At 38.5% G+C, this 72089-nt stretch overlaps 1 long non-coding RNA gene across 1 annotated transcript; it reads right to left on the bottom strand.

Annotated features, from left to right (window-relative positions):
• Positions 1 to 36068: 36068 nt before the first annotated feature.
• LOC117085689 lies at positions 36069 to 49279 on the bottom strand. The gene is made up of 3 exons (XR_004438053.1): positions 49087 to 49279; positions 38699 to 38703; positions 36069 to 36083 (listed from the first exon to the last, which is right to left on the bottom strand). It is a non-coding gene; the product is annotated as an uncharacterized LOC117085689 (long non-coding RNA).
• Between the last annotated feature and the right edge of the window lie 22810 nt (positions 49280 to 72089).

Here is a 72089-nt window from a genome sequence, read left to right as displayed (position 1 = left end):
GGTATGGATCCCAGGTTAGGCATTCGGCCATAGGGTCAATAATTCATTCCTTGTTGCCCTGGTAAAACAAAAAATGTCCTGGGAAATAAAAGTGGTTACATTTATGGTCAGAGGTGGCAGCTCACACCTGTAATCCCAGCACTTAGGCACACTGAGGCAGGAGGATCATTTGAGGCCAGGAGTTCAAAACCAACCTAGGCAACACAGCATAACCCTACCTCTACAAAAAATTTAAAAATTAGCTAAGTGTGGTGATGCATGCCCATAACCCTAGCTACTTGGGAGGTGGAAAGGTCACTTGAGCCCAAGGCTTTGAAGCTGCAGTAAGCCATGGTCATGCCACCACACTCTAGCTTGGGTGACAGAATGAGACTCTCTTTAAAAAAAAAAAAAAGTGGGGCCAGGCACGGTGGCTCACGCCTGTAATCCCAGCACTTTGGGAGGCTGAGGCAGGCGGATCACAAGGTCAGGAGATCGAGACCATCCTGGCTAACATGGTGAAACCCTGTCTCTACTAAAACTACAAAAAAAAAATTAGCCAGGCGTGGTGGCTGGCGCCTGTAGTCCCAGCTACTCTGGAGGCTGAGGCAGGAGAATGGCGTGAATCTGGGAGGCGGAGCTTGCAGGGAGCAGAGATTACGCCACTGCACTCCAGCCTGGGTGACAGAGCGAGACTCCATCTCAAAAAAAAAAAAAAAAAAGCGGTGAATTCTCAAGTCTTACAAAGTATATTTCTAATATTTCTGCCCACTATGAATTTTGACCCTTTCTCAACAACATGCCAAGGAAGCTCTGACGTTTTCATAAGCCCTTGCTAGAACATGTAATTCCAAATCACACAGGGGTAAGTACCCGCATGATGATACATCTTCACCCAGCAGAACCTTATATTCCATGCCCTCTCATCTTCCCATATCCTCAAGATCTATTCCCACAAATGTTTCCACAATACCTGAATTATTAGGGCATATTATTTTAACATATACTATATTCTTCACAGCAGGGATCGTAATTCCCCATTTAGCCTATGCTGAGATGCTACTTAAGCAATTCAGCCTAAAAGTAATGAGTGATGATGTGGCCAGATCTTGAGGAGAATAAGCATGATCATACATAGAACTACCTTCAGGTAAGTCACTATATAGAATCCAGAGAAAGTAGGGCTATTTTCTCCTGGCTAAAATGACTTGGGGAAAATTGAGGATTCAACATTGTTCAGCACATACAACCAGAGGTCTCATTTCCAGGTGTCAGCATCCTATTTCTCTATCAAAGTCCTGGCTTTGACAGGTGATCTGTCAAAACTGTACGTTCAGTCTTATGTTGCAGCCTTGCCACTCTTATATCTTGGGGTTAATTTTCAACAAAGTATTCTCTGTGAACGTGCAATAAGGTCTCTCTTAAATTATAGCAGTTCTCTGGCTTTCACAGTGTGCCTTAAGCTGGCTGTGAGCTACTTCAGGCCCATCTTTTTCTTTTCTAAAGTCTTTAAGGCTGCCAAAACACCAAAATCCTAACAGTTATCCATGCCCCTATCCCCATCAAATGCAACAGCCACACGTCTTTCTTTTCACCTATACCTCATGAAAAATTATTTCATTGAAAGCTGTGGTCATTGTGATGCCACTGCATGCCAAGGTCATTGTCAGCTCCCAGATGACTAGCAGTCCTTACGGCCTTCAAAGAGGGAAGCAATCTAACTTAACCCCATCCTAGGTACCTACGTTCTAGGAACACCACTGATTATAATTAGTTTTGCCTGAGTTCTTTCAAAATCAGAGTTTGAGGCCAAGTTTACATGTCAATAATTCTTTGGTGAGTACAGGGAAGGAAAAGTAAGGGAAAGGGGAAATGAGGCAGGACAGGAGGGAAAACAACTATAAGGTGGTACATTAACAAACTGGCTATAGCCTTGCAAGAAATCGCGATAAGCTACAAGTCTCAGGAATATATCCACAGAGGCTAAATGGAGACCATTTGTCTCAGCTCCTTTCTATCTCCTACCATCCATGGGTCAGTGTTTGCTCCACAGCATAACTTTCTTGTATTACTATTTTGAGGCCTGACCCCTCCAAGCAGCTGCCGGCGAAGCTTGAGGCTTTGTAGGTCTAGACGGGGCACATCATGCTTTGAATTTGTTACGACTCTTACCCTAAAGGTCACAGGAAGGCTGTACCAAAGTGGAGGCTAAGATGAACTATATGGTATCAAAGATGAGGTTACAATGAAAATGGCCAGGGCTTTACAACCACAACAATGACATGAGCTGCTACCGTGGCCACTCTAAAAAGGAAGTGGGACAAGCAACTGAGGTTTGAGAAGGGAGCCAAATGAATCTGGGCAGAGAAATCAACAGGGCCCAGTATAAATTTTATGCCAATGTATGTTAACATTTAGGCTGGGTGCAGTGGCTCACACCTGTAATCCCAGCACTTTGAGAGGCCAAGGCATGAAGATCACTTGAGGCCAGGAGTACAAGACTAGCCTGTGCCATATAGCAAGACCTCATCTCTAGCAAAAAAAAGAAAAACTTCTAAAAAGTTTACACGAAAGAGCAAATGTAAATATAATTTTGAAAAACTGATTCAAATAGAAACAAGAGGCCTGAAAACTCACAACAAATAAGAAATCTAAGTAATTTAAAAGTAATCTCGTAAGTTCAGATAATTTTACAAAGTTCTATCAAACTTTTAAGGAACAAAACCTAATATTATACAAGTTCATCCAAAAAATAGAAAAATTACTTACATTCCTGACCTCATTCCATTAGGTTACTATACCTCAACTCCTAAGTCTCTTATTGACAATAGGAAATAAAATTAAAAGCTAATCTCGCAATAATCCACTTCTAGAATGGCAGCATGAGGAGCTCCACAGACCCACCCTCTCCAGCCAAAACAACCATACAAGTAAAATTTTAAATTAAAAAATTAAGAAAACACGTAAAGTCTCTGGAAATTGTCTTAAGAGCAAGAAGCAGATCAAGAAACATTAATTCAAAGAAGTATACTAAATATTGATAAGAACAGTGAGAGTCTATGGTCTCTGAGCATAACATATCCCCTCCTTCCCTACCTCCGGTTCAATAAGAGAGAAATTCCACTTCCTGTGGATGTGGCCAAGAAAATGGGGCTCCAAGTCAAAGTATAAACTCTCTCACCAGGAGGGAGGGGCCCCCAGCATTTCTCATCCCCCCAGCTCTAAACTACAATGGCTACATTTCTGGTGAGCATGGCCAAGTGGTCAGAGCTTCCTTCCTCACCAGTCCCTACTCATAGGATAAAGGCTCTACACCCAGCACCAGCAGGCAGAGAATACTGGTGCCCCAAACGCGTTCACTTTAGCTCATTCATAGTGTGAAGTTTCCATACCAGAAGAGGTAAGATAAGGAGACCGGAGGCTACCATCTCAGCCCAGCACCCTGCTAGAAAAATCATGGTGTCACTCCAACAAGCTACTACTCCCTCCAGATCACTGGCTCCAGATCACTGGCTCAGAGATTTTGCCCAGAGGGAGAGACAGTTCGTAAAAACAGAGAGCTTCAAAATTCTCACTTAAAGGGACTAACTTTAACTGAAATAGCAGAGTATAAGGGAAGTTCAAGCCTAAGGGTACTCTGGAAACAATGAAGACTTTGGTGGTAAGCAATTAAGAGTAAGCCAGTAGATCCATGAGAGACATAAACTATATTATAAGCCAGATAGTTTACTACAGAGAACTAGGAAAAGAGTTAAGAGCCCTCCTGGAATCAGAACAAACCTCAAACACCGGCCTCAAAAACTACCCCAGCAGAGTTGCCTGAAACTAATTAGATCAGACTATGAAGCAAGTTATGCCTGGAGCTCTGTTACAACAATAGAACAATCGACCAGCAATTAGTGGATCCTAATAGCTGGTATGATAACGACAGAGGTAGGCAGCTCGACAAAGATGTAAGGGAAAGAGACTGTCAGAGAGAGCCCTGCTAAAACCCCTTTCATCCAAAGGTAACTGTAGACATGCCCAATGCTGCATCCACCATTAGAGAAGTAATATCAAAGACTTCACCTAGCAGTAAAACAGTCCAGCCAGGTCACTAAACAAGCAAATATCAAAAACAAGCATTCGGAGTGGAGGGAAGCAGATTCCAGTGTTACAATATATTACTTAAAATCTCCAGTTCTCAACAAAAAACGACAAGACATACAAAGAAACAGGGAAAGGAGACCAACATACAGGGAATTAAAGTAAGCACCAGAAACCACCTGTGAGAGCGCCCAGATGTTAGATTTGACAAACAAAGCTTTCAAAGTAGCCACTATAAATATGCTCAAAGAAATAAAGGAAACCATGCTTAAAGAAATAAAAGATGATGTGATCATAATGTCTCATCAAATAGAAAATATCAATAAAGAGATAGAAATTTTTCAAATTGGAATTCTGGAGATAAAAAGTATAATAACTGGTCAGGTTCAGCAGTTCACACCTGTAATCCCAGCACTTTGGGAGGCCAAGATAGTTGGAGCACTTGAGCTCAGGAGTTCAAGACCAGCCTGGGCAACACAGCGAAACCTCATCTCTACAAAAAAATACAAAAATTAGCCAGGCATGGTCACATGCACCTGTGGTCCAGCTACCAGGAAGGCTGAGATGGGATGATCGCTTGAGCCTGGGAGGTTGAGGCTGCAGTGAGCCAAGATCACACCACTACACTCCAGCCTGGGTGACAAAAAAAAATTAACATTAAAAAATGAAAAGTATAATAACTGATATGCAAAACTGAGTAGAAGGGATTATCTGTTATCTTTCAACTGACAGAAGAATGAATAAACAAAGAAAACAGGTCAATGGAGATTATACAATCTGAAGAACAGGTTTTTAGAAATGAAAAAAATAAGCAGAACCTCAGAGAAGAAATGTAGGACACCATTAAGCACATATATATGGAAGGGGGCTACCAAAAAGAGGAGAAAAAAAAGGAGCAAAAAAAATTTGTTTTAAGAAGAGCTGAAAACTTCCAGTTTGATGAAACATTAATTAAAAACAATAATCCAGGAAGCGCCACAAATTCCAAGCAGAATAAACACACAATAGTAAAAACACTGAAAGATAAAAAGAGAGTATTTTGAGAGCATATAAATAAATATGACTCTTCACATACAAGGGAACTGCATTGTGGTTAACAGGTAACATAGAAACAATGGAGGCTCAAAGGCACCAGGAAAATAATGTTCAAAGTGCTAAAATAAAAAAACTGTCAACTATGAGTCTTATGTCCATTAAAACAATCTTTCAAAAATGAAGGTGAAAATACAGGTGTAAATATTTATCACTGGCCGGGCGGAGTGGCTCAAGCCTATAATCCCAGCACTTTGGGAGGCTGAGGCGGGTGGATCACGAGGCCAGGAGTTTGAGACCAGCCTGGCCAAGATGGTGAAACCCCATCTCTACTAAAAATACAAAAATTAGCCAGGTGCAGTGGTGGGTACCTGTAATCCCAGCTACTTGGGAGGCTGAGGCAGAAGAATCACTTGAACCTGTGAGGTGGAGGTTGCAGTGAGCTGAGATCATACCACTGCACTCTGGTCTGGATGACAGAGCAAGACTCCATCTCAGAAAAAAATAAATTAAAAAGTATTATCTTACATTAGGCAATGGTTTAACATGATACCAAAGCATAAAAACAAAAGAAAAAATAGATATATTGGACATTATAAGAGTTGAAAATATTTTCATTTCCATGGACACCATCAGGAAAATGAAAAGAAAATCCAAAGAATGAGAATATTTGCAAATCATATATCTGATAGGAGACTTACATTTAGAAAACCTAAAGAACACTTACAATTCCATAACAAAAAGATACGTAACTCAATTTCTTAAAATGGACTAAGGATCTGAATAGACATTTCTCCAAATAAGACATACAAACGGCCGATAAACACATGAAAAGATGCTTGATATCATTAGCCATCAGGAAGATGCAAATCAATGCCACAAGGACACAGCACTTCATTCTGACTAGAATAGCTATTATCAAAAATACGGATAATAATACATGTTAATGAGGATGCAGAGAAACTGACACCCCATATACTGGGGATGTATACTGCTATAGGCACTTCAGAAAACAATCTGGATATTCCTCAAAATATTAAAAACAGAGTTATCATATGACCCACAACTCCACTCCTAAGTATATACCCAGGAAAAATGAAATATATGTCCACATAAAACCTTGGGCATACATGTTAACAGCAATATTATTAATATTAACCAAAAAGTGTAAACAACACAAATGTCCATCAACTAATGAACGCATAAATACATAGTATATCTATGCAATGGGATATTATCTGGCAATGAAAATGAATTAAGTAGTGACACATGCTACAATATGGATGGACATCAAAAATAATACGCTAAGTGAAGGAAGCCAGTCACAAAAGATCACATATTGTATTATTCCACTTTATGGAATGTCTAAAATAGACAAGTCTATAGAGACAGAAATTGAATTGGTGGCTACTTAGGGCTAGTGGGGTTGGGGGTAATAATAAGGTGACATGAAAAAAAGCTAATCTCATTAATGAACACATGCAAGAATCCTAAATGAGACATTAGCAAACCAAATCTAGCAGTCAATTAAAAAGATTATTAATTACATGTCATGATCAAATTGAGTCTATCCTAGAAAATAAGAGCAATTTAACATCATGAAATCAACAAATGTAACCCAACAAATGTAACACAGAAGTTAAGGGAAGGGGGAAACTTTTATGATCTCAAAGATACAGAATAATAATTTGATACAGCTTAATATCCACTTATTATGAATATAAAATAAAATACTTAGTAGATTAGAAATATAAGAGAACATCCTTTTTTATTTTTTTAAGATGGAGTCTCGCTCTGTCACCCAGGCAGGAGTACAGTGAATGGATCTCGGCTCACTGCAACGTCCGCCTCCTGGATTCAAGCAATTCTCTTGCCTCAGCCTCCTGTGTAGCTGGGACTACAGGTGCCTGCCACCACACCCAGCTAATTTCTTGTATTTTAGTAGAGACAGGGTTTCATCCTGTTGGCCAGGCTGATCTCGAACTCCTTGTCTCAGATGATCCACCAGCCTCTGCCTCCCAAAGTGCTGGGATTACAGGCGTGAGCCACCGCACCTGGCCAAGAACATCCTTAACACGATAAATGTATATATAAAATTTAGATCAGTTATCATTCTTAATGGTGATATTAGATTTAGACCCTATGAGAAAAAGAAAAATGTGATCATTATCACTATTTCTATTCTATATTATATTCTAGTTCCTAGCCAGGCAGTACACTAGGACAAAAATAAAAGAAAATACCAAATACTAGAAAGGAAGAAAGAAAACTATAATTCATAGAAATATAACTGTTTTCATAGAAAGTCCCTCATAATCTAAAGAAATATTATTAAAATTAGTAGTAAAATTTGCAAGGTAGCTGAATATAGGATCACCATACTGAAAAAAAGGGAACTTCTATTCAAAAAAAAAAAAAACTGGAAAACATGCTTAATAATTGATACTGTTTACAAGAGCAAAACAATAAGGTACCCAGCAATAACTTTAACAAAACACATGCCAGATTTTTAAAGAATTTTTTCAATTTCATAACTTAAGTAAAATGCTATGAAACTACCTAAAATAAGTAATGATATATGCCATATCTCTTAATAAAAAGACTTAATATAAAGATGACAGTTCTCCCAAATTCATCTTTAAATTCACTGCAATTTCAATTTAAAACTTGAAAAGCTTATTATAAAATGTATACGGAAGAGGAAAGGACCAACAGATAAGATTTTCCTAAAAACGGAGGAAAAGAGGAAGGGAGTCATTGACCAGGTATCAAGACTCAATAAAACTTCAATAATTGAGGCAGTGTAATAGTACCACAAGAATAAAAACCAGACCTATGAAGCAAAATTTAAAAGCTCAGAAATAGACCCTCATGTATGTGTAGAGAAATTTGATATACAACAGAGCTGACATTAATGGACAATTACTCTAGAATGAAAGGATAAATACATTCAATAAATTGCATTTGGACAATAGGTTATACATAAACAGGTTACACATATTTATATAGAAAAAAATAGAATTGGACCTTAACTCACACCTCACAAATAAAATTCAATTACAGATAGATGAAGACTATTAAGAGAATATCATTATGATGCTGGGGTAGACAAAGATGATTTAAACAAGGCACAAAAATTATAAACCATAAATTAAAAGAATGAAAAATTTGACTACATTAAAATTGAGAACTTCTGTCACTAAAGCTACATAAAAAGGTAGAGAAACCCTTAGTCATAAAAAGATGTCTGCAATGCATTTAACTAAAAATTAGCATTCATAATAAACAAAAAAAATCCCTAAAAGTCACTAAGAAAAGAATAACCAATCTAATATGAAATCAGCAAAAGAAATGAACAGGCACTTCACAAAGTTGGCAAAGGAGAAGAACATATGGACAAAATGCATGAAAATATGGCTCATGATCATTAACAATCATGAAAACATCAGTTATGATCCCGGTAAGAAATTTTAAACCTGGATATTAGCAAATATTTAATAAATTTGAAAATATTAAGTATGGATTACGATGAGGTACAATAGGAATTATCCACATGCTGCTAGTAGGAATGTGAACTACTTTGGAAAACAATACAGCACCATTTTATACATTTAAAAAAGAGCACCTTGTTACTGGTGCACCAAGAGTTAATACAAGAAGCCCATAACATCATTCTTTGTAATAGCAGATACATAGAAATATCCTATTAGGAAGTAAATGGAAAAATAAATTGTGATCTATTCCCCAACAGAATATCACACAGCAATGAAAGTAAGTGAAATACATCTTCAAGCAAAATGGATGAATTTCAAAAACATAAATTTGAAGGGAAAAATAAAACGCAGGACACTACCTAAAAGAGTGGTATTTTTATAAAGCTCAAAAACATGCTGGTTAGGTATACACACATCTATGATAAAATTATTTTTTAAAAACCAGTGAATAATAAACACAAAACTCAGGTTAGTGTTTACTCAGATGGGAAGGAAAGAAGCCAAATGCAACTGAGGAATGCATAAGAGGCTTACAAGGTATTGGTATTACTTTGTTTCGTAAGCTGACTATTGGATGTACAAGCATTTACTCTATTTATTATTATTATATATCCTTTAAGAGAAGAACTATTTCATTTAAAAACTTTACATATATATGTGTATATATATGTGTGTGTGTATGTATATGTGTGTGTGTGTGTGTATATATATATATTTTTTTAGATGGAGTTTTGCTCTTGTTGCCCAGGCTGGAGTGCAATGGCACAATCTCAGCTCACTGCAACCTCTGCCTCCCTGGTTCAAGCGATTCTCCTGTCTCAGCCTATGGAGTAGCTGGGATTACAGGCACCCACCACCACGCCCAGCTAATTTTTGTATTTTTGGTAGAGATGGGGTTTCATCATGTTAGGCAGGCTGGTTTTGAATTCCTGACCTCAGGTGATCCACCCACCTCAGCCTCTCAAAGTGCTGGGATTACAGGCGTGAGCCACCATGCCTGGCTAAAACTTCTATATTTTTTAAAAGCAAGGAAACAGCAGGAATCAGACAAACTGTTTTCTGGCCCAATCTCTGCTACTATAAGGGCCTTTTCATATAACACAGAACCATCTTAAATCTCATTTTGCATATCAAAAAAGGGTTTCAATTAGATTCTTTTAAGGTCACTTCTGCCATTGACTACAAGGATTTCTGCATGAATAGCTTTTTGCCTTTAAATAATTCCTATAGTTATTAAGTAAAACTCAGAACCATAATAACAGAAAAATGATTGGGGCTAATTTGCATTTCTTTTATAAATACAATAAAATTATATATCAAAGGTAACGGCCAGTATTTGTAAGCAGTAAAAACTCCTGTTTATCTTTCTTTTCTTTTTTTTAAATAAAAATAACATGAAGTAGTTCTCACCTTTTCAAAACTACTTTCATTTTGGGGTCCTTCACATTTTGTTTTGTTTTTTTTTCTGAGCCTCACGGAGATTTCATGGATATAACTGAAATATTAACACTTACCTTAAAATATGAGTGAAATTAAATAGATACTCTGCTGGTAGAATTACAAATTAGAATGACTGGAAAGCAACTGGTGATACATATAAAAGCCTTCATATAAATATTAAAGGACCTATTCATAAAGATGTTCACTGTACTATTATTTATGATAAAAATATGGAAAATGTATAGGAATGAATATTTCCAGTCATTAATTAAAACAGTATTTTGAAGAATATGTAATGATATGAGGAAAAATTCACAAAATCATTTCAAGCAAAAATAAAATACAAAATTAAGATAGTAATTCACACTTTTGCTAGCATATCTAAAAATAATTCAGGAGAAAGAGTAAAGGAAATATATCAAAATGGTAACAAATAACAGGCTCTAAGTGGTACAGTTTCAGGTGATTTTCTTTTTCCTTTCTGGCCTTTTCCTGTATTTTATAATGTTTCCATTGAACACATATTCATTTAATAATCAAGTCTTGCAGAATCAAGACATAGCAATGTAGTAACTGAATGGATTCTGACTCTGGGATATTACCAGTTTTGTTTTCTACCATTTTAATGAGCACAGTTTAATAGAAAATTTCAATTCTGATGTTGTTCTCTAGACAGTATTAAGTAATTCTGCTTGAAATACATCAAGATTCCTTACCACAACTAAAACGCATATACAAGTAGCTAAATAACCGCATTTGCTGAAGAATTTTCTAACGCAACTGAGCTGACGAAAGAAAAAAGAGAATGAGAATACTTCGTGTTTATTATGTAAGTGAGCAAAATGATACCAAAATTTACTTAGAATTAATCTTCACTTCATAAAGAAAAAAAGCCTGGGAGGAAGGAAAGCACAATGGTCCCAAACAAGAAAGCTGTCTTAAAGGCTTATGATGCATCACCATAAAATTTGCTTTTAACATAAAACAGTCTTGTTTTACTATTCTTTGATAAAATATTTCCAAATATTTCCTTGCTTTTCTTTCTTATAAATATAAACATTATTAAAGTGATTTTTAAAATAACTTATACCTCAAAATTATTCTAATACAGAGGACATAGTGAGGAAACAACAAAAATTTCAAAAGAGAAACCTTCAGACTTCCAAGAAAAAAGGCTATTCTTTTTTTTTTTTTTTTTTTTTCTTTTTTGAGACGTAGTCTCACTCTGTCGCCCAGGCTAGAGTGCAGCTCGGCTCACTGCAAGCTCCGCCTCCCAGGTTCATGCCATTCTCCTGCCTCAGCCTCTGGAGTAGCTGGGACTACAGGCGCCCGCCACCACGACCAGATAATTTTTTGTATTTTTAGTAGGGATGGGGTTTTACCATGTTAGCCAGGATGGTCTCGATCTCCTGACCTCGTGATCTGCCCGCCTCGGCCTCCCAAAGTGCTGGGATTACAGGCGTGAGCCACCACGTCGGTCAAAGGCGATTAATTTCTAACCGTAGCAATAATATTTGAAACAGATGTCTATCTACTTTCAAATTCAAACAGGATCACGGTTTACACAGTTTAATAAAACTTTAATTAAGGTTCTGCAGTAGTGTAAACTGATCATGTCATGCAACTAAACACTTGCTTAATATCAAAATCTATTCAAGCTTCACTAATGCTAAAGTTAACCAGACATTTCATAATTCATCCAAGAGAAAATGTCATTCAAATTAATAAAAACATAAAATTTACCCTCTTATTTCATTACATAAACTTTTTTTTAGAAGCAAACATTTGAAATAGAGATGAAATATCTTAAATTGGAAAAAAAGGAAACAACTTTGTTTCTAAAGAGCTTCTTTTTTGAAATTAGGCACTTATATTTCAATATGAACATTTTGCGATCAAATAATTTTGGGGCTTAGAAACATTTAATAAGAAAATAGTTTCTCCTTAAAATTGATCAATTAACTGTACATTTTCCTCAATCTGTTTTAGGAGGACAATCTCATATAGTAACCTGGTAAAGTAAGCTGAGTGCCAATGCCATTTAAGACATCTAAAAATAAAGAACAAGAGTGAACATTTATTGAACAACTATTATATGCCAGGTATTTCATGTAATTCCCACAACATCCTTACTGAATCAGTATTCTTATTATCTTCATTCTACAGATGAGGACACTGGGTGGGAGAGCTGGAATACAAACTCAGATATCTGCCTCGAAAGTTCAGTATAGAACTATCTACACTAGTTTTAGTCAAAATACAGAAGAGAAATTTTTTTTCCTTTTTCATGTCCCAGAATGCATTTTTAAAACAAATGCAACAAATTATACATTTAAAAAATTCTAAGGTTCCTCACATACTTTAAAAATAAAAATTTCTACCATTATGAAAAAATAAAGATCAGAACCATACAAAAGAAAGTCAGTTAATCAACACTGACCAAGCATCTTTTGGGTTCTATATTCCATTTTGTAAAATACATAGAAAGAAACAGAAGCAGGTTTTGACATTTCATACAGTTAAAACTGTGCGGATAGAAGTACACCAACAATTCAGGAAACTAGTAATTACAAATTGATTTTATAAGAACAACAAGAACAGAGAAGAGTACATAAGAATGGAAGATAGTGCAGGCAGAGAAAGGGAGGGACTGAGTCAAATGGAATGAGATGAACAGAATATTTTCCCAAAGTGAATTATGAATCAGGTTCCAAAGAAAGAGAAAAGCACGAGAAAAAATTCATTAAAACTTATACATGTTAGATATAAAGGTTATCCAATTTTTTTTCATTTTTAATCCAACTTCTAAGAAGAGAGTCCACATAAAGCGGACTTGCCTTACTCTCACATTCTTTCTCATTTCTGATTCAAGGGTTTTATTATCATGAACCCTAATCCATTCACTATGGACAAGAACATTTTTTGTTTTCCTTTTTTTTTTTTTTTTTTTTTTTGTTGTTGAGACGGAGTCTGGCTCTGTTGCCCGGGCTGGAGTGCAGTGGCACGATCTCAGCTCACTGCAAGCTCCGCCTCCGGGGTTTACGCCATTCTCCTGCCTCAGCCTCCTGAGTAGCTGGGACCACAGGCGCCCGCCACCTCGCCCAGCTGGTTTTTTGTATTTTTTAGTAGAGACAGGGTTTCACCGTGTTAGCCAGGATGGTCTCAATCTTCTGACCTCGTGATCCACCTGTCTTGGCCTCCCAAAGTGCTGGGATTACAGGCTTGAGCCACCGCGCCCGGCCATTTTTTGTATTTCTTAAGAACCTCAAATGTTTTCCTTAATAGCAAACAATTCATGTAAAACAAGCAACTCTGCAGTTTTTAGTGGAGGCTTCCTATTTTATACTAAGAGCAAATGCTCCAGGATGAATTTCTAGGGGCTTTATCTGTCCTCTCAACCGTATTTTAGTTAGCTTGATAAATATATTTTTCCTGTTAGCATATACTGACGGGCCATAGGGGAGGTTGCACAGAAGCATGATGAGATTAAAAATTTGGTATGGCTTATCTAGAAAACACCTCTGAAATCCCCACACATATAAATAGAGTTGACTGCTATATGAAAATATAGTCTCTTAAAAAGAAATTACTAATCAACCTGAAAATAATAAGCATGTGTCAGGTTTCCCAGACATTTTCAAGAAATCTGAACATTTAAACAATCAGAGAACAGTAGGAATAAATAATATCTTAGGAAAATAATACAATGGGCATTAACCTCTCAAAGAGGGAACCAGTTCAACTGCATAACACTTCAACCTGGTTCAGTTTTTGTTTTCATATTACCAAGAGTTTTTAAAAGAGACTTCCTGTGGGGAGTCAGAGAAACAAAGACGACCGATGAGGTACACAGGGAAATTATCCCTTATTGATTAGTGAAAAGTTGTAATCACAGAGACTAATTTATCGTGTTGCTGGCAACCTCTGCGTATTTTTTATCTCTGGTAAAAATTAGCCATTATAATCTAATACAGTCAAACATGAAACCACATCTGACTTCTGAACAAAATCATTTCAACAACTGCATTAAAAGTTCTCAGCAAATAATTCTAAGAAAAAAATACAGTATTTATTGTGGCAGAATTATATTCTACTAACCAAAATAATTTGCAACTCCCAAGTAATGAGTTTATTCATAAAATTGTGTAAATGGTACTCTGTATAATTATTAGATGTGTAAGTATCAATCTCATATAAAGAATCACAAAATCTTAGCGCTGAAAGGTTTAGAAGGGACTTAAGTCATAAACACTCCCTTTTGTCTCTGAAATTCCAAAACCACCAGAAGAAAAAAGGTACAAAGATGAAACAGTTATGGTACCTTGCTCTAAAGGAACTAATGTTATATGCTACTATTATTAACCAAGAAAAGATTTTCCCATGCCAGTTAGCCAATCTTCCATTTTAAGTGATCAGCCCAGATTCTAGATCATGACCTTCCCTGTCTCTCAATTGTACGCTCTTTTCAACATACTACTTGACTTCCTCTCCTGAAAAAGAGAACAGATGTAAAATGCTAAAATAAGAACAATAAATGTATTGAAACATATTACTCTATCTCATCCATTACTGTGATGAAAAAGTACAAACAAAAAATTATTTGACCTGAGAAATGAGAACACAAAGAAGATTTGAATTATATGAGATTAAGAAAGTTAAAGTAAAAAATAATCAACTAGTCCTTCCTTATTATATGGTTTCATAATACAATTAAGAAGGGTCATTCGATGATTTAAATGGCAGGTAAAATTAAAACAAATAAAAGGAAATACCCTTGACATGCATTAACAAGCCTCCAGAATACACAAAGTCACAGAACAGAGGGCGCATCGTTAAATCCAGTAACATAATTTTAAAATAAGCTCCATCATTAGTGAAGCAAACATCTGATTATTTATGTTCAACATAAATATAATTTTCCATAATGGAAAAATTATATTTTGGAATCTAAGGGGTCACTAAGGAAGCTTTCTATTTGTTACAAATTATACTATATCTTATTACATTTTTGCAATATTTATATTCCTTTGAAAAATCAAGTGGTGACTACTGGATTAGCAAAAATGTGTTCATTTAACACAAAGATAGTACCTGTAATGTCAAATATTTTAAATATTAAGAATTTTAAAAAGCAAATTTGCTATTTTACTTTTAACATCATTTTAAACCTTGCTTTCCTCATAACTCCTTGACTATATGTAAAATATATATTTAATCTAGTTATTATGGAAACTAAAGATTTCTTTTTTACAATAACTCTGCCTCAGCTGAACTCCACTGCCACAGCCAATAGGCCTTACTGCATTTTGCTCTGCAAAAAAAATAACAACATCATGCTGAAGACAAAGGGGAGGTCCTCTCTGGAAAAAGTCTGTGAAGATATGAAGCCAGCTGGCTGGCTGGCAGATGATGACAGTATGGGCAGGCTGCAAACCAGCCTGGAAAACTGCTGCAGTCATTTCATTGCCATCCACTCTGGTGCATTCTGATAAATCAAATCAGAAGGATAAAGTGTAGGTAATATCTCTATTACAGATGATGACTGGAGTCACTAAAATGTTAAAGAAAATTTAATCACAGGAGTTATAAGATGAAACTCTTCTTGAAAGTTTTTATTGTGGTTTTTAGTACATACTTTCTGGTCTTCCTGGTAATTTAACATCAATCCTCCATCAAGTCGTACAATGAGTGTATGTCACAGTGCTTCCTTCAAAATAATGTTTAAGTTTAAAAATATCATTTCAGATATTATCAATTGATTTCAAATGAGTCTTTTTCTTCATCTTGCATCCCTCTACCCTTAGCAAGTTACCTGGGCTATCCAGTTCCTCACATTCACTAAAATGTCACCGTAGTTAGACAATAGAGGGATCATATAGAAAAGTCAATATTAGTAAATATGTGGTAACTTTGCTCTAAAAAAACACTGCCAGTACTCTCTGTATAGAAATGTTATATAACTGAAAGGGTAGAATAAGGGAGAGTACATCATTTAAAGTTCAAAATATATTTTTCCATAGATTTTAAACATTGTCTCTCTTTATCCACCTCTCTCCTCAGGATATGATGAATAACCCGTCTCTACCTTGAAGGCTCTTTAATTATCAACCTTTGTGCTCTAACAGCACCTTCCACATGGAATTACCATCTCATACAGCTGTCACACATGTCTCCTTGCCTCAGGGGTCTTTCAAGCTCATGAACCACCAAGGCTGATTGTCAGTCATGTTTGTTTCATCAATAACCAGTAGAATATCTGGCTCTAACAGACCTCCAACATTTGAGTATGGATTTAGAAGTAGAGGGTCCTACATTAGCACTACGACTGGCTGAACCTCACTGTTCATTAAAATCCTTCATCTGTAAAATGGGTTGACAGTAACTACTATCTTCAATGGGACCAGCCTAGCACACTGCCTAGCACATATAAAAGAAAACCACCTTAGCCTCTTGGGGGTGTGTGTGTGTGTGTGTTTTCTGCTGTTACTTGTATATAACTGCATTTCAACCATCCACATTAAGTTTAAATGTCACCTCTTTTATCCACAGCCCCTCATGTTTCCCTAATTTCGGGTTGTAATTATTTCTTAGCAATCTGACAAATATCTAAGGTCTGTGTATGCTAAAGTATAAGGTCACGGAAGAATTTAACACATATAATCATGGAGGGGGTCTAGCTTTTAACTTTCTTTTTAATAGGGGTAATCATGTCTCGATAAGTTAAAACTTGTGTAGAGCCTCAAGGGAGAAACCAGTCAATATAATCCACTGGATTTTTTTTAAAGCCCTTGACAAGGTACTACCACAAAAGTTATTATAATGAACTGAGTCATCATAGGATTTGATGAATTTTTACTGGAGAAACAAAGACCAGTGAAAAAGGAATTATTTTGGCAGGAAAACCATAAACAGGGAAGGTGCTGGAAGTAGCCTTAACATTTTTATAAATGATGTAAAAGAGGAAATATAGATTAAATTTTCCAGGTCTGCAAAAGATACTGAGTTTTTCCAGCATGTGAAATGCCAAGGCAGTGGGATAACCTACAAGATTTCCAAAACTTTATGAGTTACTAGGGGGAAAAAATCAAATAAGATTCAAATTGAAAAACTAGAGGGTTACTGTACTTCTCAAGATAAGGGCCTTAGTTATCACAAAAAGGATCTAGAAGTCACCTCTGGGACACTGCATTAATAAGTTCCTGCAGCCAAAAAAGCTAACAACGGCACAGACATCACTAGAGAAGAGAAAATATGGTTCTCATCTTATTTAACATCAGAGTTCATCTTTACTTGAAATACTACATGCAATTTCTGGTCTTACATAGACTAGCCCTCCAAAAATATCTGCTGCTGAATAAAAAAAAATCTATAACCTTGCTTTCACCAAAAAAAAAAAAATAGAAACTGAGGAAAATTCAAACAAATAAAAATAAAATAAATGATCAGGTGAACCACAGGACAGCCATATAAACAAAAACAATAAAGATCAGCATTCTTTCAGTCTAGAAAGGTGAAGGCTGCAAGGAAACATTATACATGTGAAGACTCTACATACCCCATAAATGATGGACAGCATGGACAAAGCAGAGTGCTACGGACATGCTGCCATACTTCAGCTAGAATACCCACTTTGGTTGAGGAGAAATATGAAGTGAAGAAAAGAAGCTAAAATCTAATCACTTTCCAAATATAGCAGTTTCACTAATGGCCGAGCACTGTGGTTTAGATTGAAGATAACTAAGATATTTGGAGGACTTAATACCAAATTTAAAAAGTAAAATCGTAAAACATCAATTCTAGTCTTCCCTAACATATTCATTACCAAAGACAGAATAACAGACTGAATCAACTTCACATTTCATGTTCTCAACTTCTCATTTTGTCTTTCCCATATTAAGTCTACTTGTGCTCTGAATTATTTTTTGGTAGTGTATCATCTGTGATTTTTTTTTTTTTTTTTTTTTTTTTTTTTGAGACGGCATTTCACTCTTGTTGCCCAGGCTGGAGTGCAATGGCGCAATCTCGGCTCACTGCAACCTCCGCCTCCTGGGTTCCAGTGATTCTCCTGCCTCAGCCTTTCAAGTAGCTGGCATTACAGGCTTATGACACCACGCCTGGCTAATTTTGTATTTTTAGTAGAGATGGGGTTTCACCATGTGGGTCAGGCTGGTCTCGAACTCCTGGACTCAAGTGATCCACCCGCCTCAGCCTCCCAAAGTGCTAGGATTACAGGCGTGAGCCACCTGCCCGGCCTTAACTGTAAATTTAAACATCTTTCTCTTTAGAGCAGGACTAGATCATCTCTTTTGACACACTTTACAATATGGTATCAAAATCACTCATGTTGCATAAATATTTAATAATTCCATTTGTAAGAAAGACATTATTCACAAACTACAGATATAAAATATTATTGTTAAACTGCATTACACCTTCCAGGTTTAGGACAGATGAGCCACAAAAGGAATTTAGAGGCTCATGGTAAGTCAGGGTGCATGCAAGTATGTTTGAAGAAAAATGTTTAAGAATGCATAACAGCTTTCAAACCACAAGTATAATCACATGAAATTTAAAATAAAAGTTTGAAAGGTGTTGATGAAAACCTGTAAAATGTAATTATAGGTTTTTGTATATCAAAGAGATTATATAAAGAAATAAAAAGTGTCTAGATCTAAGTAATATCTACAATATATTTTATATAATACATGACTGTGCCATTTTTAGTTATTTTTGCTATGGAAATATATTCCTTTGAATGTTCAAAACAAACATTTCATAAAAACATTTTAAGTGAACCTACATAATCAAATAAGTGATTGCATAACAAAATAGAAATGTATCTTGCTCTTGTTTATAATGTTACTAAAATATATTAAGATTACGCCTACAAAATACCAAATCATCATTCCACTTACTCTAACTTCGTAACTTCCAATCAGAGAATGATGGAGTTAGTAAAGAAACACTTGATGTTCACAACAGAAATGAGTGCATTTTTTTTTTTTTTTTTTTTTGGCTCAGAGAAAAAGCAGTTACATAAAATAGCGTTTTTTGATTAAGCGCAAATGTGAGAAAAATAGGAAAAAATGAAAGAGGAGGGGAAAATCATAAGGTGAGGAGCAAAAGCGAATGCAGGTGAGCATTCCTGTATTGTTAGGATTTGGGGGAAAATCACTGCAATTCTGATACTCGGATTGTGGTAAATAAAGCAGAGTTTTGTTTTGTTTTGTTTTTTAAGGAGAAGGTGAGTTTTCTCTTTAAACTGTTAAGTCTGAGTTATTCAAGAAATAAAGACATTAAGTTACAGTCCTTGTACCAAGCATATCAAATACACCCCATGCTAATCACAAATAAATTTTAACAGCTAAAAAACTTGAAAATTGAGTTATTCAAAACAATTTTCAATGTTTTTGTGGCTCCGTAAATCAAGAGACTGCAATTAGAAGAAAATGAAGAAAATGTAGTACACAAAATCTTTAATGTGGCTTGAAATATTCTGTATTTCAAGACAATGTATTTATAAGAAGTTTTGGATTGTCTGCCATTTTTATAAATACCTTTTTTTTTTAAGTAAGTGTCAAAAGTCAAATCGTATGAAACATTTTTTGGAAGAAGTTCATTTATATATGGCTGTTTATCTCAGTCTTAACAGACTTCACAGAATGCTGAAATGATAAAATTTAAACAATTTTATGTTATCGAATGAAGATTTTTTTATAACTTCTATATTTAAGGAGGAAGAATATAGTATCCATAAATATGCATAATTATGGGGTAGGAAATACATAATTTGCCTACAAAAATCACAATGGTTTGATGACTGAAGCAAGGAGTGAATCAGGTCCATTGAGAATTACTAAGAAAAACATAATCAAACATAAATGCCACAGCATACAAAGATCATTTTCCAAATTGGTTCCAGAAATAGCTCCTAGGTTACCATGAAAAGCTAATTTAATTCAAGTAAACTATGTAGTATGGTTTTTCTCTTCAGAGAGGGTTTAAATATTTTCATTTGCTACAGATGTTAATGATAAGTATTTAAAGGAGTGATTGATTTAATCTTGAGTGAGATGCAGATTCAAAGCTGTTGAATAAGGACTTCTGAATGAAAACAACTTTTACTGACACATATATTCTAACCACTAGAGCATCCATTATGTATGAAGTACACAAAGTAAAGCCCCTAACAAAAAGGACATTTGTTTACATTAAGTCCTGTCATATAAATTCAATATTAATTCCTACTCAAAATTATAGGACAAGACAAAATATTTAGAGACAATGTTTGTTCCCCCATATTAGTACATCATTAGAATCCTACCTCGAACATGCAATGGTGGGAAAAGATTTACAATTTAAAATGTAAATAGTAGTTAAGCTAAATTTATTTTGGAATAATTTAGGTTTCCCTGGATACCTTTTCCACGTTAATCTCAACATTATATAAATTCATTCACAGTCACTCACGATGAGTAAGTAATGCCTCCACAACAGCCTGGTCGTGGGTTCTTCTGAGTCCATCTGGCTTTTGGCTAGAAGACTGGAATGACTCATAAAAATGAAGCCACCTGAGGTCACCTACTCCAGGTCTTTTAAACAGAATTGCCAACTGCTTACCAGGTGGTTCCAATTTCCAAGAATACTTAAAAGAAGGGAGAAACTCATTCTAGATACACCATTTTATTTTTATATTGTCTCTGGCCACAGAATTTGGTAAGGAAGGAAGCTCTTTTGAAATGTAGATTACCAATCATCTGAAGGCCAGAAATCACTGCATGTCTTGGATTGAGAATATTATATAAATAAAGTCAAGTGAAAAAGAAAGGAAGAACACAAAACCACAGTATATTATGCTCTCAATTCAGTAAAAAAAAAAAAAAGACCCAAAATGCTAATGGTGGCTACTTCTGTGTGGTAAAAAAAAAAAAAAAAAAAAAAAAGTGACTGATTTTATTTTATTTGAGTTCCCTGTTTCCCAAGTTCACTTCAATGAACATTCTTTACAATTAGAAAAAATAACGATAAGTAACATTTTAGAAAATATTATACACGGTAAAGCTCATGCTCAGTGAGCTGCAGAGGCCCAGTATGTACTCACAGGTATAGGGCTGAAAGTCTTTTACTGGGTAGCGAAGGAAAGCATTCATTTTTACCTTTAAAAAGAAAAAGTTTAAAAAAAAAAAGACAGGAGCTGGTTTCCTGTTCTATGATGAGTGAGATAATTGTAGGAACAACTCCTGGCAGTAAGAATGATCCCTTCATTTCAGGAGACAATAAACTGGTGAAAATGTTTAGCCAATTGTTTGTATCAATTTTTTTTCCCATAGTGAGTTCTGAGGAACATTAAATCAATGATATACACAGGGAAAAAATACAAGTCCCACGGTCAAATACCACTTTTGGGGACTGTCAATATTAATGCATGTTAATCCAACAAAGACTCAGAAAGGGTTGCATTTAAAAACATCAGAAATTGCCAGATGTCATTATTTACTTGCTTAGCAAACACTTCTGTGGTGTTTACTATGCACCTGTCGTTGTCCTGAACACTTTTAAAAATCAAAATTCTAATCCTCAGACAGCCCTATGATTAAATACTATTATTGGCATTGACATTTTACAGAGGATGAAACAGAAACACAAGGTGGAATAACTTGCCCAAGGTCTCACAACTAGGAAATGATACAGCCACGATTCAAACCTAGACAAACTCCCACAGTTAACCAGGAGGCTATGCTGCCATCCATGAGATCCCTCTTGGGCTGCACACCTAACATTCCATGAAACCACTGTTCCATGAACCACACTGGGAAAACAAATGAAATCAGGTAAAACATACTGTTACACATAAATTCCTTATCTGGATTAGTCAAGTAGCTCATATTACTTCAAACCCCAATTTTTCATTTACTGTGTGACAAAGTAGAAGTAACAGTGGTGTTAGACTTTAAAAAAATTCTAGAATGTAATTATTAAACAAGAGAGGTTTGATTAAATTATGTTCCCTCTCTGTTGGCATTTAATTTTATTAGGCATCACAATTCAAACGAATATACTCTCAAGTGCCTCTTAATTTCCAGAGGTTTTGTGTGGCAAGATTATTGGCCCAGTTTTCTTCTTCATGTCTATCAAACGTTTAAAATAGTCTAAGAAATATAATGAGCAGGAAGATGAGGAACTCTGTGATCTTTAACTAACAGATTACACTTTAAATATGTTTCAGAATGCATACACTGATGTAGATGGAGTCACTGATGCATGATTAAATTTAAAATGAAAGTCACAAAATGATATAGATGATCTTATTTTCATTTAAAAATACATAGCAATGCATAAGAATATTCCTAAGGGATACACACACACATATACATACAAACATATATACAAAACTATTAATTTTAGGTAATAGTATAAAGCACTTTATTTTCTTAAGTTTTATATGAAATTTCTAATTTTCCTGCCAAGATTTATTGTTTGTGTCATCACTGGGAAAAGTTTTTAATATTCAAATATTAAGAGCCTGAGTAATAAATGCAGCTTAACAAGAGCCACTTAGACATGCCCTTTCAGCTGCTTGTGATCCTGAGTAAATGATAGTCCCTCCTATTACTCTCTACTGCTGCACCCTGTTTATTTTTTTAATAGACCTAATCACAAACCTAAATTGTAACTATGATGTATAGTTGTTTATTTCCTGCTCCCTTCCCAGCCCTCCCAAACCGTGGCAAACATCCACCTTTTTGCATCCACAATGCCTAGTACAGTGCAGGGTCCTAAACAGTGAATCTATAAAGATGCACTGCGTTTGTGTAAGAGTGAAGGAAACAAAGCACATGGATAGAAGGTACACAGACTATCAAGTTACGAGATGTTCCAATAAACTGACTGACAGTATTTATATAAGAACTTAGGTTTGTGCATCATTCCGCATGGACAGAAGCATATAATCTGGGGTGGAAAGCAGATGTCCAAAAGAGGTAAGGGAGTATGACTGTTCTCATCAATCCAAGAAAACTTCAAAGAAGAGGCTTTCAGAAGCTGAATCAACAGAAAATAGGACTTCCATTGACAGAGCTCCTGATAAGCTGAGGGGACTGATTTATAAACAGACAATGTAAAAGGATGTGGGCAGGAGTGGAAAAGAACCCCAAGGGTACTGCAGAAAATTCAGGTTAGTAAAAGCAGGGAAGTTATTCCGGAGATTACCAGAATCTGGAAAGACAGAGTTACACAGAGAAGGATACCTTGGGAAGAACAATGACTTTCAGTGTAGGAATACAGGGAGCCCAAACTGATCTCACAGAAAGGGAGCCAAGGAAATAAATATTCTCACTCCCCACCCTCCCTCTACTCTCCTGCTGTGGCTCCCCAATGACCTAAGATTTTAGAAGTCAAAGTTGTTCATCCAGGTTATTTTCCCTGCAGAGAGCATGAGGTAGAAGGGCTGAGAGTGGTTCTGGAGAGACAACCAAAATATATCTGACATAGAAGCCAATGGTAATAAGAACAGTTTTGGCAAAATGGGGCAACATATAATGTTCAGATACAGAAGAAACTCTTGACAAATTGAAGTGGGTCAAAAGAAACCATGGAAGAAAATTACTAAATACATAAAAATGAAGCGATGCTACAACTGTTTGCAAGCCCATTTGAGCACTGCACCACGTTCCATAATAAGGGGAGGGATTTCAGGATAATCCTCCATTATGTGGACTATCATGGCTAAATGTGTATTAGAAAACAGCAGAATAGTAGCTTGTTTCAGAAAAAAGAATTGATGATAATTTAATACATTTTATAGATGGTCATAAAGTGTACTAGTTAGATAAAATTCACTGATTTCTATCAAGAGATTAATTTAGACAAAGGCACCATCATTACAGACTTCCTTGGAATCATTTTATATTTGTAAATCATCAAATTAACTAGTGACAGATGTGTCTGTACTTGTTTAAGTTCCTATCTATCTAACTGCTATAAAAATGACTAAAATGTTTATCTCAAGACAGCCAGGCAAGAAACGTTATAAACAGATATATTGGATTGTATCTTTTTTCCTTTAGCCAATAAGTAAATACAATCTCCAGAAAAATCATTTCCAAACCTGCTACTTAATATCTTCCAAAGCTGATGCCACATGCAGCCATATCCTTGTTGAAAGACAGGAAAAAATAAAATTAGCTGAATCAAAACTACTGGCCTCTAAAAGAGTACATCCAACAGCACTACACAACTATTTATTGACTGTCTACTATGTCCTAGCACTTTGCAAAGGGGCTGGAGTACAATGATGTGTAACATCCCGATCTAACAATGCAGACTTTACAATGAATTCTTTCAAGAAGCATCCAAAGATTTCAAAGCTGAGGGTTAGAGGAAAATGACACTCAGACCTGATTAGAGGAATTCTGCCTTGCTTCCCCTTTTTTATACTGACAGACTTCACCAAAAATGAAGTGAAGAGACGCTCATTCAAGGATGCTCACCACTCTGCTTTTCAGAAAGAACCAACCATCTCAGTGTAGTCCAGGAATCATCTCTAGCATTAAGAAGCTTACCGCAATACTTCCTAGGACATACTATACGCTCTCATGTTGAAGAAGCTTGCAGCCCATGAGATATTTGAGATGAGGTAAAGAGGTGGTATCTGGGAACTCTAAGAAGGTGCTGAGGTCTGAAATTCAGAAGTAAAAGTAACTCTTGAACCAGTGAACTGCAGCAATGTAGATCCTGGCACACCCCCAGCCCTCAGCCCCGGAAAAAAAAAAAAAAAAAAAGATGATTCAACTCCATGATTCTTCTATTCCATGATAAGAACAATGTCTGATCAGTCTCTCAAGGTTCCACCCTTGGCCAAGCCAACAAACTCTTCAGCTACATCATTTTCATAGCCTCCCACATGGCCTTATTCAGGCACTCTTGCTCACACTACATACAGACACGCTAAATCATATTTGTTCACTTCTCTGTTTAAAATCCTCCAGGGTGTTCAACAGAATGCACTTTGAATAAAACGCATACTTTATGCCATGAACCTCACCACCTCTCTGACTTCATTCCTACCACTTCCTCTAATTGCCTGAGTCCAGCCTCCCTGGCCAGTGAGTGCCTAGCTTGCTACTCTTAGAGACAGCCCTAGTGCGTCCTCTGCTAGGAATTTTTTTCAGATCTTCATGGGGTTGGCTCTTTCTTGTTACTCAAGAATATCCTTACAGAGGCCTCCCTTGACCATCTCATATAAAGTAGCCCAGTCACATGCTGTCATATCACCCTGTCCTGTTTTCCTAATGGCAAATTTCACTATTGGAAATAATCCTATTCTTGTGTTTGTTGATAGCTCATTGTGTTTTCACTCTCTAGAAGTTCAATGACAGCAAGGATCCTGTGTCTCTTATAGTCACAGTGTCCCCACAGTGTATAACAGTGCCACACAAAGAGTAGGCACTCAAACATTTAAGTAAAAGTGAATGTAATTAGAATATTGGCATGTAAGTGGATGTCCTGAACATCATGCAAACAAGTATTGCCTGATGTAAATCATACATTATCCCTTCTTACTACTGTGATGGGCTTTAAAAATACCCAGAAATAACATAACAAATTGTCCTTTTTGTCTACTCCTAAATTTTGGCTTATTTCTCTCTCTCTGTACTCTATCCCTAAGAAGTTTTATTTTCACTCAAATTATTAAGTCACTATAAGTGACTTTTTAATCTACCTTTCTACCCACAACCTCTCCTTTCCCTGAATTCTGGCCTGCCTATACATATCTCAACAATTCTACTTCAATTTCTGCCATCACATAAAATTCAGCATATGGAAACCTGAAATTATTAATAGTATCTATAAGGCAAAATCAGTTTTTCCTTCTGTCCTTAATACTTTTACCAACCATCCTTCGAATACCCATATTTCAAAGCTATAAATGATCCTGACTGTGAAATTCAAGAACTGGAAGAGACTGGAGGACAACAAGTAAAGTGGTCTTCAAGCTTTTTTAAAGCTGTGTTAGCCTTTTTTAAAACAAAAGCTTACCAGGAAGTCTGATATGTAAAACAGATGAATTTGCAGTTGTTCTGGGAGTTAAACTGGTAGTCTCTGAAGAAAACTTCAAAAAGAACCACTAATCTGGTCCAAACTTCCTTTTTCTTCTCCCTAACCCCCTTCAACACACACACACACACACACACACACACACACACACAGAGAGAGAGAGAGAGAGAGAGAGGAGAGAGAGAGAATTATAGAGCAGAAAATATAAGTCTAGAGACCTTAAATCTTCTTTGCAGGTAAGAACTAGTAATTCTGCCCAACACAGTGATCACCCAGAACAATGCCTACCACATAGAAACAACTTACGAGTCAAGGTTCCAAAAGATCGGTATTACCTTGATGCTTACATGCATCAGAAATGATTATCAGTTACTGCAAAGTTATACATTTCACGCATGGTTTTTACAGGGTGACATGAAATCTTCAGAGTTTAGAGTATAACTGCCAGCTTCTACTTATAGACATATTTACCCACTTCGAGTGAAAGAAGTCAAACATGAGTCCAGTGAAAACAACTGTGGCACCGTGAAAAAAAGTAAAGTCTCAATTTCATAGCCATCCTAGCCTCACTTTCTATTTCTGAGCATGGTTTTCAAACTCTCTGGGCCTCATCCTCTTCAACATTATTAACGTGTGTGACGACATGCTAAGACTCTTTCAATCCTAAGTCTATGATCTGCTATTACACTATTCTAAAGTACTTCCCTTGAGCTACTGCATCCACAAAGAATCAGTATTACAAGTTAGAGGCAATTTGGAAACGAACCAATCGTCCTACATGGATTTCTTGAGTATCTATCATATACCAGGTACTGGGCTGGGCATCTGAAATTCAGAGAGAAAGGAAGAAGGGACACTGTCTCACCGCAATGAGACAAAGGACAACAAGGAAGCGCCTAGCAAGTAACCATATAGCAGAAAGGTGGACACCAGAAAGAGGGGCACTCAGAAGCCTGAGAGGCAGAGGCAGTGGTGAGGGGGCTTCTGAAAATCAGGAAGGCTCTTCTGCTAGGTTGGAGTAGGTGACAACTGACTCTAGATTTGGTTCATAATACGAGTTGAGTGCTCAGAAAGAGCCGGAGGAGGTGCTATATGTGGCAAAAGATAAGCACATTTTAAACTGCCTTATACTTTTAAACAAGTAATAGTAAGTCAGCATTTACTGTAATAAAAATACTTTATCAGGCCATCTCTCACAGTTCCCAAAGCTTATGAGGAAAAATTTAAGTCAATTTCCTTTTAATAAATATTATTTAACGACTGGAACATTTTGAGAAACATACATAAGCAGGCCGTGGCAGCACGTCACTCAGGGACAATAATCTAACAGGGAATTTCAGACAACCTTAGCCTAGACTAAATGCTGGGCAGCACCTGGCAGACAAGGTGGCAAAGACCCTATAAATAGTGATGATTCACTAACATGACATAAATCAAGATTTTAACTCACCAAAAACTAACATTTTGATTTAAAAACACAAATCAGTGCCATTAAACTTCATCAGCGGCCTCTAGCACATGAGTAATGAGATCATATCAACTTATATCATGTAACTAAAAGGAAAGGGTGGTTTTCTAAATGGTAATTCAGATTGGACAAATAACACACTGTATCAAGTTTTGTAGCTCTAGGCCATATTTTGCTAAACACAAAGGTACATTATGCATGACTAAAGAAAACAGTGAAAATCAGAGCAATTAATATCCCAGCTATGTTTCCCATAAAGACATCACTACTATGATCTGATTATAACAAACTTTTTTGCATTGCACAATGATCTAAGTGTGTAATAACTTACATATTTCACTAAGATGTAATATCCTTCAAAACATCCTTATAATGAAAGTTTTTCCAAAAGCATTATTGATCCCTGGAATGTCTCATGTTTTAAAACTACTGACAAATCCTTTACTATTTTCTTTACAGTCAGAAATAATTCTTCTTGATCACTAGTGTGTAAAGAGGTATAAAGTACAAAGACTGAATATTTTCTTAAATACTAACGTCCCAGTTGACACAGGACATTTCCCATAACTTGCCCAAAACAATAATTAGGAGAGTTGTCACTGGAATCCTAAAAATATATGTAAGAAAACAGATTCGTTGGCATCAATTTAGCACAGCAAGAGATTTCCATTAAGTGCTTTTTCAAATTATTTGCAAACACTTTTTAGCTGAACCCTCTCATTTCCATTGGAGCCTTTGGTGTTTCTTTGCAGAACTCAGGAACCTTTTCTCAGGTGGCTCTGCTTCGCTGCAGATAAGTTTGGTATTAACACATTCTCTTTATTTGTTGGAGGTAATGAAACGGCTCTCTTCCTCCGTTTTCTTTCACTGGCAACTTTGTGGCCGCTCGTAGTCACTGATCTCACCTTGCTGGAAAGGTGGCTAAAAAAAGCAGTTCCTAATAACTCAAGGAAACTGCAGCGTTTCCATTCAGAACAAACAGCAGGACCCAGCTGGAGGGGTGTCCGCACAGCAGCGGACAACTTCCAAAGGCTCTTCTCCAACACCGCCAAAGACAGGGGGAAACACGGAGCCTGAACAGAAAGAGGGATGAGCAGAGAGAAGGGCACAGAGAGCAAGAGACAGGGGAGCCAGGAAGACTGGGAGCGAAAGCCTCTTGAGAGAGAGAGAGAGAGACACCAAAAGAGTGTGCGAGAGTTGACAGAGCGAAGAGGATGAAGGGACAGAGGAGGGAGACACTGGGAGAGCCAGAGCAGGCGGTGGGAAGAGGGAGACAGACGCACGGAAGGAAAGAGAGACCGCGGGGAAAGGCAAAGGATAACAATAAGGAGAGGAAGGGAGAAAGAAGAAGAGGGAGAGAATGAAAGACCCAGAACCTGAGAGAGAGGCACAGAGAGAGACAGAGAAGCAGGAGAGAGAGAAGAGACAGGCAACGGAAGCAAAGACGGAGCCCAGTTCGAGGAGCCGGGACCAGTCCCGCTGCGCACTTTCCCCCGCGGCAAGGCTGGGTCTCGAGAGGCGTCCGGGGCAGGTGGGTGCCTGCGGGTCCCGCCTAGGCTGGCCCTGGGCCCCCGCCCCACTGCCCCGCCGGGCTCCCTCCCATTTCCCGGATTCCGCGACTGCCCTCAGCTCGCCCTCCCGCCCCATCCCTCCGCTCGCAGGTCCCACTCCCTGCCTTGGCGCGTCCCTCCAGCTCCGAAGCACGTGTCCGGCCCTCCGCCGCCGCTGTCCCTGCCCCGACTCCTCGCCTGAGCGGGCACGAGGCCTCGGGGTCCGGGCAGAGCCGCCCGCGCACAAAGCCGAGGCGGCCACCGCCTGACCCGCTCCCCGCCGCCGCCGCCGCCGCCACCGCCCCACGGCCGCGCAGCCCGCCCTCGCCCTCTCCCTCGCACGCTCGGTCCTGCCTGGGGCGACCACCGCCCAGCCCCGCACCCAGTTGCTGCCCGTCCCGCGCCACTCCTCGCTCTGCCCGGCTCCTGCCGGCTCGGTCGCCCCCCGCGCGCTCGGGAACTCGGCCACCCACAGGGGACGGGGCCCCGCCGCGCGCGCCTTACCCGCGGCTGCGCTCCCGGCTCCCGCGTCCTCGGCGCCGCGGTCTCCGCACGGCACTGCCCGGCGCCCTGCGAGGCCCCGCCGACTCCGCGCCCCGCGCCCGGCCGCGCCGTCAACTTCTGGCCGCCGCGGCCGCTCCGCCGCCGCCGCCACCGCGGGACTTTTTTTTTTTTTTTTTTTTTCCCTCTCGCTCCTCGGCTGCCTCTGGAATTTTTTTTTTTCACTTGCCCTCTCCAGCTCCCACTAGTGATTGGAGACTGAGAGCCAAGTACTTAGCGGAGGGATTACACTTCTCATCGCACTTGGAGCGGCCCCAGCACCGCCGCCTGTGTGCGGAGCGCGGAGCCGACTTGGGGAGCGGCGGGGTGCGGGCCGCAGGCAGCCCGGTTCGAGGGGTGCGCTTCCCAAGCCCGTCCGCTGCTCAGAGCATCCCCAAGATTTCCATCATGGGTCCTGTCCTGGTTATGTTTAAGAAGGTTTCCAGAAAACCTCCTGGTTTGAGGAACAAAGATTCGTGGGATTATTGTACCTTGAGAGCTGGAAAGGGCTCGCAGAGATGATAGAATGTCGTGGATTTCAACTTTTCAGGGCCATAGACACTTTTCAGAAATTGATGAAACGTTGACACACCTCGTAAAAAATGAACACATCAAAATTATGCCTGCAGTTTGAGGTGGGCGTTTTAACAATCTTGAAATATATATAGTTGAGCGTCCAAGGAAAATGAAATATTTCCCTTCTACATATTTTTTGAAACCGTTAAACGAAAACTAACCACCAAAAAACAAAAAATAAAAACCCAAAAGAGAAAACCCATTCCATTTGTATTTGATGACAGTTTACAGTTAGTCGTGTTTCTTTTGGAAAAGCATGTAACGTCTTATACTTTGTGGTCTCCTTGCTAGGTCTTTTAAGTGTTGAAACACTTTCTAAGTGGGTAAATACAAAGTAAGCTAGTTCACAGTCAGAAGATTTGGGGAGCACAGTTAACCTCTTTAAAATCAGCTATTTTGCCAACTGTATTTTCCAGGGAGATATCTCGTGACTTCCAATCTTTTCCTTTCAATACCTTTCAGCTTCCCACTCTCCAGCATTACTTATTTTCTCCTTTTGTAAAATTTTTTTCTTCCAAAATATTGGCAAACCGTCTCTGGTCACCACCAAGTGTGTGATCTAAGTCATTTTTTTTTTTTTTAACACTTTTTCACCCTGAAGTAACTTTCTTCCAATTTTCTTCATATCTATTTCTATATTCAATTCTTAGCCTACTATTTTCTATCAACTCCTCCTTTTTCTTAAATTGTTTCTATTAAATCTTTTTTAAACATTAAATGTAATATTTTTGCACTTACCAATAAAAAAATTCATTTGTGTATCAATTTATTTTGTGCAGCTTGCACTTAGAGCAGGCAGTGCCCCCGATGTTTGTTGAGTGTATGAAAATGTGGTCATGTTTTTTCTATAAAAGCAATGTTAGAGTCTCCACAAAGGTCTTTTTGCCCCATGATATATCTGCCTTGTGATTTCTGATGCCAAACTGGAAGAAGAAAGGTATCTGAAAGAAAATTTCCAAAGCAGGTGAAATTAGTCATTGGCATCATCTGACCTTCCTTATTCAACCACTGTTCCAGTCCCCAGTGCCAGTACTCATCCTCTTGCCCCAAGAATTCCAAGATAGAATCAATTCATTTTACTCTCATCCCAGTTCTTCCCTAATACCCTCACTCCCACCCCTTCCCCTTTTCCACCTCCTTTCTTTCAAAACTATAAAGGATATGACTACCTAGATAACCTTCCACCTGGTCCTCAATCCAATTTTTCATCATCTCCATCCTCTTATATTAGCTAAGTTTTTTGCCGGGAGAAGGGGACTTGAAGACACTGTAATTAGAACTTCTACACCATTAAAATAAAAGTCAAAGCAAGGAATTATGAGCTATCACATAATTAACTAAAAATAATAAATTATTAAAAATGAAATGTGAGTTTAGAAATTCGAGTTTTAAATATTGAAAATAAGATACCAAATTATAATTCCTTATAGAGTTTATGATTGTGTACATAGAAAAGCTTAGAGAATTTACTGGAAATCCATAGAACTAAAAATGTAATGTGTTGATCATTGTCAATATCTAATCAACATTAAGCAAGTTTAAAGAGGAAAGAAACCTGAATCCTTTCTACTGTGTGAATTACTGATAATTTTTATTTGACAGCTGCATAATCTCCCTTAGAATTGCAGCACTCATAAACTGCAATGAAATAAAGCAGACATTATGCAGAATGTTTTGGAGCTAGGGGTATTGTCACCTGTATCTTTTCAGAAGTTGCGCTAAGGATTATCTTTCCTTGGCTTAACTTCTCCATTCAGCAAATATCTTCAGAGAATCTGCTGGGTATAAGATACTGATTCAGGGAATACAGGCATCTCTGGATAGAGAAGGCACAGATTGCACTTCAATCAACTTACAGACAAGGAGATAGATTTTTTAAATACCTTGTTTAAGTATATTTTTAAAAATTCCAAATCAGAGAACAAAGGAAATTCCTGTAGGTCTTCAGGATGAAAAAAAAGCACTCCAGGTGGGAGAAAATGGGGTTCAGGGGAGACTGTGCTTAAGGTGGGCCTTAGATGGTAGCATTTCTGTAAGCAGGAATGGGGAGCCTTGGAAAGAAGCTATTCAACAATCAACATTTTTGAGTGCCTATGACAAACCAAGCCCTGGTATTTGAGATTCAAACCCTGTCCATTCCTTCTTGAAACTCACAATACAGAAGAAACAAGATACTTAAACGAAAAAGAACTTTCTATGAGAAGTACATTAATGCATGAACACATAATTATTGGAGCATAGGAAAATGAACTATTCTGCCTAGAAATGTCAGGAAAACCTTCATAGAGCAGTCACATTTTATAAGGGTCCTGAAGGATCTCTAGAGATCAAAGCGGGGCTAGAAAGAGAATAAACATTCTAAGCAAGGAGAATACTATGAAAAAAGCATGGCATGTTTAGAGAACAGCTGGTATCTCAGTGCTGCTGTCCAAATGATGAGGAGAAGGTGCAGCAGATGACACTCTTAGGCTAAGCAGGGTTCAGAAATTGCCTTCTCAAACATACTAATGAAATTGATTTTTTTCCTTATTAGGTAATGGAGCAGCATTGGAGATTTGTAAGCCAGGGAGTCAAATGGTGGACTGGGATTTTCAGGAGATCATTTAGAGATACCTGGAGAGGGAAAAATGAAAGCACTAAACTAATTAAGAGTCTGTCATTGAAAGAAGGAAAACTTGAACCAAGACAATGGTGTAACTACCAAGATTACCAGCAGACTCCAAAGACACTTCAGATATTGGTGACTGTAGCCTGCGATTGTGGTGCTTTTAAAGGCCATAGGAGCCAGATGTGGTGGTACATGCATGTAGTCATAGATACATAGTCATACATAGAGGCAGAGGTGGGAGGATCCTTTGAGTGCAAGACCAGCCCGAGCAACATAGTGAGACCCCCGCATGCCCACACCATCTCTAAATAAATAAGTAAATAAAGACCACTGTGGGGAGAAGAATAGAAAAAGGAGGGGCTTCACTGGGTGGCACGACAAATGTTAGCAAAAGCAAGATTTTTTTTTCCCCTCTGCTTCTACATGAGGAAACCAGGGCAGTGTATATGAGGACTCTCAAAATACTTGCAGGCATATTTCCCATTAAGAAAGACATTTGCCCAGGCCCACTGGAATTGAACTATTTTGGGAACTTATAAGTAGGGAAATAGGACAGACCTGGGGACACAGCTTGCTTCTGTGCTATCAGCCTCCCCTTCTCCTTCCTCTTCATGGATATCCTCACTCCTATCACTTTCCTTTTCCACCCCACTCTTCTCTCAAAACTGTAAAGGATTTGACCACCATTCATATTTTGTCATAAATCAAGGCATACCATGCTAAGTAAAATTCTAGAACATGTGCTTTTAAACTATTTCTCTCTAATTGTGGAATAAAAGTCTGCCTCTTTTGAGGTACAGTATTTTAGGAATCAGGTGAAGGAAATATTTTTCAGTGTAAGAGAGATCTTTTTCTTGCTCTTCTGTTCCTACTGCTGTGGTTGTCGTATTGTCCACTGCTACATGTTGACTCTACATAAACAAAATAAGTGGTTAAGCCTCTCAACAAATGTAGCTTCCATAATAAAAGTCACATTTATGGAGTGGTCAGGCACACTACTAAGTAGTTCACATTTATTATCAACCTGAGGTCTCATAATAAGGTATTATTTTATTTCCATTTTACAAATGGGGAAAGCAAGGCACAGAGAAGTTATATAACATTCTCAAGGCCATGCTAGAAATTGGAAGAGGCAGGATTTAAACATGAATTGTCTGACTCCAGCACCTCAGACTTAAACAGTGCACTAAACGGCTTCTATAGCAATGAAAATGTTTCTTGGTTTTTGTTTTTTGAGATGGAGTCTCACTCTGTTGCCCAGACTGGAGTGCAGTGGTGTGATCTCAGCTCATTGCAATCTCTGCTTGCCAAGGTTCAAGCAATTCTCCTGCCTCAGCCTCCCAAGTAGCTGGGATTACAGGTGCACACCACCACACCCAGTTAATTTTTGTATTTTAAGTAGAGACAAAGTTTCACCACTTTTGGCCAGGCTAGTCTCGAACTCCTGACCTCAGGCCATCTGCCTGCCTCGGCCTACCAAAGTGCTGGGATTACAGGCATGACCCACTGCACCCAGCTGAGAATGTTTTAAGTAGACATTGAACAGACACTATACAAAAATATGTGAACATCTTGAAGCTAAGATAATATGGGAGCTTGATCTTAGAACATACGGAAAAGCAGGGTACTTGAGTCCTCTATATTTCTTTAAACACATTTTTGAGGTTCTGAAAGCTAGCTGCTGGGGGGAAAAGCTGGTGATAGCAGAGACCTGGGAAGCAATGAGGTCTGTGGCTTTTAAAACTCACCTCTCTGGGTCAGTGCTTAATCACCTTGGCTAGGCCTTTTGCCAAGTTGTAAGCTTCATTAGGATCTTTTCCCTGTCTTTTACTACTCTTCCCCCGTGTTTTGCTAGCTAAAAATGGGTGCTTTTAGCTCAAAAGCAGATTTTTGCATGTTGTGCTGTGGATTGCATCATAAAGTAGCAAGACTTCCCTCACAGAAGCATTTAGCAAAGGTAGAGATGGGATACTGTGGAAGGAGTTTGTGCCTACAGGGGGTTGAAGGACAGACTCAAAAATTCTCTAAGACTCCTTTCTACTTTATGATTCTGTATTTAAAATATTATGAATAATTGTAATATTAACACAAATATCAACACAAATATAATTTTACATAATTTATATAAATATTAATGTTAGTCATGTGAATATGGATATTAATTCACATTAATGTTGATTTATTAATAAATTAATAAATTTTAATGTTTATTAATATTAAATAAATATGAATTTTTAATTTATTCAATTATTTATTTAATTATTAAATTTATTTAATTAAATAATAATAAAATAATAATTAATAATGATTAATTAATAATAAATATTAATGTGAATTAATATGGATTAATATATTTCTTGTTTGTTTGTTTGAGACAGAGCCTCACTCTGTCACCCAGGCTGGAGTGCAGTGGCAAGATATCAGCTCACAGCAACCTCCACCTGCTGGGTTCAAGCATTTCTTGTACCTCAGTCTCTGAAGTAGCTGGAATTACAGGTATGTGCCAGCACGCCCAGACAATTTTTGTATTTTTAGTAGAGATGGAGCCTCATCATGTTGGCCGGGCTGGTCTCAAACTACTGACCGCAAATGATCCATTCACCTCGGCCTCCCAAAGTGCTGAGATTACATGGGTGAGTCACTGCACCCAGCCTGAATTAATATATTTCTGATTATTCATTCTGGTATATAATATGTCAGTGATAACCTCACAATTAAAATACACATCAGATTACTCTCATATCTGCTATATTTTCTGCTGATCATTTTACTTGGTTTTATATAAAACAACTATGATTATATATGGGAAGAAATAACACAGAAATTCTAGTTCTGTAGCAATTTAATTATGTCTAATATGTAAGTTAAAGAAAAATAGAACTCCTCAATTGAAACAGAAACAAGTCATAAACTATGAAAACATCTGAAGTAGCTAAGCTACTGGTTCTGTTTTTAAAGAGAAAAAAAAATCTCTTTGGTAGGCCAAGATGGGAGGATCCCTGGAGGCCAGGAGTTTGAGACCAGCCTGGGCTATATAGGGAGATCCCGTCTCTAAGAAAAAAAGTAAAAAATTAGTTGGGTGTGGTGGCACATGCTTGTAGTCCTAGCTACTCAGGACACTGAGGAAGGAGGACTGATTGACACCAGAAGTTTGAGGCTGCACTGAGCAATGATTGATCCACTGCCTGGGCAACAGAACAAGACCTGTCTCACTTAAAAAAAAAAAAGAAGAAGAAGAAGGCCAGGCACGGTGGCTCATGCCTGTGATCCCAGCACTTTGGGAGGCCGAGGCAGGCAGATCACGAGGTAAGGAGATCGAGACCATCCTGACTAACACAGTGAAACCCCATCTCTACGAAACAAATTACAAAAAATTAGCCTGGCATGGTGGCGGGCACCTATAGTCCCAGCTACTCCGGAGGCTGAGGCAGGAGAATGGTGTGAACCCAGGAGGCGGAGCTTGCAGTGAGCTGAGATGGTGCCACTGCACTCCTGCCTGGGTGACAGTGCGAGACTCCGTCTCAAAAAAAAAAAAAAAAACTGAAGTAGAAATGTTAAAATGATTTTACTTTTTTTTTGCTATCAACATTGTTCCAACTTTTCTTAATAAAAGCAGATATCATACCCACATGTTTATATGCTGCCAAATTATGCAGGACTTGATAATAAATTAATCTCTTTGAAGTCACATTTGAATACAATGTCGTATTAATTTTTTTTTGAATTTTTAAATATTTCTAAAGTTAGAGCATCTTTTATTCTGAACCATTCTAATCCATACACCTACATAATTCCTAAAACTAGAAAATGAGGAAAAAATTCTGTAACAAAACTTATAAAAATGATTCCTACATCTGTTTCTTTAGAGTCTCATGTTCCTGATGACTTTTTCCTTCTAAAATGATTTGCCAACCTTGGAACTTTTCAGTGTTTTCCCTGACTCACAGTATATTTACAGTGTGTGCCTCAGGAAGAAATATACAGCAACTCTTTCCTTCTGTACTAGGAAAAAACACAGAAAAGTTAGGTAGCAAAAACAGATAATGAGCAATTTTCTGATTAAACTACCTGAAAAGGATGAGTTTACTAAAAACTTATTAACTAAAAACCTATTCTTTCCATCATATTCTCTTAAATTGATAGAATTATTTAAGGCTAGTAAAGAAATTTAAATTCTATTCCATAATTTTAGAGACTGTGCCTTATTTAAATTCATAAAGCTTTTAACATTGTGTTAATCAGAAATAATATTGAATATTACCACATTAACTGTAAGAAGACATTGTAGGAATTCCTTTTTGATATTCCTAATTATAAGACTAATGTCTGCACTGAGACTGTGAAGATACTCATGGAAAGCTATACAGATCTCCCACCTACCAAACCACGAAGACAATGATGTCCAGGACATGCTGCAGGATGAAGCCCCAGCCTCTTTGGCAATATTCAAGGAATCTAGAAGTTTCATGCTACTTTTAATGGAAAGGAAAATGACAGAACCAAAGTCAAAGGAGGAAAGACAAAAAAAGAGAGAAAACGAGTCCTCTAAGTAACAACAACAACGAAAATAGGAATGAAGGAAAAAAAGATCAGAGAGGAAATCACATTCTAAAATACATCTTTTCTTTCCGGTGGCAGAATTTTATTTTAACACACAAAGTGAAATTTGTGATTTTGTTAAGTAGCACTATTCATTAAGATAAGCTAGATAAGGCCGGGCGCGGTGGCTCAAGCCTGTAATCCCAGCACTTTGGGAGGCCAAGACGGGCGGATCACAAGGTTAGGAGATCAAGACCATCCTGGCTAACACCGTGAAACCCCGTCTCTACTAAAAATACAAAAAACTAGCCGGGCGAGGTGGCGGGCGCCTGTAGTCCCAGCTACTCGGGAGGCTGAGGCAGGAGAATGGCGTGAACCCGGGAGGCAGAGCTTGCAGTGAGCTGCGATCCCGCCACTGCACCCCAGCCTGGGGGACAGAGCAAGACTTCGTCTCAAAAAAAAAAAAAGATAAGCTAGATATTTACACAGTAAGTCAGAATTACATGAAGTATTGAAGATCTGATTGTAACTCATCTGCTTAAAAACTGTAAAAGTTCTCATTTGCCTACAGAATAAACCCATACATTCTGGAAGGACCTTCAGAGCCCATACTGATCTGGTTTCAGCATTTTTTTTTTTTTTTTTTTTTTAACCAGACATGTCTTCTCCCAAATATTCTAGCCCCACAGATTGCTTGCCAACTATTTTTATACCTCCCACCATTTCTCCTGGCTGTTGTACTGTCTGGCCCTTTTCATCATCTGGCCTTCACCTTCTAGACCCTTTCATCATTTGGCCTTCACCTTCTAGACCCTAGTCAAGTGTTTTTTCACTCATAAAATATTTCTTTCTCTAGGAATATGGTTCACTGTTTCTCACACTTCTACATTATCACTCTTATGTATTTTATACCTTTGCATATTCTTTTTCTTTTCTTTTCTTTCTTTTTCTTTTTTTTTTTTTTTTTTGAGACCGAGTCTCGCTCTTGTTGCCCAGGCTGGAGTGCAGTGGCATGATCTTGGCTCACTGCAACCTCTGCCTCCCGGGTTCAAGCTATTCTCCTGCATCAGCCTCCTGAGTAGCTGGGATTACAAGCGCCCACCACTATACCTGGCTAATTTTTGTACTTTAAGTAGAAACAGGGTTTCACCGTGTTGGCCAGGCTGGTCTTAAACTCTTGACCTCAGGTTATCTGTCTGCCTTGGCCTCCCAAAGTGCTGGGATTACAGGCATGAGCCACCGCACCTGGCCTCTTAGCATATTCTTAACACACGGTAGTGTTCCTGGCATATAATAGGTGCTCAACATATCTTGGCTATTGAAGGACAACAGAACCTCACAGTTTAGTTTAAAAAACATGAAGCCGAATCTTAGAACATCTATAGACTCCCAACTGTATTGGCCACCCCAAAAAAGATTTTTTGAAACTAAGATTAGCATCCTATAAATGGGCTGTGTAGGCAGCGAGTACATGGGGTTTTGTTTCCAGTTTATAAATATTTTAAATTAATTTTTTTAAACACAGGAATAAAACCCACACAAGTTTATTTACTGCAAGGCTAGGGCAAGCAGTAGGCTGGTTCAAAATGGCACTAGTGTGACCTGAGTAGAAATCTGAATGAGGTGTGAGATGGGAAGGGCCCAGATGATGGAAGTCTAGTTAATCATGGGAGTTGCTGTCTGGGGGCGAGGTGGGCATGACGGTAAAATTTCTTTATTCCTGGCTGAGGAATTCAAAGACTATCATCTTCAACAGGTAGAAAACAGTCATCAAATCATAATCACATTGCTGGCAGGGCACGGTGGCTCACGCCTGTAATTCCAGCACTTTGGGAGGCCAAGGTGGGTGGATCACTTGAGGTAAGGAGTTCAAGACTGTCTAGCCAACATGGTGAAAATACAAAAACTAACCGAGTGTGGTTGCATGCACCATGTAGTCCCAGCTATTTGGGAGGCTGAGGCAGGAGAATCACTTGACCTGGGAGGCAGAGGTTGCAGTGAGCCAAGATGGCGCCACTGCACTCTAGCCTGTGTGACAGAGAGAAACTCTCAAACAAACAAAAAAGTCGCATTGCTGAGCGTATGTGAGCATTCTTACATTCGGAGCATTCCTACCTGAACAGAGAGTATCCCAAGATGTTGTTTGACGCAAATGAAAGCTCCTTGAGTACATAAACGCAGAATTAGCAATCTGATACCTAGCATATATTACAGATTTCATAAACATATGAAGACTGGATGACTAACATAACATGACAATGTACATCAATTTCTGGCATTACTGTTTCACCCACCAAATGCTATTATAACAGAATAAGGACAGAATTGATTCTTCTTACACATACAGTCCTATTTCTGACCAAATAAAATTTGGAGTGAACCGAAATAACACGAACAATAATAATATGGTTAAAAGAATGGCCATTATTTGTTCATTGCTTACTATGTGCCAGGAACTGTAGCACTTACTTCATTATCTCATTTAATCATGGATACTACTAATACCATCATTTTACAGATGAAGAAAATGAGGTTTTGATAAACTAAGTGACTTTCCAAGGTCTCAGAGCAGTATGTGATGGAGTGAATATTTAAAGCCAGGATTTTTAGGGTGTATATCTCACGTTCTTAACTAGAACATCCCCTTAGACTTTCTGAATATAGACACACACTTATCTATAGTTTAAAGTGCAAGCTAATCCATGGATGGACTGAGGTGCTTCTAAATGGATTGATCATTTTGTTCTTTTTCCTGTTAGTGATAGATGTTTCTAGAATCATGAACTTACCTTCGAACATTGTGTTATTGTGAAACAAAAGAGATAAACCATTAATAATTGAAGAAATTTTTAATGTTTCATTGCCTTACAGTTGCTTCACTGCTTTTACCTGTGGACATGATGTCACAGATCATAAAATGCTAATGACAAAGCTATCATGCAGGTATCATAGAGGACTTTTAATATCATCTGATATTAAAGATACAATTTTCATGCTAGATTGAAATTCCAACATTAAGAAGAAGTGAGGAAACACAACTTGGCATCTCTCTTTCCTTCTGTTGAAGGTTTTAAAGCATTGAAATTGTATTGAATTGTTTCATGCTAAATTACTCTTATGTTTTATTTTACACACACACACGCACGCGCACGTGCGCGCGCACACACACACGCACACACACACACACACATATATATATATATATTTTTTTTTTTTGAAACGGAATCTCGTTCTGTCACCCAGGCTGGAGTGTAGTGACACAATCTCGGCTCACTGCAACCTCCACTTCCTGGGTTCAAGCAATTCTCCTGCCTCAACTTCCCAAAGAGCTGGGAAAACAGGCGCGCGCCACATCTCCAGCTAATTTTTTGTATTTTTAGTAGAGACGGGGTTTCACCATGCTGGCCAGACTGGTCTGGAACTCCTGACCTCAAGTGATCCGCCTGCCTCAGCCTCCCAAAGTGATGGGATTACAGGCATGAGCCACCGCGCCCAGCCATTTATTTTTTGACTTTTATTTTAAATTCAGGGGTACATGTACAGGTGTGCTATATAGGTAAACTTGTGTCATGGGGGTTTGTTGAACAGATAATTTCATCACCTAGGTATTAAGCCTAGTACCCATTAGTTATTTTTCCTGCTCCTCTCCCTCCTCCCACCTTCCACCTTCCAAAAGGCCCCAGTGTGTGTTGTTCCTCTCTCCATGTCCCTTTCTCCTCTACTAGTTGCTAAACTTCTTGAGGTTGGGACTACATCTTTGCATGTTTGTGTCTAGCATTTAGCAGCCTCTGTAGCACATTTACCAGCGTTACATACATGCTCAGTGAATAGACAGATCATACTATCTATATTGAGAACACATAGGTCAGAATTAAAGAATAAATAAAAAACCATACTGATACTTTAATATGAATTCTCAAATAGAAATACATAAGGCTTCTCACCTCCAGTATTAACCTTTCAAGAAAGAGAGAATTCTCAAAGCCGACAGGAAGCCTGGTACCTAGTGACAATAGTCTACTGTGCACACGATACAGAAACTAGAGACAGTGTTTTGAACGTTACTAACAAGTCAAGGACACTGAACAAGCATGATAAACATTCTCTGGACAGTAAAAAATCCACTTGGAGAAAAGCTACTTTTGCCTTTGAACACTCATTAATAAAGTTGCTGCCTTATTCTGACCTAGTTACAGTCCTTTTTTTGAAGAGAAAGCAATCGACCAAAAAGTTTATGACAATGAGGGCATATCTTTTAAATAGAAAAATCATAATTGTATATTTTTATGGTGTACAACATGATGTGATGTTTTGCTGTGGGTATACGTTGTGGAATAATTAAATCAAGCTAATTAGCATATGCATTACCTCACATCCTTCTTTTACTTTTGTGGTGAGAATAGTAAGAATCTATTTTAATAGTAATTTTTTTTTTTTTTTTGGAGACAGAATTTCACTCTGTTGCCAGGCTGGAGTGCAGTGGTGTGACCTTGGCTCACTGCAACCTCAGCCTCCCGGGTTCAAGCTATTCTCCTGCCTCAGCCTCCCAAGTAGTTGGGACTACAGGCATGTGCCACCATGCCCAGCTAATTTTTGTATTTTTAGTAGAGATGGGGTTCCACCATGTTGGCCAGGATGGTCTCGATCTCCTGACCTCATGATCTGCCCACCTCGGCCTCCCAAAGTGTTGGGATTATAGGTATGAGCCACCATGCCCGGCCTCTAGTAGTAATTTTTAAAGATACAATACATTGTTATTAACTATGGTCACCATATTGTACAATAGATATCTTGAAATAATTTATTCTGTCTCATTGAAATTTTGTATGCATCAACAAACATTTATCCAATCCCCCCACCTGCCAGCCTTTGGTAACCACCATTTTACTCTTTGACATACCAATTTCATATCCTTTAGACATATACCCATAAGTGGGATTGCTGGATTATATGGTATAGTTTTCAATTTTTATGAAACCCCCATGGTGTTTTTCATAATAGCTATATTCATTTACATTCTTACCAACAAGCCTTACCTCTCCACATCCTTGCCAACAACATTTATCTTTCGTACTCACAATCATAGCCATTCTAACAGGCATGAGGTGATATCTCATTGTGATTTTAACTTGCATTTCCCTGACAATACTGATGGCAAGAATTTTTTCATAAACCTGTTGGCCATTTGTATATTTTCTTTTAAAAAATATCTATTCAGGTCCTTTGCCCATTTTTAAATTGGGTTGTTTTCTTATAGTTGAGATGAATTCCTTATGTGTTTTGGATATTATCTCTTATTAGATGGTAAGCTGTCTATCGGATGTATGATCTCTGAATAGTTTCTCCTCTTCTATGGGTTGTCTCTTCACCCTAGTGATTGTTGCCTTTGCTCTGCAGAAGCTTTTTAGTGTTATATAATCTCATTCATCTGTTTTTATTTTACCTGGCTTTTAGAGTTATATCCAAAGAATCATTGCCCAGAACTATGTCATGCAGCTTCTCCCCTGTTTTCTTCTCTTTGTTCTACAGTTTCAGATCTTAGATTTAAGCCTTAGGTCTTAGATTCTGAGTTAATGTTTTTAATATGGTGTGAGATGAGGGTCTAATTTCATCCTTCTGCATGTGGATATTCCGTTTTCTGAGCATCATTCACTGAAGAGACTTTCCATTCCCCATTGTGTGTTCTTGGCATCTTTGTTAAAAATCAATTGACTGTAAATGCATGGATTTGTTTCTGGGTGAGGGATTTTAATGACTTTCAAATCATTTGACAGAACATCTCACATGAATTATTACTACATCTGCAACTCATCATAACCTTAAAATTACTGATATTCCTAATTTCCACATTTAGCAACTTGAAAACTTTGTACTTGGTACACAGCATTTGTGAAGGCAGATCGATATGCACATAATATACATAAAATTAGTATAGAGATAACCAAGGTAATAGCCTCAATATTATGTTTGTGGCCACGGTTGCTGTTTTAATTATCTTCACGGTCCAGGATGACTTCCCCATGGGAGTATAGTAGAAGAGTGAGCATACATAGCCCTCAGGGAGAGGGCAAGGTTAGGAATCCAATTACCTATATGCTTTACTGTCTGTTACACCACAAACACATAAACCTATTCTATTTTACTACTTACCTTTTCAGTCAATTTGTAATAGTTTGAAAGCATTATTTCAGCATACCCATGGAAAAATACACTTCTGATTTGAAGATTCTTATGTTTTACTGTGATTTAAAAGCCAGCAGCCTTACTTAAAAAGAATAGCCTTTCTATGTAACTGCGACCAAGCTGGATTGTATACAACCATATTCCACATATATCAGATACATTTTGATACCATATATGTCATATAGATCTTGATACAGTAGCAACAGGAAAGCCTTGGTAGCAAGATTTTCATTTGTTTAAAACTAACAGCCAGGAAATTATTTAGCTTCTGGCTCTAATTAATTTATAATGTAGACCGAGGCTATGTCAATGTATTATTGGTTTGGAAATGAAAGAAGACTCAGACAGTTAAATTCCCCATAGCCTAGCTACGTAGTTCTGTAAGCATGGGGAATTCATTAAGCAGCAATTCATAGTACTTTTCCTTAATGTTTTGTTTGTTTTTCTTTTTGTTTTCTTGTAGAACAAGATCTTACCAAATCCTTTAATCATAGTCTATTTTGTTGCACTCATATGGGTGTTACTGTGAAGGTGAAAAACTAATGATTGCAGCAGGAAAAAGAATTGGATGTGTCATGAATTATGGCCCTGCTGATACTTCTACTTCAACCATAATCATTTGTTTAAACAAAAAGTTCTGCATTTGAATTGTCACAATTGTGTGTGTGTTATAAACATCTCGTATTTCATGCAGGCTCAGCCAACAGTTGTCTTTGTTGACACTCATAATCAAGAAATAAAATCTTATACTAACCAAAAATTATCCTTCATAAGAGAATATAAACAGGAGTCTGGTTCATAAACGTACTAATTAACACCTCTACTCTCATTTATTAACTAATATTTTTGTTTCATCTTAAAATAATAAAACTTTATAACATGCTAATAATTTATTTAAAATTTTATCTTTCAAAGGCTTATCTTCTCTTAATGTTTGACTTAGGGTTTTTAGACTATTGATTGTGCCTTTAGAAAATTTTCATATCCCAGTCAGGCAATGGGGCTCACACCTGTAATCCCAACATTTTGGGAGGCTGAAGCGGGCAAATCACTTGAAGTCAGGAGTTCGAGACCAGCCCCACCAACATGGTGAAACCTCATCTCTACTAAAAATCCAAAACTTAGCTGGCTGGGTGTGGTGGCAGGCACCTGTAGAACCAGGTACCTGGGAGGCTGAGACAGGAGAATCACTTGAACCTGGGAGGCAGAGGTTGCAGTGAGCCGAGATCAGGCCACTGCATTCCAGCCTAGGCAACAAAGCAAGACTCCATCTGAAAAAAAACAAATACCCCTCTCCTATAGCATACAAATAAAGGCACTAAGTATACATTGCATATATTTTCTTAGATCAGATTCTAGTTCCTGTAATTTACTCCTCCTTTTCTTTTCTCATAGAGGGATTTATAAGATTTAGGATTCACTTTTGTATATGGCATATTCTTTCACTTTGGTTTTCCTATGGAAACCAGTGTATTTTCATAGAAAACATATTAGCTACTCTACCTTCCTATGTACTACATCTGGATTGCAGCCTTATTCTGAATGAGCACTGTAATTACTACATTCCCTAGACTGCATCAGAACTCATGAACAAGCAGAACTGCAACATGCAGCTTTCTCAGTAATCAGTAATCAAGTTCAACAGGATAATCAGCAACAACCAGCACAGGAAGGCAGACTGTTTCCCTCACTATCTAATAGCAATAACATATTCATGTTTTTATTGTTAGGGACCTTCAAATCATTTTAAGAAGTCACAGTTTTACTGTGGTGTCAATAAAACCAGAAAGACAGCCAAGAATGTTATGGTATAAATTTGCCTTACTAACTGTGCTTGAAAAGATGAACAGAGAAGAGTGATTAATGAGCCTAATGGTCTAAGTGGAAGAATATTCAATTCCAAGTTAATTCTCACTCAAGGTTTTTGTCTATCTGACTTACCAGGTAGAGAAGATACACAATTAATAATCTAAATTTTCAGCTTTTTCCCTGTTATTTTTGGATTCATTCATTCAACAAATATTAAACAGATTGATATTATGCTGGAATGCTGAGAATGCATTAGGCAAGACAAAAATCTCTGTTTCAATTGAGTGTAAATCCAAAGAGGGAGTTACATAAAGCAGTTATTAGTATGGTTGTTTATTCATGATTTATTAGTGACTGTGCTAAGTGTCAGGTATACAGCAGTGAGCAAGACAGACAGGACTCTGCCCTGGTGGGAGGTGTGTATTAAGTCCTAAGAAAGCAGCAAGCATTAGAGCTTGTCAAACAGAGGGTATTTAAAATTGTCTTTAGGGGACAGGGATGTTGTTCTAAAGACAGTGACAGCTTATCTGAGACCCAAAAGACAAATAACACATGGCCATTTAACGGATGAGGAAAGGCAGAGTTTTCTGGCATGGGACTAGCAGGTGCCCAAAAGTCAGAGGAGCATCCCTTTGTCAGGTCCCTAGAGGTAGCCCCGTGTGGCTGAAGTAGAGGATGTACAACAGGATTCAGTGAAAGCAGAGATAAGCAGTTTACCAGACCATGAAGGACATAATAAAATGGACCTTAATGGGATCTGAGCCAGGCTGCCTGGGTTCAAATCCTGGTTCAGACACAAACTCTGTCTTGATGACTTTAGGTATGGTGAATCATTCTATTGTCAACCTAGTTAATCTGAGAATCAAATTTCACACTCTTTTTTCACAGATAGTTCTCTATTAGTATGGCCAACTAGAGAACTTTCACAAGATTTAGGAAATAGAAGTGAAGCAGCAGCCAATACCCTCTAAAAATCATTGTGATTGGATGTAGTGATGGACAGACACAGAGGTCCCCAGAGGGGCCCAGCTTGTCCTCAATCTGTTCCACTTCACTTCCAGCTCTTCTTCTCTACTCTGGCTCCTCTGACTAGGAGCAGCCCTAGGACCATCACTGAATACTTGACCACAAACCCACAGAAGCAAAATCTTTCCACAGACTTATCTGCCAGCAGCTTCACAGTCCCACTTGGGTAGCTGGATGTGCTTCGCTTTTTATATTGACTGGCTGGGAACCACTTGGATCTTCCAGTTCTCCCTTTCAGATCTTCCTTCCCCAGCATCTCATAATGTTATATATACACATTCTATAATACATCCCTTATCCTTTTTTTTTTTTTTTCAGATGGAGTCTCACTCTATCGCCCAGGCTGGAGTGCAGTGGCACAATCTCAGCTCACTGCAAGCTCTGCCTCCCGGTTCACGCCATTCTCCTGCCTCAGCCTCCTGAGTAGCTGGTTCTACAGGTGACTGCCACCACACCCGGCTAGTTTTTTGTAATTTTTAGTAGAGACAGAGTTTCACCGTGTTAGCCAGGATGGTCTCGATCTCCTGACCTCGTGATCCGCCCACCTTGGCCTCCCAAAGTGCTGGGATTACAGGCAGGAGCCACCGCGCCCGGCCAATACATCCTTTATCTTATAACACAGTGGATTTGTTTCTCTGACTGGTACATGGAACAAGTTGCTTAAGCTCTCTGTGACTGTTTCTTATCTTAAAAGAGAATGATAGTAATTTCAATAGTATCTGCTTTATGGGGTTGTCATGAGAAAATAATGTATGTTCACAAAATGATAGCTATTTCAAAGAGTTCATTCTTTACCTTAAGGTGAATGGAGAGTCAATAAAAGATTTTTGGTAAGTGACATGATTGGATTTTTGTTTCAGGACAGCCAATCTGAGTGAGATGTGGAATACAGATCTGAGGTTGGTGAAAGTAGAAACAGAGACACATTCTGTCACAGTAATCAGAATTTTTAATCTTGGTAGCTTTAACTGAGGTAGTGGCCCTGGGGTTGGAGATCAGTGGACAGATTCGAGAATCTTTGAGAAACTAGAAATGACAGAGCTTGGTAAATTAAGTATGGGGAATGGAGGAAAAGAGACATGAAGGATTATTTTCAGGCTTCTAATTTAAGAAAGTGCATGGACCATGGTGAAGTTTTCTGAAACAGTAAAAGTGGAAACAGAACTTGTTTGGTGAGAAAGTGGTGAAACTGGCCAGGTGCGGTGGCTCATGCCTGTAATCCCAGCACTTTGGGAGGCTAAAGTGGGTGGATCACAATGTCAGGAGATCGAGACCATCCTGGCTAACACGGTGAAACCCTGTCTCTACTAAAAATACAAAAAATTAGCTGGGCATGGTGGTGCACACCTGTAGTCCCAGCTATTTGGGAGGCTGAGGCAGGAGAGTGGTGTGAACCGGGGGAGGCGGAGCTTGCAGTGAGCCAAGATCGTGCCACTGCACTCCAGCCTGGGCACCAGAGTGAGACTCCGTCTCAAAAAAATAAATAAATAAATAAAATGATGAAACTTAGTTTTAGACATGATGAGCCCAAGGTATCCATGAGACATCTAATTGGAGGTGATAAAGAGGAAGTTGCATGTACTAAACAGTTGAGTCTGGAGATGAGACATGAAATGTTCACCCATCTCTTAATCCATTATACTTATAAAGTGAATATATTTTCAACAAGAAAAAGGAATCAGCTGGGTGTGGTGGCTCACGCCTGTAATCCCAGCACTTTGGGAAGCCAAGGTGGGTGGATCACCTGAGGTCAGGAGTTCGAGACCAGCCTGGCCAACATGGTGAAACCCCACCTCTACTAAAAAACACAAAAATTTGCTGGGTGTGGTGGTTCATGCCTGTAATCCCAGCTACTCAGGGGGCTGAGGCAGGAGAATCGCTTGAACCCGGGAGGCAGATGTTGCAGTGAGCTGAGATCATACCATTGCACTCCAGACTCCAGCCTGGGCAACAAACAACAGCAAAACTCCATCTCCCCCGCAGAAAAAAACAAAAAACAAAAAACAAAACAAAAAAAAAAACAAGGAATTGAACGTGAATTCATGATTATTCAAATTATGTGGAGATTGGTACTCAACAAATGTAGGATATACATTATTTTCAAGTGCCCAGAGAACACTGACAACATCCTGCTGTGTAATGCAAATATTAATGCATTTCAAAGAACTGGTATCATACAGACCATGACAACTTTGAACACAGCTTCTCAAATATCCCCAGCATTTTCCTGGTGAAAAAAGGGGGGAAACTTTTAGCTTCTCTAGAAAGATTATCTATAGCCCAGAATGACTACGCTCCTGAAGGAAATCCTTGCCCTTTGAGCAGAAAAATGACAGGCTTTGCCTAATTCCCAGGACTTTCACATGTATTAGAGACACCAAAGTCACTGGACACAGGAGAATTGTCACATCTTTTTGGAAAGAGTCAGGTACAGCCTAAAAAGATTAAATCTCCAAAAGAATCCTAGATTAGGTAATCCAGCAGCCATCGTGCATAGCTATAATTCTGTCTTAGTCCATTTTGTGTTGCTACAAAAGAATATCTGAGATTCAGTAATTCGTTTTTTAAAAAAATAAGGTTTATTTAGCTCACAGTTCTGTAAGCTGGGACGTTCAAGAGCACAGCACCACATCTGGATGGCTTCTGGTGAGGGCCACGTGCTGGTAAAAATACGGTAAAAGGCTGGGTGCGGTGATTCACGCCTGTAATCCCAGCACTTTGGGAGGCCGAGGTGGGCAGATCACGAGGTCAAGAGCTAGAGAACATCCTGGTCAATGTGGCAGAAACCCATCTCTACTAAAAATACAAAAATTAGCTGGGTGCAGTGGTGCGTGTAATCCCAGCTACTCGGGAGGCTGAGGCAGGAGAATCGCTTGAACCTGGGAGGCAAAGGTTGCAGCAAGCCAAGATCACACCATTGCACTCCAGCCCAGGCATCAAGAGCGAAATTCTATCTCAGAAAAAAAAGAAATGTATGGTCAAGTTGGTGAGAGCTGAATAGCACATATGACCTCAGAATAATTAATGATATCTTCAAGAAAACGTGAACCAAAAATTAAGTGTCCATACATTGAAATGTTTATTTTAAAGATATCCAAACTAGAAGGCAAGATTTATTGGCCGGGCATGGTGGCTCATGCCTCTAATCCCAGCACTTTGGGAGGCCGAGGTGGGCAGATCACGAGGTCAGGAGATCAAGACCATCCTGGCTAACTCGGTGAAACCCCGTCTCTACTAAAAATACAAAAAATTAGCCGGGTGTGGTGGCAGGCGCCTGTAGTCCCAGCTACTCCGGAAGCTGAGGCAGGAGAATGGCGTGAACCCAGGAGGTGGAGCTTGCAGTGAGCCAAGATTGTGCCACTGCACTCCAGCCTGGGCAACAGAGCAAGATGCTATCTCAAAAAAAAAAAAAAAAAAAAAAAAAGGAAGAAAGAAAAGAAAAGAAAAAGATTTATGAGCAAGTTTATTGTTACAGTGTTGTTCATTACAATGCTACAGATGGCCAAAATAATCATCAGGAGAATACAAAAGGTACAGTTAGAAAATAGAATCATATGCTGCTGTTAAAATGACAATAATAAATTATTTGAAATTATGTACAGTATGCATATTGCATAATGTTATGAGAAAAAACTGTTTTCCACATTTTTTCTGCTATTAAATTGAAGACATATGAAAAAGACCAGAAGAAATGTCTAATACATAAACTGTTACTGTGTCTGAATAAAAGATATATATGGTGAGTTTTCCTGTTTATGCCTTTCGAAGTTTGCTCAGATAATCACGAAAAATTTAACCAAAAAATGATATTAACAAAAATTCTTATAACAATTTGAAATTTAAAATGTAAGGTTATGTAAGTGCACAGAGGACAGAAGGGCAGGGGTTATTGCTACGGAGTAACAGCAACTTGGAGTACACAGACAGTACTACTGGAAAATGAGTGGTGGCTGTTATCCTCTGCCTTCTTGGGAAGCACTTGGAAGTGTAGAGTGGTCACTGAAGGATCGCCGAGACTGATATCATAAAGTTACTGGAAGATATTCAGAGCCAAATTCAAGAGGTGCGTGAAAAGTGGTCACAAAAGGAATACATATTGCAAAATTATAGGACTTAGGGTTAATGAGCTCTTAGGTATCAATTCAGAGAACATCATTATGACTATTTTTTAAAGGCATATAATATGAGAAAGCAATTCAAAAATGAAGAAATACAGTTGGCCACTGGGCATATGAAAAGAGAACATTCTCACTTAGTAGTCAAATTAAGATGAGATATTTTACCTGCCATACAACTTTTAATAATATTAATTGCTAACATATATTCAGTGTCTACTGTGTGCCAGTCTTTTCCTAAAAGTTTTAGATGTGTTGACTTATTTGTTTAACCCTCCCAACAATCCTAATAGGTGGGTTCTACCTCTTTGCAGATGAGAAAACTGGGGTATAGGGACAGAGTTCATCAGTGTGAGGTGCAGATGGAACCCAGGCAGTGCAGTTCCAAAACCAACCTTTTTTTTTTTTCGGGGGCGGGTCTCACTCTGTCACCCAGGCTGGAGTGCAGTGGTACAATATCAGCTCACTGCAACTTCTGGGCTCAAGTGATCCTTCTGCCTCAGCCTCCTGAGTAACTGGGACCACAGGCGTGCACCACCTGGCCCAGCTAATTTTTGTATTTTTGTAGAGACAGGGTTTTGCCATGTTGGCCAGGCTGGTCTCAAACTACTGGGCTCAAGGGATCCGCCTACCTTGGCCTCCCAAAGTGCTGGGATTATAGGTGTGAGCCACCACGCCTGGCCCCAAAACCAACTCTAACCTACCACCCCACACAACCTCTTCAATAATATATATATATATACTGAACTTGTAATTATAATCAATAAATAACACACATACATCCTAATTACCCAGTAATAATGCTGTGAATATCCAATATTGTTGAGGGCATGAAGACAGCAGCACTCATAAAAACAGATTGAAATATAAATTTGTACAAACTTTTGGGAGAATATTTTGGTGATCCATATGAATAACCATGAAAATGTTCATGCCTTCTTAGTCCAACAATTCTATTTCTACTAATATTATATGCTGTAGTTATGAAGATTACATTGTCAATTTCTAGTAATAATCATAAAAAATAATTAGACATACCCAAATATTTACATACAATGATCACAATTATCATATACCTACTATTATCTCTGGCAGTTGGGTGAAGGAAGCAGGGCCGAGGTAATGTCAACTGTTTGAAAGTCTGTTTCAGGCCAGGCACGGTGGCTCACGCCTGTAATACCAGCACTTTGGGAGGCCGAGGCGGGCGGATCATGAGGTCAGGGGATGGAGACCATCCTGGCTAACACGGTAAACCCTGTCTCTACTAAAAATACAAAAAAATTAGCAGGGCATGGTGGCAGGTGCCTGTAGTCCCAGCTACTCCAGAGGCTGAGGCAGGAGAATGGCGTGAACCTGGGAGGCTGAGGTTGCAGTGAGCCGAGATCACGTCACTGAACTCCAGCCTGGGCGACAGAGTGAGACTCCATCTCAAAAAAAAAAAAAAAAAAAAAGTCTGTTTCAGAAGTAGTCTGACTCCTAGGTTCCATCTTATCTAGGTGAGTTCCTTCCTTACCCTCATGGAAAACAAAAATAAAGTTTATTCTGTAGAGAGGGCAAAAACACAGGGTCTCTGGAGTGGGGGCACAGCACATTTGGTGTCAGGGGCTAAAGTGAATGTTCGTGTTCTGAATGCCAGGACCCCAGCCTCCTTCTCCCACCTAGGTTTCTAGTGCTGGCCCTGCAGCCTATACCCTGTGGGCAGAACGTTGAAAGAACCCAGTGGCCCTGGCAATTTATCAACCTCAGAAACCTTCCTTGTTCAAGCCTTAAAATGGAAATAATTATAAATATGTAGAGAGTTTTGGTGAGCACCAAATAAGGTTATATGACTATTTTCAGAGTGCTTGCAATGTGAAGTAATTAACAGAATAAGTTATTTTAAAAATTTGCTATATTCTCATAATAAAGTGAAATTTAATAATGCTCCTTTTGCATATTTATATTTGCATCTCCTACTCAAGTCTAAGCTTCACAAAGTAAGGCATGTGTACTGTTTGGTATTTTATCCTCAATGTTTAAGATAGCATCTGAATTAGTAGGAGTGCAATAGGTATTTGTTTACAATTGAATGAGTGAATGCTTATCTGATGATTAAAAATCCATGGGGCCAGTATCAGGTAGTTGAAAGAGAAATGAACTAGAACACAGGAGTCCTAAATTCTAGATCTGGTTCTGCTAGATAACCTTGAACTAATCATCACAACCTCACTGGACCTTAGTTTTGTTTTCTATTAACTGTACTTGTTAATAGACTGAGATTTCTAAAACCTCTCCCAGCAATAACTTGTTGTCTACATTGGGAAGAGCTGCCTCTGTGACCTTCAGTGTGCCTGATAGCTGTTTTTGAAGTAACACATGACGGCTTCTTTTGTTCACAGTCAGTAAGCAGGTATTAATTGAATGTTACCCCTGTAATAAGGCTGGGAAAACAAAGATTAAAAACTTACAGTTCTGTTGCTTAAAAACAAACAAAAATGACTGGGCACAGAGGCTCACGCCTGTAATCCCAGCACTTTGGGAGGCCAAGGCGGGCAGATCACAAGATCAGGAGTTCGAGACCAGCCTGGCCAACATAGTGAAACCCTGTCTCTACTAAAAATACAAAAATTAGCCAGGCGTGGTGGCATGCACCTGTAATCCTAGCTACTCAGAAGGCTGAGGCAGAATTGCTTGAATCCGGGAGGCAGAGGAGGTTGCAGTGAGCCGAGATCGCACCACTGCACTCCAGCCTGGGGGACAGAGCGAGACTTCGTCTCAGAAAAAAAAAAAAAGAAAACCAGGAGAGATACCAACAAACCAGGAATTCAGTAAAACATGATACATCTTTTTTCACCCTATATAATGTTAATAAAATTATATCTACAACCCTATTACTATAAATATTTTTTAAACCAAATAAAGCCTATTATCTTCTCTTTATTAGCATGACACCAAAACCAGACGGAATTAATGCTCTAGAAAACTGAGGTAAGTTGCTCTTGAACAATACTTTCAAGATTTATTCTCACAGTTGATTCTTTTGACTAAATATTAATTTGTATTTCCAAACTGAATGACATGACTTTCAGTGATGTTATTCATAACCGTAACACATGTGAAGTTAATTTTTAGGGATTGACAATTTAAGAAAATAAACATAGAAGTTTATTCTACTCTCAACCTTCAGAAAATAAAAAAAAAATAGCATCTGAAGAATTCTTATTCCAGATTCTTATCATTCATGTGGAATTTCTGCCTGTGTGAACATGGCTGATTGAGATTACTGTATGTGCCTATTTGGAACTGTAAAACAATATGCTGTTTCCTGTCCATTGTGTTTTATGGATATGGTCAATATGACAGCGCTATTTAGGTTCAATTTCCTAGAAAATTTAGTAAGTCATGTTTAAAATTAAAATTAAAACTTACTCAAAGTAGTCTCAGAATAACAGAAGCAGCAGAGAGGAAACAGTAAATCAATTAAAGAAACACTGAGCCCAAGTTGTTATATTATCTTGGTTGAACCAGAAACTTAATCTTTCTGCAATGACTGACCTAATTGTACCACTAGATTCCCTTTCTAGTGACAGAAAACTCTTCCCAGCATCCCATGTGGTGAAATGTATCATGGGGAACTTCTTTTTCATTTCTCTAAGAGTTGAAACTATTTTAAAATTAGCTTTATTGAAGAATAATCTACATACAATAAAATGTACCCATTGAAGTGCATAATGCAATCAGTTTTGACAAATGCACATAGTAGTTTAACCACCACCATAATCTTACAATAGAACATTTCTAGGAACTATTTTTTAAAAATATCCATTATCTATTCTTACATTTATTTTGTAAACGTTTAGAGCATCTATTTTGCAACAACACAGGCAATATATGAATACAAGGCATGAACGAAGCATCTAAACTCTGGTCTCAACTGCTCATATATGTCAAAGCACTTAGAAAGCCGTGCTGGGGGAGGGATGATGGGAACCCTTCCAGAATCAGGGCCAGAAAATCAGTCTAGACTAGGTAATTCCAGAAATCCATCCAAGAGGAAACCACAAGGAAATTTATATTTATCAAGTTTCTACTTTGTGGCAAGCATCTTACACACGTGAGTTCTTATAATAAAATATTTTATGTAAGGAGAACAAGGCAGTGCAGAAAAAGAGTTAAAGGCTAAGGCTGCGAAGATGACTTTGTGGGTTCCAATCCCCAACTCTGCCACTTACTGGCTTTGAAATCTTGGGCAAAGTAACAAACGTCTTTGGGTTTTTGTTGTTTGTTTGTTTTTGCGACATATTCTTGCTCTGTTGCTCAGGCTGGAGTATAGTGGCACGATCTTGGCTCACTGCAACCTCTGCCTCCTAGGTTCAAACCATTCTCCTGCCTCAGCCTCCCGAGTAGCTGAGATTACAGGTGCGCACCACCACACCCATCTAACGCTTGTGTTTTTAGTAGAGATGGGATTTCACCATGTTGGCCAGGCTGATCTCAAACTCCTGGCCTCAAGCAATCTACCCGCCTCAGCCTCCCAAACTGCTGGGACTACAGGCGTGAGCCACTGTGCCCGGCCTCAAACATCTTTGTGCCCAGTTTCCTCATGTGAAACGTAACAATCCTTCCCTCATAGGATTAGTACAGGTAAATGGGCTTGTACATGTGAAGCACTGAGAAAAACAACCAGTATATAGTGAGAACTCTGTAAATGTTCATGACCATTGTTAATGAGTTCTTATGCTAACTCAGTGTCTAGCATCACACAGCTAGCAAGTTTTAGACTGTAATATGAACACATGTGTGTGAGATGCCAAAGCTCATGCTTTTTCCACATCTTGGTTGAATTAGAAAGTGGCAATGATAAGCGGGCAGAAGAGACATGAGTCTGTTCATCTTTCCTTCTTCCTTGAAATCCTATTCTCTCACCCCCTCCCCCAGTACCTCTAAAATTCCTAATTGTGGTGATGCTGTGGGGCACCACCCAGATCACCCCCTTCGGCCCAAGGCACCTATCCTTCCTTTCCCCTCCCCCGTTCTGGGGTTATACTGTAATAATAATTTGACTGCTTATGGCTCACAACTGCATCCCTCCCTGGGAATTATTTTTGGTCAAAGGTAGCTGCCTCACCCATGATTATGTCCCATCCTCAGGGACTGCTTATATCTAATCAACATTTTATGTGAGTTTGAGTTTCCAGGCTCTCCCACTTTAACTCAGGACATCTCTGAGGGGCCATCCCACTTGCAGAGTTCCCTGTGGGATCAGCAGAGGTCTCTGTTGCCACTGATTCCTCTTCCCAATCATGCTTTTCTTACTCCCTTACAAACGCTGCTCCAGGAGCATGAATCAATAAATCCACTACGTGCAAACCTCCATCTCAGCATCTGTTTCCAGGAAATGCAACCTAGGACTTGGTACTGGAAGTATTCTTAGGAAGCAGCTCTGCAGTGGGGCTTTGGAAGGGGCTCAGCAGGTGGAGTATCAAAAGCTTCTGGCAGCTGTAGCAGTGCAATTGTTCATGAGAGGTTAAGGAGTTTAGGATACAGGTGGAAAGGAACTCTCTGAAGGATGCTATTGTCTCAGGCATTTGAGAAGCATGGAGTAAGTGGTGCTTTTAAGGACTATGGAATTAGATGGATGTTGCTGGGTATTATTGATGCATTAGAAAAAAGACAATGAAGACAATGGTGATTAATTACCAACTTAAAATGTGCAAGTCATAGACTGTCCTTGGCAGCATATAAAGAGGTTCATCTTCTGCAGCTAGAGGGCAGAAAAAGCTAAGCATCAAACATTGGACTTAATTAGAAAGGGGGTGAAGTCCAGAAGTTCGTACTCTCAAATCTGATTTGATTATCAGACCTTGATTAGAAAGGACCTGGGACTTAAGAACATCTGGGTTAATGCAATCAAGAACTGTGAAATCTGAATCAGCTGAATCCTTTCAACCTGAAGAAGTGGCCCACTCCTCTCTGTTGAAGGCTAGTTGAAGGCCGGCCCTTCTAACCTTTCTTAAGGATGTTGCAGAAGTCTCTACCTAGCAAGATAAATACAGTCTGGCCAGGCACGGTGGCTCACACCTATGATACCAGCACTTTGGGAGACCAAGGCGGGTGGATCACTTGAATCAGGAGTTCAAGACCAGCCTGACCAACCTAGTGAAACCCCCATCTCTACTAAAAATACAAAAATTAGCCGGGTGTGGTGGTGTGCGCCTGCAATCCCAGCTACTTGGGAGGTTGAGGCAGGATAACAGCTTGAACCTGGGAGGTGGAGGTTGCAGTGAGCCAATATTGTACTATTGCACTTCAACCTGGGCAACAGAGCAAGACTGTCAAAAAAAAAAAAAAGATAAATACACTCCAGAGGATGGGAAATAATCCTTATGAAGGTTGAAAGTTCAGGAGCTTAAAGTTTACAGTGACTTTTTTTAAGAACATATAAGGGTATCCCCTCAAAAATAAAGGACAAATTATTGCATCTCATATCTACCACATCCAAGAAAGGACAATGCTTTATAGTCCTTTTAAGATTTTGGAGACAGCTTACCCACTCTGTGCGTCACCATGCTCTACATCCTGTGGTGCCCCATTTAGGATCCTTACGGTAACTATTAATGTATCTTCACATTACATACGTTTAAAAATACACAATAAAGTGTTTTAACCAATATGAAGAAAATCAGGTAATTTATAAAATTAGTACATATCTTGACATGTAAATACTTTGATTTAACTACACTGAAAGACACAATTAAGTATTGTAATCAGATTTGTTGAACCTATATCTTCAAGGTTATAGTTTTTGAACCTGTATCTTTGAACCTATCAATTGTGATAATTACAATACAGATGGATATATAGTTGAGTTACTCAAATACCAAGGATGATGTTTTCAATTACATGGTTTTTTAAAATGGCGATTAGCTCTTGGTAAAGTTTCAAACATTAAAGGTGCAATTATGGCCAGGTGCAGTTGCTCATGCCTGTTTTCTCAGTACTTTGGGAAGCCAAGGCAGGTGGATAGCTTGAGGTCAGAAATTCAAGACCAGCCTGACCAACGTGGTGAAACCCGTCTCTACTAAAAATACAAAAATTAGCCATGTGTGGTACCAGGCACCTATAATTCCAGCTACTTGGGAGGCTGAAACAGGAGAATCACTTGAACCCAGCAGGTAGAGGTTGCAGTGAGCCGAGATTACACCACCGCACTCCAGCCTGGGTGACAGACTGAGACTCTGTCTCAAAAAAGAAAATTTAAAAAAAGTGCAATTATTTATCAGATCCTTACATTACTGGAAAAATAATCAATGTATATTGGAACCTTGAAAATAAAATTCTCTGTTTACATATAAAATAGAGTAAGGTTCTACATTCAGTTAATTATAAACAGATTTTTACCTAGTGTCCAGCAGGAGATTCGAAAGACATGCAATATAAGTTAATTCTTAATTGTATAAAAATGTTTTTTCATCGAAGGATACTAAATGCCAATAGCACTTCCAATCATTGTGATTACCAAAAATGCCCCCCGTTTTTGAGGAAGTACCTATCTTGATAAGAATCACAGCTCTACTATGTCTGAATTTCTCCTCTTTCCTTTGCCACTCATTACATGCTAGTTTCTCAAGGTATCAGCTGTCTGTTAGTAACCCCAAATCCATATCTTCCACATTATTATCTTCTTAAACTTTTGATGTGTATTTTCAATTTTCTGAAGGATATAGAATCTGGAAATCTCACCCACACATCAGACTCAACCTGTCCAAGTCATTTTGTTAACTTTTATGTAAATCTATTTATATTTCTGTTGTCTTAATCTGTGCCACTCTCATATACTCAATCATGCAAGCTAGCACCCTGGGTATCATCTTTGTTTCCTCCAGCTCTTACTCCCACATCAACCCAATTAGTAAGACCTTCTGATTTTGCCATCATCTCTCCATTCTATAACCATTGCACATCATACAGAAAACAGTTACCTAGCAACCAGAAGAAAACAGCGGGATTGTAAATGTGATCATGTTTTCTTCCTAATTTAAACTCTTCAGACGGGACTAATGTCTCTTCTGTGTTCATAAATAACACCTTGCATGTACTTCAATCATTGCCTGTGCCACATTGTATTATAATTACCTGTTTGTATTTCTGCCGCACTAAGCTATAAGCTCCCTGATGTCAGGAATTGTGTTCTATTCAGTTGTACATCCCCGGGGCCTAGCACAACACTGGACACAGCACAACAGTAAATAAATATTTGCCGAATGAATTAAAGATCCATAAGAAACCACAATACTAATGATTAACTTAATGCGAGTGAAGTAAGGAGTGACTTAATTATAACATACAGATTTGGGTGGCAGGGTGCTGTGGTTTATGCCTGTAATACCAGCACTTTGGGAGGCCGAGGCTGGTGAATCATTTGAGGTCAGGAGATTGAGACCAGCCTGGCCATCATGGTGAAATCCTGTCTCTACTAAAAATCCAAAAATTAGCCAGGCATGGTGGCAGGCATGAATCGCTTGAACCCAGGAGGCAGAGGTTGCAGTGAGCTGAGATCGTGCCACTGCACACCAGCCTGGGCAACAGAGCAAGAATACATCTCAAAAAAAAAAAAAAAGAGAGATTTGGGTGATGATCTTGACATTATCAATGAAATTATTGACTACCAAAATATTATCCTTTGAAATTTATTTCAGGGCAAAACAGATATTAAAATAATTTTAATACATTCTTTACCTTACGTGAACAATAACAAAAGGGTTGGTCTGATAACTTGATGAACTTATTTTCTCTGTTTTAACAGCTTCTTTAAGCTGTTACAAAATCTTTTCTAATCATAAAAGGAAAATGGCTTTCCTGATTATCCTTTTTCTCATTTATTTAAAAATAGTCATTAAATAGCAACCATGTGCCAACCAATCTGTCAAAAAATGATAAAGGGTGGGTATGGTGTCCAAGATCTGGTCTTTCTTTTGAGGTGTTCAAAGCATGATAGGGGAAAGAGTCATGTAAACAAAATTCCTAAGCACTGTGGCAAGCATAACAATGAAGTTATGTGAAAAGCATTATGAAGGCACCAAGAAAACTGTGATTAACAGGTCATTGTAGGAAAGATGTGGAGCAGGCTTCCTAGATAAAGTCACACTGAAATTTGGTTGTGGTGTTCTGTCAGGTTAGGCAAGGTTACGCCATGGTAACAAACACCACCAATGTTTCTGTTGCTCTAATACATGCACGAGTTTTACACGTCACTCATGTTACACATCCAATTCCAGTTAGCAGGAAACTACTGCTCAGTATGGTCCCTAGGAGCCCCTGGTGACAGAGACTTCATCTCAGCAGGTCCCTTCACGATAGCTGGAACAGGGGGAGAAAACTCGGCAACCCTCACCTTTGAAACTTCTGCCAGGAAATTTCGGCCTGGTGAATATAGCACATCTGCTCACCACATATTGGAAAAAGCAAGTCACATGACTACATCTAATTTAAAACAGGATGGGAAAAGAGCGATCTTACCAAGTGCCTGAAAGCAGGAGAAATTGACCATTTGTAAATGGCCCTAAAGATCACCAGTTATTAAGGATGAACAAGATTGTGTTACATGAAGAAGAGAAGGAATAGCAGGCACAGTGTCACAGAGTGTGTTGTGACGAAACAGGAGTGCTCCCTGACCCCCCTCGCAGGATGTGCAACAGGGGTGTGGCTTGTCTGTCTGGCCACTGAATGCTCAAACCCTTTACAGGATGGGGAGCACACAGACAGGCAGGTGCAGGAAGTGGGGCAAGTGTTTTTGGGCTCCGGCCCCACAGCAGCATCTAGGGGTGGGTGCCTGTGACTCTAGAAGCCCCAGTGGGCATGCCACAGTGCTCTTTTAGCTCTGTTGTCCGCAGGTGGCTTAAGAGTTAACCAGCTCAGTGCCCTCTTGGTACCCAGGTTCTTGTCCAGTGTCCAGGAAGAATGAGGTCACACACAGACTTGAAGGATGGTGAATGCAGGGATTTTACTGGGTGATGGAGGTGGCTCTCAGTGAATGGATGCAGAGCTGGGAAGGGAATGAGTGGGAAGATGATCTTCCCCTGGAGTAAAGAAAGAAAGAAGAAAAAAGAGAGAGAGAAGAAAGAAACAAGAAAAAAGAGAGAAGAAAGAAAGGAGAGACAAGAAAGAGAAAGAAAAGAAGAAAAAGAAAGAAAGAGAGAGAGAGAAAGAAGAAAGAAAGAAAAGAGAAAGAAAGGAGAGAAAGAAAGAGGGAGGAAGAAAAAAGAGGGAGAGAAGAAACAAAGAAGAAAAAAGAGAGAAGAGAGAAAGAGAAAGAAAAGAAAGAAGAAAGAAAAAGAAAGAGGAAGAAAAAAGAGAGAAGAAAGAAAGAAAAAGAAAAGAAAGAAGAAAGAAAAAGAAAGGAAGAAAAAAGAAGACAGAAAAAGAAGAAAGAAAAAAGAGAGAGAAGAAAAGAAAGAAAAAGAAAAGAAAGAAAGAAAGGAAAGAGAGAGAGAGAGAGAAAGGAAGGAAGGAAGGAAGGAAGGAAGGAAGGAAGGAAGGAAGGAAGAAAGAAAGCTGAGCGAGCAAAATTCCATTGTGTCCTCTATATCCAGAGACTATGTGAACACAGGCCCTTGTACTGAGTAGGTGTGTGAATGCACATCAGCCTCTGGCTGGAGGCTCTGACACTTCCCTTAAGGAGGTTGCAGCTTTTGGAAACAACAGGGTGCTTTGAACTGTGATTTCACCCCTGACTAGAAAACCACAATTCCCTCTGTGGCTTAAGGGTAACCCGAGTTTTGTTTTAAATTAAAAGTAAATTACTTATGTTAAAGATGCCCTAGGGACCATTAGGTATTCTATCATTTAAAGCAAACCAAGCAGAACTCTGAAAATTATTAGCATTCCTCTAGAGAACACTTTGGACTATCTCCTATTGTCCATTCAATGACCAGTTTATTAGGAACTTTTGTGAGGATTGTATATCAAACTCAAAGCTTTTCCATTTAATTATCAGGCAGAGAGAGGATCTAAATAAACAGAAAACATACGAATAACTAACTTATCAAAAAGCTAAGGTTCAGACTCCAGTGTGGCAACTAGTACCACAAATAGGCTTTATTTTCTCCCCCCACAAAATAAGTTTATTTAATAAAGAATTAAGATATATGTATGGATAGAAAAACCCATTCACTCACTCATTTACTCCTTCGATCAACTTCTAGCAAAGGTCCCAGCTGGATCCCAAACTGAAACTCCAACATAACAGGCATGCCTAGTAAATAGACACATTAGGTTACTTAAAGTTGAGCAAAAACTCTTCATGGGCACATGAAATTAGGGTCAGGAGAAGGCAGACAGTAAACCCCTTTTCTCGACTCTTGATTCCACTGCACATTTGATGGGGTCTTATGTATAGAGGGACTGTATCCAGATGGTCAAGTTGCTGTCTGGGGAGGGACAGGACACAAACAATACTACTTCTGTGCTCAGGTGTCCAAGGGAGTCAAGGTAGAGAGGGAGAGAGTACTTTCTCCATTTCTACACACACACACGGCATCGGTACATAGTGGCCTCCACAGAGTATCATGCCATTTTTTGATAGCCAGGGTATGTGTATTTGTGTGTGCAAGCATAGCCACCTTGTGGCACAGTTCCAGGAAGTGCCATTCTGTTGGAGTGTAAGGAAATGGTGGTCCTGGGGTTGTGCAGGGCATAATCTTTATTGTCCGACACAGCCCTCCTGGCAGCCCTGTTCAGATCAGAAGACTGCATCCTGAGCAGAGATAGTAGCATTGCCATGTTGGCCTCCTCATGCAGTTTTTAATCAGTAAAAATCAGAAGGGGGCTGGAGTAATCACCACGGTGGACCTGCTTTTCAGCACAAAGAAGCCATTCCTTTCAAATTCCTAGAAATAGCTGGGTGACACTTTAAGAGGGCTGGAAGGCCCTGCAGGTGGGAAAAGGAGTGAGTTCTTGCTGTTAGTGTAACAGACAAGGGGCCCTAAGGAAGCTGGGCTGTAATGTATTCAAAAGCATTTACTGAGCACCTAATATGCCACAGTACCATGCTATATATTTTTTAAAGCATTTTCAAAACTAAATAAAAGTCAATGTATTTTACCTGGAAGTGTTGTCTAAAATCACAGAGTTCCCTCTGTGCAGCATCTCATCCAACACTTCCCTCATGATGAATAACAGCCACTTCTGGGGGTACACACACACACACACACACACACACACACAGAGACAGGTTTTTCTTACCCTATTCATATTCTCGTTTAAGCAGAAATAAATACTAAAATCCCCTTGGGTGCTCTTTTTTCGGGACTCCACATCCAGCATAAGTGATAAAACAGAAAAGATTTTCTTACTTTCCTTCCAAATTCCAAGTGGTATTAAAAAAGAAAAAGTTCCAATAAAATTGGTGGTGTAGTCAGTTTTGGTGGAGGCATAGCCTTTTCTTTTTGTTCCAACATAATGCCTACCTCTAATTTGGTCTACCCACAGAATGTCACTGCCAAAAAGGTGATGTTGAGAACAGACGGTCTTACTCAGATACATTCTTTGCTCAAAACAACTTGAAGTATTGAGATTATCTGATACAGGTGGCATCTCTTCTTAAATCTTCTTGTTTTGCCCTTGGACTTTGACCACTTACATGGATACAATGAAACCTCTGAAAATGCCTCACAGAAATGTATTACTGTCCACATATGTAAAATCTCTACTTCACTTTCAAGTCCAGTTTCAGCCCTACAAACCAACACAACATAAAAACAAGAAGAAAAAAAACAGGATACTCTGCCAGCAAAGTCAACTTTTCCCACAAGATCCAAATATTCCAGGTTCATAGTACACATAAAACTTTTTATACTATTGCATTGGAAAGGATATTTCCAGTGATCCACCCATCTATTTTTTTTTAGCCTTTAAATATCTTAATACCCTGGATCATGCTTCACACTCTAATTCTCACCCTGGACATGAAACTGTTAAGCTCCAAGTGACAAATTTTTATTTTAGGAAAAGAAGCTCACTACTTAACAAAATAAATTCATTTCCTCACATCTATTAAAGTTTGAAGACTGAACCTCCCTCTCCAAGACTCCGTCTCTAGACTAAGCTAATGTTTAATCTGCAATTTACCTGGTACTCTGACAAAAGTTACATCAGAGGGCCTTTGTTAAACGTCCTTTCAGAGGTGATAAATGAGAAACCACTTTAACAGAAATTGATTGAAGCAAAACTCTTGGCCCACTTTAAAGCTTTTTCTCACACCATTCTCTGTTCTGATGTAAAGTCCAGGTTGACAACTAAGAAAAGACAGTGACATTTTAGAGCCAAAAATATCTCTGATCCCATAATTAAAAAGATGATATTGAGACTTGATATTTTCATTACAGTTAAAATAGTATTGCTTGATCTAATGATCGAATGAAACTATGTCAGAATGAATTCTAACCCATTAGTGGGCCTTCTATTTTAAACATTAGAATTTGCTCACTCTCATGAAAATTTAACTTATGTACTGTTTAGAGGTAATACTTTTTTTTTTTTTTTTTTTTTGGTAAAGAAGGAGGTTCTGTGATTTGGGGATAGTGAAACTCATTTTTAATTATTTGATATAAATAATGCATTTTGATAAATGTTAGTGACTCTGCCACTTTTTAAAACTCAATGCTTGTTTGATACCTGGAAAAGTGATCTCTCAGTTTCAAATATTATGATGGAAAAGCAATTACATTTTAAGTAATGTTTCGATTATACCTCCCTGAGCTTTATGGAAGTAAATCTGAGCTCCTGTTGCTTCTTAGCACCTATCACCAAGTATAGGTTTAATGAAGAACTGCATACAATAATATCATACCCAAATATTGGAGGTGGAAATAGCAAGTAGGTTTCTTGCTTCAACTATGCTAACCACATAAACAGTTTTGCTTTTTATGATTAAACTGAATGATCAGTTTAATACCAAAAAACAACCACTGTTAAAGTAGTCAAATTTTTTAACAGGATCGTTCACATTTACATTAGTCAAGGTTCCCAAAACTTTAATTATAAAATCTTTTTTTATCAGTTCATGAAAAAATTTTTCAAACTTAAAAGAACACAAAATGAGTGATCATTGAAAATATCAAGAAATACCAAGAAATTGAGGTCGAATATACAAGAGAGAGTTATGTTAAAATGGATGTTAATTAGAGCCTGGTTTAGGCAGCATAAAAATCATAATTTAAATATTTTTTGTAATAGAAAAACATGTGAATAGGCTCTTGTGTTCTTATGTAAACTGGCATAAATATGCTTGTATATTTTATGAAATGAAGTGCCAGGATCCAAATGGCAAGTTTTAGCAGGTGTAGGATTCACAGCCAGTTTTGTGGTTTATCACATCTCCCCTTACAGGAAATGAAAGTGGAAAAAAGAAAAAAAAAAAAAAAGCAGAAGCTGTGAATCTGGTCAAGGGCAATTGATGCTTATAAGTACACACTTAACTTTCCTGGCTGGCATTCTACAACCTTGCCTGTATCATAGCAAACTGAAAAATCACTTCTACAGACAGTTTTGTCATAAGGCAATGACACAACCCTATCCTTATACAGGAGGTGGCTACAGACAAGGCAAGCAAGGATGAAAAACAGAGCTCAATTTAATAAAATGTGTATGGGATATTTTGTTAAGGAAGTACATTTTTATTATATACAATAATAGATTTAAACTGGAAAATTAGGGCCACTTTTTAATCATTAGAATGGGAAGAAAAATAAAATTTGCTTTAATAAGTAGAAAAGGACAAATGTGAACTTTAGCATTGTTCTGAAGAAAAGAAAAACATGCGACTTTCAGTAAGGCCACTGAGTATAGCTGTGTGGGTTGTAGCCTGCACCAGGGTGCCCAGCCCAGCAGACGTGGGGGAGCTAGAATCCAGGTGGCAGTCCTTTTGCGAAGCCATATACCCTAGTGGGTACATCTGTCTGCCCGGAGGAAGGGGCACTTTTTTCTAATTCTCAAAGAAGCAAAGGCCCTGTTTAAAAACAATGCACAGTGCTTCCTAGGGCTCTGGGAAGTAGAAAACTACATACACTGCTAGAGGAGTATAAACGAATACGATTTGTCTGAAGGGCAATTCAGAAATACGTACTGTATAAGATGCCTTCACATGTTCCATATTCTTTTAAACTTCAAGTCCCACTTATAGAAATTTATTTGAAGATTAGTTGTGGTGGTGGTTTTTAAAATGTGTCTATAAAATATGTAACACTCCTCCCTTCAAAAGATGGAGCCTACGAGTTCACGCCACTGCACTCCAGCCTAGGCAACAGAGCAAGACTCCATCTCCAAAAAAAAAAAAAGATGGAGTCTAGGCTGGGCACTGTGGCTCACCCTGTAATTACTCAGCACTTTGGGAGGCCGAGGCCGGTGGATCACAAGGTCAGGAGATCGAGACCATCCTGGCTAACATGGGGAAATCCCGTCTCTATTAAAAATACAAAAATTAGCCAGGTGTGATGGCAGGTGCCTGCAATCCCAGCTACTCGGGAGGCTGAGGCAGGAGAATCATTTGAACCAGGGAGGTGGAGGTTACAGTGAGCCAAGATCGCGCCACTGCACTACAGCCTAGCGACGACATGGCAAGACTCCGTCTAAAAGAAAAAAAAAGATGGAGCCTAATTCCCCTACTCTTGAATGTTAACCGGAGTTAGCGAGGACTCACTTCTAAGGGATACCATGTGAAGGAGGTGCTGCTATATGAATTTGAAGGCTAAATTGTTTGGAAAAAAAACAAAAAAACAACAAAAAAAAACAGCTTTTATCTGGCTTTCCCTCTCTCATATCACTTTCTCTGGGGGGAAGTGAGCTGCCATGTTGTAAGAAAACTCAAGCAGCCTGTGGGGAGATCTATGTGAGGAAGAACTGTAGCCTTCTGCCAAAATCAACATTTACTAGCCAGTCATGACAGCCAAGTCTTTAGTGTCTGACAAGACTTCAGGTGACCGCAGACCCTGTGACATCTTGACTACAACCTTACAGGAGATTCCAACCCAGAACTACCCCATCATGTGTGTCTCTATTTTTATTGATTGATTGATTGATTGATTGGAGATGGAGTCTCACTCTGTTGCCCAGGCTGGAGTGCAGTGGTGCGATCTCAGCTCACTGCAACCTCCGCCTCTGGTTCAAGTGATTCTCCTGCCACAGCCTCTCAACTAGCTACAGGTATGCACCACCACGCCTGGTTAATTTTTGTATTTTTTTTTAAGGCAGAGACAGGGTTTCACCAGGCTGATCTCGAACTCTTGACCTCAGGTGATCCACCCACCTCGGCCTCCCAAAGTGCTGGGATTACAGGTGTGAGCCACTGTGCCCAGCCTCATATGTGTCTCTAATTCCTCACCCATGGAAACTCAGAGGATAATAAATGTTTACTGTGTGTTAAGCCATTAAGTGTGGGCAAGTTGTTAATGCAGAAATAGATAAGAGAATATACAAAACTTTGATTTCATAGATATTTATTGCAATTATGTGTATAATAGCAAAGAGTAAGAAAAATTTAAACATTCACTATGAGAAAGTGATTAGAATATTATCACATATCCATAAGATAAAATAAGAGGTTGACATTAAAAATGATATTCTAAAAAATATAGAGAATATTTATTAATACAAAATGAAAAAGTAATTTGTAAACTATTAGACACACTATAATTCTTTTTTTCTAGTTGTTTTCTTTTTTAAATTAATAGATAGCAGATGTACATGTTTTTGGTGTACATGTGATAATCTACTACATTCATATAATTTGTAAAGATCAAATCAGCTCAATTGGGATATCCATCACCTTAAATGCTTGTCTTTATGCTAAAAACATTTAAATTATTCTCTTCCAGCTATTCCAAAATATACAATAGATTACTGTAATCTATGGTCACCTTACTGATCTATCAAACACTAGTTATTACTTCTTCTATCAAACTGTATATTTACACCCATTAATCAACCTCTCTTCATTTCTCCCACCCCTCTATGCTTCCCAGCCTCTGGTAACCACCAGTCTACTCTATCTTCATGAGATCCACTTTTTGAGCTCCCACATATGAGTGAGAATATGCAGTATTTGTCTTTCTGAGCTTGGCTTATTTCACTAAAATAATGACTTCTAGTTCCATCTATGTTGCCACAAATGACAGGGTCTCATTCTTTTTCATGGCTGAAAAATATTCCATTGTGTATACATACCACCTTTTCTTTATCTATTCATCCATTGATGGACACTTAGGTTGCTTCCAAATCTTGGCTATGTGAATGGTGCTGCAATAAACATGGGAGTGCAGACATCTCTTCGATATATTGATTTCCTTTTTTTAAATTTCTTTTTTGGATATATACCCAGTAGTGGACTTACTGGATCATATGGTAAGTTCCATATGGTAGATCCACTTTTAGTTTTTTTGGGGAATCTCCATACAGTTTTCCATAGTGCCTGCACTAATTTACATTCCTGCCAACAGTGTTCAAGGCTTGTCCTTTCTCCACATACTTGCCAGCATGTGTTATTCCCTGTCCTATTTTTTTTTTTTTTTTTTTTTGAGATAGAATCTCACTCTAGGCCGGGCGTGGTGGCTCAAGCCTGTAATCCCAGCACTTTGGGAGGCCGAGACGGGTGGATCACGAGGTCAGGAGATCGAGACCTTCCTGGCTAACACAGTGAAACCCCGTCTCTACTAAAAAAAATACAAAAAACTAGCCGGGCGAGGTGGCGGGCGCCTGTAGTCCCAGCTACTCGGGAGGCTGAGGCAGGAGAATGGCGTAAACCCAGGAGGCAGAGCTTGCAGTGAGCTGAGATCCGGCCACTGCACTCCAGCCTGGGCGACAGAGCAAGACTCCGTCTCCAAAAAAAAAAAAAAAAAGGAATCTCACTCTGTAGCCGAGGCTAGAGTGTAGTGGTGTGATCTCTGCTCACTGCATCCTCTGCCTCCCAGGTTCAAGCAATTTTCCTGCCTCAGCCTCCAGAGTAGTTGGGATTACAGGTATGCACCACCCTGCCTGGCCAATTTTTGTATTTGTAGTAGAGACAGGGTTTCGCCATATTGGCCAGGCTGGTCTTGAACCCCTAACCACAGGTGATCTACCCACCTCGGCCTCTTAAAGTGCTAGGATTAGAGGTGTGAGCCACGGTACTCAGCTCCCTGTCCTTTTTATAAAACCCATTTTAACTGGGGTGAGATGATAGCTCATGGTGTTTTTTCATATTATCTGTTAGTCCTTTGTATGTCTTCTTTTCATAAATATCTATTCAGATCTTTTGCCCAGTTTTACATCAAATTATTTGGATTTTTTTGCTATTGAGTTGTTTAAGCTCCTTAAATATTCTGGTTATTAATCCCTTGTCATAGGTTTGTCTCTTCGCTTTGTTGATTGTTTCTTTCATCGTGCAGAAGCTTTTTCACTTGATGTGATTTCATTTGTCCATTTTTGCTTTGCCAATGCTTTTGAGGTCTTACACAAAAAATCTTTGTCCAGACCAATGTACTGGAGTGTTTTCCCAATGTTTTCTTCTAGTAGTTTCATAGTTTCAGGTCTTAGATTAAATCTTTGATTCATTTGATTCATTTTTATTTGATTTTTCTATATGATGGGAGATAGGGGTCTAGTTTCATTCTTCTGCATATGGATACCCAGTTTTCCCAGCGGCATTTATTGAAGAGAATGTTTTTTTCCCCATCATATGTTCCTGACACCTTTCTTGAAAATGAGCTGGCTCTAAATATCTGGATTCATATCTGGATTCTCTATTCTGTTCCACTGGTCTAGGTGTTTGTTTTTATGCCAGTACTATGCTAATTTGGTTACTATAGGTTTGTAGTATATTTTAAAGTCAGGTAATATGATGATGCCTCCAGTTTTGTTCTTTTTGCTCAAGATTGCTTTGACTATTAGGGGTCCTTTGTGGTTCCACATAAATTTTAGGATTTTTTTTTTTCTATTTCTGTGAACAATGTCATTGGTATTTCAGAAGAGATTTCATTGAATCTATAAATTGCTTTGTGTAGAATTGTCATTTTGACAATATTAACTCAGCCGGGCATGGTGGCTTATGCCTGTAATCCTAGCACTTTGGGAGGTTGAGGCAGGCAGATCACCTGAGGTCAGGAGTTCGAGACCAGCCTGGCCAACATGGTGAAACCCTGTCTCTACTAAAAATATAAAAATTACCTGGGCATGGTGGTGGGTGCCTTTAAACCCAGCTACTTGGGAGGCTGAGGCAGAAGAATTGCTTGAACCTGGGAGGCAGAGGTTGCAGTAAGCTGAGACCTCGCCATTGCATTCCAGCTTGGGCAACAGGAGCGAAACTCTGTCTCAAGAAAAAAAAAAAAATTAACTCTTCCAATCCATGAGCATGAACTCTTTCATTATTTTGTGTGTCCTCTTCAATTTCTTTGACCAGTGTTTTATAGTTTTCCTTGTATAGATCTTTCACTTCTCTGGCTAAATTGATTCCTAGGTATTTTATATTCTTTGTAGCTATTGTAAATAGGATTGCTTTCTTGATTTCTTTTTCAGATGGTTTGCTGTTGGCATATATAAATGCTACCAATTTTCATATGTTGATTTTGTATCTTGCAACTTTACTCAATTTGTTTATCAGTTCTTACAATTTTTTGGTGGGAATTTTAGTTGTTCCTAAGTATATTAGATCATCTGTGAACAAGGCTAATTTGACTTCTTTCTTTCTGATTTGGATGTCCTTTATTTCCTTCTCTTGTCTGAATGTTCTAGCCAGGACTTATAGTAGTCCTATGTCAAATCACAGTGGTAAAAGTGGGTATCCTTGTCTTGTTTCAGATCATAGAGGAAAGGCTTTTGATTTTTGCCCATTCAGTAGGATGTTAGCTAAGGCACAATATAACTATATTATGCAAAAAAAAAAAATTCTAAAATCTATGTGTATAAAAAGACTAGAGGAGTCTAAAATAAAATGTTAGCGGTAACATAGAGTTAAACTTTTTTATTTTCCCCTGCTGGTTTATATTTTCCAAATTTTCTACAATGAGTATGTATTACCTTTGTCAAGTTAATAAACATTTTGTCAAGATTAAAACATACTGCGACGGAGAGGCGAGATAAATAGAACAGTAGAAGGTCGATGGTCCTGATGTTTGAGTTCCTTCTACGGTATTCCTAGAAGTGAACTTGCCCTTTATGTTTGACCACTCTAGTGAGCTGGAAACTTATTCCCCAAAATGACCCATTTCATCTTTAAGCAGCTTTTACTGAGAGAAAGTTATTCTTTTTTTTTTTTTTTTTTTGTAGACAGAGTCTCACTCTGTCACCCAGACTGGAGTGCAGTGGTTTGGCTCACTGCAACCGTCACCTCCTGGGTTCAAGCGATTCTCCTGCCTCAGCTTCCCGAGTAGTTGGGATTACAGGCACCTGCCACCACGCCCGGCTAATTTTTTGTATTTTTAGTGGAGATGGGGTTTCGCAGTGTTGACCAGGCTGGTCTGGAACTCCTAACCTCAGGTGATCTGCCTGCCTTGGCCTCCTAAAGTGCTGTGATTACAGGCATGAGCCGCCATGCCCAGCTGAAAGTTATTCTTTATGTGAGCTAAAATTATTGTATCATTTTCTTTCAAAGTTTCTGAGAAGGCACATACTCTTAAGTGTGAAATAATCTCTGAAGAATTAAAGGAAATTTTCATTTCTCTTACTTTATATATAAAACTTTTATCAGTAAATCACCAGATCTGATTAAGTTTTGATGGCTTAATATTATCAATAAATCCAGAGTTTATTGACAAATAAAACCATCAATTCTTTTTTTTTCCGATTTTGACACAAATACTATGCCAATGTCCACTTAATAAAAATAATTGACATTTATGCAGTAATAAAAAGTTTGGATATAAGTCAAGGATTTTATTTTACTCATTTAAAGTGATTTAATATTCAGTAAGATGGGTCCTGGGAATCTATTTTTAACAACATTCTTTTCAGATAATTCTGGACCTCAAATTGCACTTTGAAAAAACTCTGTTTTAAAGATTTTACAAAAGTTACATACCCTCAGAAAAACACTCGCAGGCACAAACTTTGCACACAATTGTAAGAGTTTTACAAGCTTTCTCAAACCCATCATTTGTCCATATTCCAACAATTGTGGAGCAAGTCTTACATTCAGTATCTTTATTCAGTAAACAGCAATTGGAGCATATACTATACACCAGAGAAGGTTAAGGCTTAATAAACTCTCCAAAGTCATGGGTCTACTTGAGAGCTTCTATGTTTTGGCATAATTGATCTCTTGACTGCATAAATCCCTGTATTCACCCCCAACTTATTCCAAGTCATGGCATACATAGGAAATGACAATTTGTTGTAGGGCTAAGTAGAACAGGCCAAAAGCAGAGCATTCCAACTTTCCAGCCTCGGTCCAGCCACTGGGAGGGATCAATATTACTGCCCATGTGTAACCCTTTTGCAGTATACTTGTAGGGCCCACGACTTAGGGATTATTGGCATGGGTGAGATATTTTGAAATGTAGAGCCAAAAATATATTTTAAAAGATATGTTAACTTATGCAATAATAAAAGGTGACATCCAGGTAACTACATAAATTGGTTCTT

This window comes from Trachypithecus francoisi, unplaced genomic scaffold, assembly GCF_009764315.1.
Source record: "Trachypithecus francoisi isolate TF-2019V2 unplaced genomic scaffold, Tfra_2.0 Lachesis_group1, whole genome shotgun sequence".
NCBI lineage: Eukaryota > Metazoa > Chordata > Mammalia > Primates > Cercopithecidae > Trachypithecus > Trachypithecus francoisi.
Note: the sequence above shows the minus strand (reverse complement) of the source record. Positions and strands in the feature narration are given on the sequence as shown.